The sequence below is a fragment of the Cetorhinus maximus genome, chromosome 9, assembly GCF_964194155.1.
Source record: "Cetorhinus maximus chromosome 9, sCetMax3.hap1.1, whole genome shotgun sequence".
Taxonomy (NCBI): Eukaryota; Metazoa; Chordata; class Chondrichthyes; order Lamniformes; family Cetorhinidae; genus Cetorhinus; species Cetorhinus maximus.
Genome location: NC_135887.1, coordinates 109,651,809 through 109,712,756, shown reverse-complemented (window position 1 = coordinate 109,712,756; position 60,948 = coordinate 109,651,809). Strand labels below are relative to the sequence as shown.

General features: G+C 48.4%; 1 long non-coding RNA gene across 1 annotated transcript; it reads right to left on the bottom strand.

Annotated features, from left to right (window-relative positions):
- Positions 1–21,543: 21,543 nt before the first annotated feature.
- On the bottom strand, positions 21,544–30,719 carry LOC144684924 (uncharacterized). Its single transcript, XR_013577586.1, has 3 exons — positions 30,650–30,719; positions 29,460–29,545; positions 21,544–21,903 (listed from the first exon to the last, which is right to left on the bottom strand). It is a non-coding gene; the product is annotated as an uncharacterized LOC144684924 (long non-coding RNA).
- Positions 30,720–60,948: the final 30,229 nt, after the last annotated feature.

The following is a 60,948-nucleotide window of genomic DNA, read 5'->3' as shown; positions in this document are numbered from 1 at the left end:
GGAGATGACACTGAAGACAGAAAGAGTGAGGGATTTTGGATTGGACAATATTCATTACTGCTGTTGAAGTGGTGTCGGAGCCAAGTATAAGTATAGGTATATAATTAGAGTATAAGAGCAAGGAGGTGATGCGAGAACACTATAAAACACTTGACAACACGCTCATTAGGCTGCAGCCAGAATACTGCATATAGTTCTGGTCATCCCCTTCTAGGAAAGATGTGATTGCACTAGAGAGGGTACAGATAAGGTTTACTAGCTATGAAGGAAGATTAGATAGGCTAGGTTGTAGCCTTTGGAACATTGCGGGAGGACAAATTTAGCTATACATGATGTGTGTGTAGAAGTTTCATCTTCGATAAGGCAACATCCTTATGGATTAAAGCCAGAAAAATTATCACAAATAAAGAACGAAATTGAATTCATGCTTCAAAATGATATCATTGAGTCTAGTTACAGTAACTGGGGTTCCCACTTATTGTTCTAGTACCGAAACCGGATGGAAAACAAAGACTGTGTGGAGTATCGAAAGGTGAATGCGGTGATAACAGTGGATTCATATCCTATACCACAGTTGGAAGGTTTCATTGAGAAAGTGGGACAATCAAAATTTATCACAAAGATTGGCTTGCTAAGAGGATATTGGCAAGTACCATTATCAGAGAGAGCAAAGGGGGTATCGGCTTTTGTGATGCCAGATGGACAATATCACTCTAAAATCATGCCATTTTGTATGAAAAATGTACCTGCAACATTTCAAAGACTGACAAACAAAGTAATTGCAGGACTGAATAATTGCGCTATTTATATTGACGACTTGATAGGTTTCAGTCAAAAGCGGGAGGAGCATTTACAGCATCTGGAAGAATTGTTTTGTTGATTACAAGAAGCTAATTTGGTGATGAACTTGGCTAGAAGTGAATTTGCAAAAACGCAAGTTTCCTATCTAGGCCAAACCATCGGACATGGTAAGGTGGCTCCGAAAGATGCGAAAGCCAAGGCTATCGTGGATTTCCCAGTGTCTGCTGTAAAACAAGAAGTTTTGAGAGTTCTGGGCATGAATAGGTTTTACAGAAATTTGTACCAAATTTTAGCCGTGTGGTTGCTCCATTGACTGAACTATTAAAAAAGAACAAGAAGTTTCAATGGACACAGAAGTGTAGGAAGACATTTGACAGTTTGAAAACTGTATTGACTACAAGACCAGTTTGGCAGTACCCAATTATGCCAAGCAATTTAAGTTGGCCATTGAAGCAAGCGATATAGCCATATGGGCCATACTGTTAGAAGGGGGAGAATTTTCTCCCTGTCGAGAAGGCCAGTCAGGAGAGGATGCGGGCGGGCCCGGAGCCGATCACTACTAGCGATTGGCTGTGTGCCGCCATTTTATGTGGGAGGGCCAATTAAGGGCCGCCCAGCATGATGCGCACCCGGAAGCACAATCTGTTTCACTAATGCCCTTTAGGTAAGGACGTCTGCCATCTTTGCCTGGTCTGGCGTACATGTAGCTCTAGACCCAGAGCAATGTCGTTGATTCTTAAAAATTCTTTCGAGTTATCAACAGTCACAGATTGCAACTCTATCGAGTACGATCACAGTTCTTGGTTTCCGGGAGTGGGACACGAACCCACAACCCTCTGATTCAAAGGCGAGGGTGCTATGAACTGAGCCACAGCTGACACCCCTTCGTTGATTCTTAAATGCGCTCTGAAAAGTCACTCAGTTCAGGGTGTAGGTACACCCACAGTGTGAAATATTGGATAGAATAAAGACAGTGAGGTAGGAAATATTTAGTAATTGAGCATCTTTGAAAAGAGATAAATAGAAATACTTAGATTTCATTAAGGGATTTTGTCAAGGTCCCATGGCAGACTGGACAGAAGAATAAGAATCCATGGAACCCAAGGGAAAATGGGAAGTTGGACCAAAATTGGTTAGTGACAGGAGGCAAAGGGTTATAGTTGATGGGTGTTTTTCTGGTTGGAAAAATGTTTCCAGTGGGTTTTGGAAGGTCTCAGTACTGGGCCCTTCATTTTCCATGTTTTATATCAAATGGAAATTCGAAAGGAATCACTGGTAAGTAGTGGGTAAGGTATTTACTATTTTAATCGCTTATAGTTTAAGATCTTTTTGTGGTTTACAGTTTGTATACTCTGCAGTAACGAGGATCAGGAAAGAAGGGTCCTAGAGTAATTGACTTAAAAGGTTTAATTTAAAGGGATAAGTCATGGCAGGAGCGCTCAAAGCCATGGTCTGCTCCTCGTGCTCCATGTCGGAAGCCGGGTACATTTCCAGTGCCCGGGACCAGCAGGTGTGCAGGAAGTGTGTCCAGCTGCAGCTCCTGGAAGCTTGGGTTTCAGAGCTGGAACGGCGGCTGGGGACACTGTGGAACATCCGCAAGTCTGAGAGCATCGTGGATAGCACGTTTAGAGAGGTGGTCACACCGCAGATGAAGGAACTTGAGGAAGGAAGGGAATGGGTGACCACCAGATAGTCCAAGAGAAATGGGCAGGTAGTTCAGGAGTCCCCTGGGATCCTGCTCCCAAATCAGTATTCCGTTTTGGAGGCTGATGAGGGCGTTGGTTCCTCCAGGGAGTGCGGACAGAGCCAAGCTTCTGGCACCATAAGCAACCTGTCTGTACAGGAGGGGAGGAAGGGAGGAAGAGCAATAGTATTAGGGGGTTCTATAGTCAGGGGAACAGATAGGCGCTACAGTGGCCATCAACATGACTCCGGGATGGTATGTTGCCTCCCTGGTGCCAGGGTCCGGGATGTCACTGAACGGCTGCAGGGCATCCTGAAGGGGGAGGATGATAAGGCAGAGGCCATGGTACATGTTAGTACCAATGACACAGGTAGAAAGAGGGATGAGGTCTTGCATCAAGAATTCAGGGAGTTAGGTAGTAGACTAAAAAGCAAGACCTCTCGGGTTGTAATCTCTGGATTACTCCCAGTGCCACGTGCTAGCGAGCACAGAAATAGGAGAGTAGCACAGATGAATACGTGGCTTAAGAGTTGGTTCAGGAGGGAGGGTTTTAGATTCCTGGATCACTGGGACCATTTCTGGGGAAGGTGGGACCTGTACAAGCAGGACGGTCTACATCTGAACCAGAGCGGGACTAACACCCGGGCGGGTTTGCTAGTGCTGTTGGGAGGAGTTTAAACTAATTCGGCTGGGGGAGGGGACACAGAATGTTAGCAGAATAGGGACACATCATAATACAGTAAAACAATCAAGTCAGAGGGAGTACAGCTGCAATAAGCTTCAAGGGAGTAAGGCAGGGCTGGATGGCCTCTACTTTAATGCCAGGAGTATTACAGGTAAAATGGATGAGTTAAGGGTGAGGATTGACATCTGGAGTTATGATATAGTAGCCATCACTGAGACATGGTTGAGGGAAGAGCAGGATTGGCAGCTCAACATTCTGGGATTTGGATCTTCAGGCGAGACAGGGGAGGGGGTAAAAGAGGAGGAGGCATTGCATTATTAGTTAAGGAGTCAGTTACTGCAGTAAGGAGAGATGATATCTTGGAGGGGGCATTGAATGAAGCTTTGTGGATAGAGTTTAGGAATAAAACAGGGGCAACCACATTATTAAGTGTTTATGATAGACCCCCCAGATAGTCAGCGGGAAATTAAGGAGCAAATATGTGCACAATTTGTGGAGGTGTGTAAAAACAATAACAATAGGGTAATTATATTAGGTGATTTCAACTTCTCAACATTAATTGGGATAGACATAGTGTTAAGGGCTTGGATGGAGTGGATTTCTTGAAATGTGCACAGGAAAACTTTTTAGGTCAATATGTAGAGGGTCCAACAAGGGATGGCGCAGTGCTGGACCTAATTCTGTGGAATGAAGCCGGACAGTTGGCTGAGGTGGTGGTGGGCGAGCATTTTAGTGATAGTGACCACAACATAGTACAGTTTAAGTTTGTTATGGACAAAGAAATAGACAAGTTGCAAAAAAATGTTTTGGACTGTGGGAGAGTGGATTTTAGTAAAATAAGGCAGGACCTGTCCAAGGTAGACTGGGAACAGTTACTTGTGAGGAAATCTACAGAGGTACAGTGGGGGGGTATTCAAAAAGGAAATAGGGAGGGTACAGGCTCAACATGTTCCCTCTAGGGTGATAGGAAGGATTAACAAGCCCAGAGAACCATGGATGACCAGAGATATTCAGGTCACGATGAGAAGGAAAAGAGAGGGTTTTAGCAGGTACAAGGGAAGCAAATCAGCAGAGGCATTAGTGGAGTACAGACAGTGCAGGGTGGAGCTTAAGAAAGCAATTAGGAGAGCAAAGAGGGGATATGAGAAAGCGCTGGCTGGTAAAAGTAGGGAAAATCCCAAGTTATCCTATATCAATGGGAAGAGGATAACCAGGGAAAGAGCAGGGCCCATAAGTGGCCAAGGGGGCAATCTATGGGTGGAGCCAGAGGACATCGCTAGAGCGTTGAATGAATACTTCATGTCCGTCTTCACCCAAGAGAATGAGGATGAATGTATCGAACTCGGGGAGAGAGTCTGTGAGGTTCTTAAGCAAATTGATATAGGGAGTGACAAGGTATTGGAGGTGTTGGCAGGTTTAAAAGTGGACAAATCTCCAGGTCCGGATGATTTGTGTCCCAGACTGCTGAGGGAGGCAAGGGAGAAGATCACAGGGGCTCTGACCCAAATATTTAATTCCTCTCTGGCCACGGGGGATGTGCCAAAGGACTGGAGAACAGCTAATATGGTTCCACTATTTAAGAAGGGTTGTAGAGATAAGCCAGGGAACTAAAGGCCAGTGATTCTCACGTCAGTGGTAGGGAAACTATTGGAGAAATTTCTGAAGGAGAGAATCTATCTCCACTTGGAGAGGCAAGGTTTGATCAGGGATAGTCAGCATGGCTTTGTCAGAGGGAGGTCATGCCTAACAAATTTGATTGAATTTTTTGAGGAGGTGACCAGGTGTGTAGATGAGGGTAATGTAGTTGATGTAGTTTATATGGATTTCAGCAAAGTCTTTGACAAGGTCCCACATGGGAGACTTATAAAGAAGGCAAATGCACATGGGATACAGGGTAATTTGATAAGGTGGATTCAAAATTGGCTTAGTTGGAGGAGGCAGAGGGTGATGACAGAAGGATGCTTTAGTGACTGGAAGCCAGTGTCCAGTGGCGTACCACAGGGATCTGTGCTCGGTCCCCATTATTTGTCATTTATATAAACGACATAGATGACTATGTGGGGGGTAGGATTAGTAAGTTTGCGGATGACACAAAGATTGGCCGGGTGGTCAACAGTGAGATTGAGTGTTTTGGGCTACAGGAAGATAAAGACGGGATGGTCAAATGGGCAGATAAGTGGCAGATGGAATTTAACCCTGAAAAGTGTGAGGTGATACACTTTGGAAGGAGTAATTTGACAAGGAAGTATTCAATGAATGGCATGGCACTAAGACGTTCTGAGGAACAAAGGAACCTTGGCGTGTGTGTCCATACATCTCTGAAGGCGGAGGGGCATGTTAGTGGGGTGGTGAAAAAGGCATATGGGATACTTGCCTTTATCAATCAAGGCATAGATTACAAAAGTAGGGAAGTCATGTTGGAGTTGTATCGAACCTTGGTGAGGCCACAGCTGGAGTACTGTGTGCAGTTCTGGTCGCCGCATTATAGGAAGGATGTGATTGCACTGGAGGGGGTGCAGAGGAGATTCACCAGGATGTTGCCTGGGATGAAACATTTAAGTTATGAAGAGAGGTTGAATAGACTTGGGTTGTTTTCGTTGGAGCAGAGAAGACTGAGGGGCGACCTGATCGAGGTGTACAAGATTATGAGGGGCATGGACAGGGTGGATAGGGAGCAGCTGTTCCCCTTAGTTGAAGGGTCAGTCACAAGGGGGCATAAGTTCAAGGTGAAGGGCAGGAGGTTGAGGGGGGATGTGAGGAAAAACTTTTTTACCCAGAGGGTGGTGACGGTCTAGAATGCACTGCCTGGGAGGGTGGTGGAGGCGGGTTGCCTCACATCCTTTAAAAAGTACCTGGATGAGCACTTGGCACATGATAACATTCAAGGCTATGGGCCAAGTGCTGGAAAATGGGACTAGGTAGGTAGGTCAGGTGTTTCTCACATGTCGGTGCAGACTCGATGGGCCGAAGGGCCTGTTCTGCACTGTGATCCTGTAATTCTGTGATTCTGAAATGTGATAACCCATGTGCTGGGAAATGCCTGTAATTTCCTTCATATGATGTCCCTTTAAGAACAAAGTGGGCTGGCACTTATTTTGAAAGAGGAATATTGCTTTCATGATTATGACATCATTAATTTCCAAGAGGTACCCATTTGACCTGGGAGTGCCATGGGGATGAACAGCTAAGAAGCAAATGATAAATAGAAAGCTAATTGCAGTGACATGGACTTTTTTTTCTGTTTGCCAGTTTAGAACATTAGGAATTTGTGCAAAGAGCAAACAAGCTAGGCGCTCTCTGAATGGAAGAGTTTTCTGTTTGGCAGTCTTCGATCAGGTCCTTGTCTTTCTTTGTGTGCTATACAGTTGGAAAGAACTGACTACTAAAGACAGGAAAAGTGAGGAATTGTGGATTGGACAATAGCCGTTGCTGCTGTTGAAGTGGTGTTGGGGTCCACCAGGCCTTTTAGGGTGTTTAGAGAAGGGAGTCTCTGGGGATTCTGTACCAGCAGGCCTATCATGGCACAAGTGAGAGAATATTCACAGACATGTGCTTTCTCAGTGGGAACTGTGTTCAGAGATTTCAGAGCAAAAACTGCAGCTGGCAAATGCAACTCAAGGGCTGAAACGATTGGATGGGAAGTGAGAGACCCTGGAAAACAAATGCTGAGTTGGAAAGACTGTGAGATTACACATGATGCCACATTTGTGCAGGAAATAATGGGAGGCTTCCTTTGTGGTAATGACTATTTCAAGCGAACATCACCTTTTTATTTGGAATACCCTTCACCTGTTGATTAATGTTTGAATTGTGTTTACTTTATTTGGTGTGTTACAGCAAAAGTTTTTAAAAGTGCCATCCCCAACCGAGGTGGTCTGGGTACTGGAGCTGAGGGGCTGGCTCCCATTCTCCCTCTTGCATTCCGCACTGGTGCCTATCAAAGAGAGTAGAGATAATTTGTCAATGGCTGTATAGGCAACAACCTTGCAATGCACTCACAATATCGCTGGATGAGTGATCAGCTGTTGCAGGGTCCTCACCTGGTTTGGAGACATCGGCCTCACCCTCAGTGCACGCACAGTCTCCATTCCTAGCTCAGCTGCATGCTCCTCATATGGAGTGAGGACCTTGAGCTCTGGCATCCCCCACCAGTCTGGGGTCACTCCCTTTTGTTATGGGAAGGCTTGTCCTGCATCAAGACAGATGGACAGACTGCGAGCATGGTGCGTGCTAAGGCAGATGATAAGAATGCCTACCTTGTGTAGGTGCTGAGTGGACCTGTGTAAGGATTGAGAACATGAGGTACACAGGATGTGAGACCAATGGAGATGTCAACGTGAGTGTCAGAGAATCAGTGGTGATGTACCTTGTGATGATAGTATGTGAGATCCCTGCAGACTGAATGTCTGATGGGCTTGTGAGAATGTGAGTTGAGAGTGATAAGGAGGTTGACTTCCCCTTGCGGAACGATTGAGATCTTTCACCCTCTTCCTGCACTGGATGGCGAATCTCCTTTATGCTGAGTTGGCTCTGACCACGCTGCGCACCTGCTCCCAAGCTGCAGGGTTGAGCCTAGTGGGCCTCCTTCTTCCACCCGTCTCCCATCTACTGCAGGAACTCACCAAGGCTCCTTAGGCAGCACCTTCCAAACCCACGACCACTACCATCTAGAAGGACAAGGGCAGCAGGCACATGGGAACATCACTGCCTGGAAGTTCCCCTGCAAGCTACTCCCCATCCTGACTTGGAAATGTATCACTGTTCCTTCACTGTTGCTGGGTCAAAATCCTGGAACTCACTCCCTAACAGGACTGTGGGTGCATAACCCGCCCTGAAAAAATTGGCATAACTTGTGTTCAACAGCATTCATTTGCACTCATTTGATATAAATTGCACTGAAGAGCAATCATTTAACTAGCATTTGACATCATGGCACTCGAAAGCAATCATTTAACTAGCATTTGACATCACGGCACTCGAAAGCAATCATTTAACTAGCATTTGACATCAATTGGACTCAAAACTAATCATCTAGCTATCACTCAACATTAGATGTACCGTAACTGATATCAAAGTCATCAATTGCCCCAAACCACAGCAATCAAACATTTGCACTTAGCAACATCACTTAACTATTTGGACACCAAAAATGATCATGGAATTTATTTTGCATAGCTTCAAACATCATAAAACAGAATTACCTTAGAAAGATCAGACCCTGTTTTGATGAGGTATTTTTTTATAATTTATAACTCGTGCAGCACAACCCTGCCCACCGCAATGCCCACCCACCACACCCCCAGCCGTGCCCACCCATCACACCCCCAGCCGTGCCCACCCACCACACCCCCAGCCGTGCCCACCCATCACACCCCCAGCCGTGCCCACCCATCACACCCCCAGCCGTGCCCACCCATCACACCCCCAGCCGTGCCCACCCATCACACCCCCAGCCGTGCCCACCCACCACACACCCAGCCGTGTCTACCCACCACACCCCCAGCCGTGCCCACCCATCACACTGCCCAGCCGTGCCCACCCATCACACCCCCAGCCGTGCTCACCAACCACACAACCCAGCCGTTCCCACCCACCACACACCCCAGCCGTGCCCACCCACCACACACCCCAGCCGTGCCCACCCACCACACACCCCAGCCGTGCCCACCCACCACACACCCCAGCCGTGCCCACCCACCACACACCCCAGCCGTTCCCACCCACCACACACCCCAGCCGTGCCCACCCACCACACACCCCAGCCGTGCCCACCCACCACACACCCCAGCCGTGCCCACCCACCGCACCCCCAGCCGTACTCACCCACCACACCCCCAGCAGGGGCCCACCCATCACACTGCCCAGCCATGCCCACCCATCACACCCCAGCCGTGCCCACCCATCACACTACCCAGCCGTGCCCACTCATCACACCCCCAGCTGTGCCCACCCACCACACATCCAGCTGTGCCCACCAACCACACATCCAGCCGTGCCCACCAACCATACCGCCCAGCTGTGCCCACCAACCACACCGCCTATACATGCCCACCAACCACACACCCAGCCGTGCCCACTCACCACACACCCCAGCCATGCCCACCAACCACACACCCAGCCGTGCCCACCCACCACACCCCCAGCCATGCCCACCCATCACACCCCCAGCCATGCCCACCCATCACACCCCCAGCAGTGCCCATCCACCACACACTCAGCCGTGCCTACCCACCAAACCCCCAGCTGTGCCCACCCATCACACTGCCCAGCCGTGCCCACCCATCACACCCCCAGCCGTGCTCACCAACCACACAACCCAGCCGTTCCCACCCACCACACACCCCAGCCGTGCTCACCAACCACACACCCCAGCCGTGCCCACCCACCACACACCCCAGCCGTGCCCACCCACCGCACACCCCAGCCGTGCCCACCCACCGCACCCCCAGCCGTGCTCACCCACCACACCCCCAGCAGGGGCTCACCCACCACACCCCCAGCAGGGGCCCACCCATCACACTGCCCAGCCGTGCCCACCCACCACACCCCCAGCAGGGGCCCACCCATCACACCCCAGCCGTGCCCACCCACCACACATCCAGCCGTGCCCACCAACCACACATCCAGCTGTGCCCACCAACCACACCGCCCAGCCGTGCCCACCAACCACACCGCCCATACATGCCCACCAACCACACACCCAGCAGTGCCCACCCACCACACACCCCAGCCGTGCCCACCAACCACACATCCAGCCGTGCCCACCCATCACACCCCCAGCCGTGCTCACCAACCACACAACCCAGCCGTACCCACCCACCACACACCCCAGCCGTGCTCACCAACCACACACACCAGCCGTGCCCACCCAGCACACACCCCAGCCGTGCCCACCCACCACACACCCCAGCCGTGCCCACCCACCACACACCCCAGCCATGCTCACCAACCGCACACCCCAGCCGTGCCCACCCACCGCACCCCCAGCCGTGCTCACCCACCACACCCCCAGCAGGGGCCCACCCATCACACTGCCCAGCCGTGCCCACCCACCACACCCCCAGCAGGGGCCCACACATCACACAGCCCAGCCGTGCCCACCCATCACACCCCAGCCGTGCCCACCCATCACACTGCCCAGCCGTGCCCACTCATCACACCCCCAGCCGTGCCCACCCACCACACATCCAGCCGTGCCCACCAACCACACATCCAGCCGTGCCCACCAACCACACATCCAGCCGTGCCCACCAACCACACCGCCCATACATGCCCACCAACCACACACCCAGCCGTGCCCACCCACCACACACCCCAGCCGTGCCCACCAACCACACATCCAGCCGTGCCCACCCACCACACACCCAGCCGTGCCCACCAACCACACACCCAGCCGTGCCCACCCACCACACACCCAGCCATGCCCACCAACCACACTCCCAGCCATGCCCACCCACCACACACCCAGCCATGCCCACCAACCACACACCCAGCTGTGCCCACCCACCACACACCCAGCCGTGCCCACCAACCACACACCCAGCCGTGCCCACCAACCACACACCCAGCCGTGCCCACCAACCACACATCCAGCCGTGCCCACCCACCACACACCACAGCCGTGCCCACCAACCACACACCCAGCCATGCCCACAAACCACACATCCAGCCGTGCCCACCAACCACACACCCCAGCCGTGCCCACCCATCACACCCCCATCCGTGCCCACCTACTACACCCCCAGCCATGCCCACCTACCACACCCCCAGCCGTGTCCACCCACCACACACGCCAGCCATGCCCACCAACCACACATCCAGCCGTGCCCACCAACCACACACCCCAGCCGTGCCCACCCACCACACACCCCAGCCTTGCTCACCCACCACACACCCCAGCCATGCCCATCCACCACACACCCCAGCCATGCCCACCCAACACCCTCTGCCCCAACCCACGGTTTGCAGCAGCTCTTCACCAAGCAATTATCGCCTCCCCAAGCCATTTTCTTCCGCAACCTCACCCCCCCCGGCAAACCTCCCCACCCCAAAGCAATTTTCATCTATGCCCCCCTCAAACTTTCAAAAGTCAAACTTTTCAGGTAGGGTGAGCCAACCTGAGGCAGTATTAGGTCACATGATCAAAAGCTTGACCAAAGAGGTTAAATGGGTTTTAAAAATTCATGGAAAATCATGGACCTGCCCCAGATTTCAGAGGTTCTTTTCCTCCCTCCCCCACCCACTCTCTCCCAATCCTCTCTCTTTCACTTCTCTCTGCACCCCCACTTCCTTTATTCCCCTCCCCTTCTCCCCTTATTCCCTTCCCTTTCCCTGCTCCCCCATTATTCTCCTCCCCTTCCCCTCTCATTACCCTCACCACTTCTCCCATATTGCCCTCTCCATTGCCCTCTTATTCCCTTCCCCTTCCCCCATTATTCCCCTCCTCCTTACTCCCATCCCCTGTTCCCCCTTATTCCCTTCTCCGTTCTTGCCCTCCCCTTCCCCCTTATCGTTCTCCCCTTCCCCCTTTATTGCCCTCCCCTTCTCCCTTATTGCTCTCGACCTTCTCCCCTTATTGTTCTCTTCCTCCCCCTTCCTCCCTTATTGCCCTCCCCCAATACCCCCTTATTTCCTTCTCTTTTGCTCCCCTGTTGCCTTCCCCATGCCCCCTTATTCCCCTCCCCATTCCCCCCTTATACCCCTCCCCCATCTCCCCCCTTATTGCCCTTCCCAATTCCCACCTTATTCCCCTCTCCCATTTCCGCCATTAATCCCCTCCCCCATTTCTCCCTTATTCCCCTCCATTACATCTCCCCCACTACCAACTGAAGATCCCTGTTTACAGAGTCGGCTGGAAACTGGAAGTGATGTTGTCCGGGGCAGCTGTGTGAAATTTTGAAGTAGGAGCAGGAGCAGGGTCGTGGTATTTGGGAAGTCGGAACCCCAGAGAGAGTTCAGGAGGCCCAAGGCCTGGAGACTGGAATGGAGGGGAGGGCTTGGGGGAGACTTTTGGGGGGGTGGTGCATGTTTGGGTGTTAGACAGTTTGGGGATACAGACTTTGGGGGGAGATTTTGGTGGCGAGAGTTTGTGGGGACAAGTTGGGGGGAAAGCCTGGGGGGTGGGGGGGAAGGCTGGAGGGAGGGAGGGATGGCTGGAGTGAGGGGAAGCATTTTGAGTGGGGGAGTGACTGGAGGAAGGGTGCAGAGGCTGGAGGAAGGGGGGGTGCTAGAGGAAGTGGGGGAGGCTGGAGGGAGGAGAAAGGCTGGAGGGAGGGGAGAGAGGCTGGAGGGAGAGGGGAGAGAAGCTGGAGGAAGAGGGGGGAGAGGCTGGAGGGAGAGAGGGGGGAGAGGTTGGAGGGAGGGGGAGAGGCTGGAGGGAGAGAGTGGGGAGAGGCTGCAGGCTGGAGAAGAGTGGGGAAAGAGTTTGGAGACTGGGGACTGGAGGCAGGGAGTGGTGGGGTGGAAAGTATAGACCCTGAGACTAAAAAGAATTAAGGACTGATGGGGATCAGGTGGTGTTCTCAAGCATCTACTGTATGGTGGAACAATTCTTTTGGACTAAGTGAAAAACTGAATAAATTTGGATATTATTTAAGTAATTAATTTCCTTGTATTTTTCAATGCAGGTTGTTGAATGCATTTGATAGCTTTGAGCATGCCAGATAGCTTTGAGCGTGCCGGATAGCTTTGAACACACTATCAAATTTCATGTCAAATTCATTCCAAACTTTTCATGTCAAATTGTAAATGAGAGCATTGAGTACACTTGAATACAAAAGTGATGTTAAAATTTTTTGGGTAGGGCAGCAGTTCAAGTAGGCAGCTCACTGCTACCTTCTCAAGGGTAATTAGGGATGGGCAACAAATGCTGGCCTAGCCAACAAAGCCCAAAATCATGAATGAATAAATAAGCTATCCTTCTTCTATCATCCTTCCTGCAGCCTTTGAAATAGTCCATCTTCCTCCAACACCTCTCCCCCATTGTCCACCTCTGTGGATTGTCCCTGGTTGGTTCCGCTGATCCTTCCCAGAGCACCTCCTAAAACAGATTCGCTTCCTACCCATCATTGGTGCCTTCAGCTGCCTGGGTCCTAAGCTTTGGAATTCCCTCCATAAACCTCTCTGCCCCTCTACCTCTGTCTCCCCTTTTAAAATGATCTTTTACAGCTAGGTCTTTGAGCAAGCTTTTGGTCACCTGAACTAATATTGTCCGACGTGGCTTGGTGTTATATCTGGTCCAGTTATGCTCCTGTGAAGCACCTTGCGACTTTTTACTATGTTAAGGATGCTACGTCAATACAAATGTTGTTGCTGTTGCCCTGCACCTTCACCTTAGAGATCCCCAAGTATCTATCTACTCTTTCCCATCTACATGCAGCAGCTCAGTGATATCATCCACAGACTGGGATCATGTTGTGCATGTATTCTGAAGACACCCTGTTTGACCTCTACCCATCTCCGTTTCTGAAGTGCCAATGTGTTATCAAACAGCTTGTCCTACATGCACCCTTGATAATCAGACATAATGCGTGGTGATTTCTGATCTCAATACATCGGCCCTATTTTGAACTTATTTTATATTTTTCCATTATAAATTCTTAAGCAGCCATTGATAGGAAGGAGTAATTACAGTGTGACATGTTTACCTGGGCAGTTATCATTACAAATGTGGACATTAGAATGTGTAATGAGAAAGTTGAGAGGAAATGTCCAGAGATATCAGGGGTAGTAATTGGAATATGTTTTGTAGGTGTAAAACAGGTGTCTATTTCTTGGCGCGAGGCTCTGTGCATGATCTATGCTACCAAATTGGTCCTCAATATTTTGAGGCACCCCTGTTAACGTTGAATCAATTGAAATCTGAAAATGAGTGTTCCTTCTGCAAAATTTATGAGAAATTTCCCAGATCTGAACCCAGTCATAAAATCATAGAAACTAGGAGCAGGGGTAGGCCATTCGGCCCTTCAAGCCTGCTCCACTGTTCAATATGATCATGGCTGATCCTTTATCTCAATGCCATATTCTGGCTTTCTCTCCATACCCCTTGATGCCCCTAATATCCAAAAATTTATCAATTTCTTCCTTGAATATACTCAGTGACCCAGCCTCCACAGCCTTCTGTGGTAGAGAATTCCACAGGTTGTCCACCCTCTGAGTGAAGAAATTTTCCCTCATCTCAGTCCTAAATGGCCTGCCCCATATCCTGAGACTGTGTCTCCTGGTCCTGGACTCCACAACCTGGGGAAACATCCTTCCTGCATCCAGTCTGTCTAGCCCTGTTAGAATTTTATACATTTCAATCAGATCTCCTCTCATTCTTCAAAACTCTCATGAATACAGGCCCAGCCAAACCAATCTCTCCTCATATGACAGTCCTGCCATCTCCGGTATCAGCCTAGTGAACCTTCGTTGCACTCCCTCTATGGAAAGTAGGTAGGGAGACCAAAACTGCACACAATACTCCAGGTGTGGTCTCACCAAGGCCCTGTATAACTGCAGTAAGACATCCCTATTTATGAACTCAAATCCTCTTGCAATGAAGGCCAACATACCATTTGCCTTCCTAATTGCTTGCTGCATCTGCCTACTTACTTTCATTGACTGGTGTACAAGGACACCCAGATACCTTTGTACATCCATATTTCCCAATATATCACCATTTAAATAATACTCTGCCTTCATATCGAAGCATATAATTTCACATTTATCTACGTTATACTGCATCTGCCATGTGTTTGCCTGCACACACAATTAGTCTAAATCACCCTAAGCTTCCTTGCATCCTCCTCGCAACTCACAACCCCGTCCAGTTTTTTGTCATCAGCAAACTTGGAAATATTGCATTTGGTTCCCTCATCCAAGTCATTTATACATATCGTGAATAGCTGGGGCCCAAGCACTGATCCCTGCGGGACACCACTAGTCATTGCCTGTCTCCTGGAAAAAGACCCATTCATTCCCACTCTCTGTTTCCGGTCTGTCAACTAATTCTCAATCCATGCCAGTATATTACCCCCAATCCCATGTGATTCAATTTTGCCCACCAGCCTCTTATGTGGGACCTTATCAAAAACACTCTTGAAATCCAAATACACCACATCCAATGGTTCTCCCTTATCTATTCTATTAGTTACATCCTCAAAAAACTCCAGTAGATTAGTTAAGCATGATTTCCCTTTCATACGCCCAGGCTGACTTTTTCTAATCCTGTTAATGCTTTCCAAGTGTTCTGTTACCATGGGCAGAATTTTCTGGCTGACGTGTGGATGGCATAGTCCGCATGTCAGCGCGTAAAACGTCTCATGCTGACGTCGTGTGAATGCGCCAACGTCAGCACGCAGCATCGCGATACTTCGGTGGGCGGGCACGCTCAGTTTGCCCGCCATTAATTGAAGGGCTCGTTAAGCCCCTTAACTTGCCAATTGTGTACGATTTTGAGAGGCCCGTGTGAACTTCGGGTCGGTGCACGGGCCCAACAGGAAGGTGGGTAGGAGATTATTTAAGAAAACTTTTGCAATGTTGGGTTATGTGGACTCAGGGGTTGTTCATGTTTTACATGAAGTTATAATAAATGAAAGTGTTTAAAACTTGCCTGTGTGATTGTTAGTAATTCTCAGTGATGTCCAAGAGGTTTTTGTGTAATTTCAAACCAGTCTGCAGACAGTAATCTTTTTCGGCCTTGCAGCTTTCCAGAGGCCTCCATTTAGCCTGGGGCTTTGGGTTCTGACCTCTCCAGTGGAGGCAGCTCCCCTGAGGAGGAAGGGAGGGATAGAATAAGGAGGAGGCCAGGACTGAACCTCCAGGACCTCCAGGGGAGCCACCTTTGGGATGCCTCGCACAGGCACAAGGGGCGCAGGGCCAAGAGGTTGTCCAAGGTGGAAGGGGCCGCAGACGACGCCACTATCCTGCTGCCAGGGTATACAGGTGGCGAAGCAGCTTCCTCAATATGACTGAGGTGCAGTGCCGAAGGAGGCTCCGACTGTCAAGGGAGACAGTCAACTATATCTGTCAGATGATTGGCCCTGAGATCTCCCCTAACTGTGTGAGTGGACACCCCATGCCAGCAGCTCTGAAGCTCACAGTTTCCCTCCACTTCTATGCGTCTGGCTCCTTCCAGGGCTCGGTGGGTGATATTTGCGGTGTTTCCCAATCAGCTGTCCACACTTGTGTCAAGCAGGTTACAGATGCTCTGTTCAGATGGGTATCCACCTTTATCCACTTCCACTGCGACCAGGCAAGTCAGGCACGGTGAACCAGAGGCTTCGCGGCCATTGCTGGCTTCCCCTGTGTCCAGGGTGCAATAGACTGCACACATGTGGCCATCAAGGTGCCAGCAGGTGAATCCGGTGCCTTTGTCAACAGGAAGGGCTTCAACTCCATGACCGTGCAGAGAGTGTGTGATCACAGGATGCAGATTCTACAAGTCTGTGCAAGGTACCCAGGCAGCTCCCACAACGCCTACATCCTCAGACACTCCCAGGTGCCGGGGCTCTTCAGTGCTCCAGCCCGGCTGGATGGTTGGCTGCTGGGTTACAAGGACTGTCCCCTGCGAAGGTGGCTCATGACGCCAGTACGCCGTCCAAGAACAGAAGCTGAGCTTCGGTACAATAGGAGCCAGGGCACCACAAGGGCTGCGGTGGAGAGAGCCATCGGTCTTCTCAAGATGCGCTTCCGTTGCCTTGACTGCTCAGGGGGCGCACTCCAGTACCCCCCAGATCGCGTCTCTCTGATCGCGGTAGTCTGCTGCGCCCTGCACAATCTTGCGTTGGAAAGGGGGGATGGAATTGACAATGAAGACCTTGATGCCCTGGATGAGGCTGCACATGGTGAATCCAGCAGTGCCTCAGAGGATGAGGAAGCTCAGGACGATGATGAGGGGCAGAACGATGACCCGCATTTACACCAAGGAGGCAGGGACACCCGGGACAATTTAATCCAAAGAACCTTCAGCTAGCTCCACACACATGGATCAGCAGGAACAGCATTGCCTGGCACTTCCACACATGGCACTTAGGTGCTACATCTACCACCTGTTCAGCTGCAAATAAGGGCTTAGTACAGAAACATCAATGTCCACTCAAACACTCATGATAAATATGTGAAAAAGAAAAATGCACCACAAACAAAAGACCCTCAGCCATGGTTACAAAGGTGGACTTTATTTTGTCCAAAACAAAAACACACACCACTTGTTAGCGATCACAAAAATATGGTTCCCTATTCTAAGGCCAACACAAAATCACCATTGACATACCTGTGGAGTGCCTAAGGTGCCTTATGCTTACATTTGCGGGTGCTACGTCTAGGTTCCGCCCCATCACTCGGAGTGGCTGGTGAGACAGCCTGCTGACTCTGCTGTCCTATTGGCCTAGATGACCTTGGCAGGCGTCCTCTGACCCGTGGAGTCTGTGATGGCCCCACCTGGGAGGGAATGGCCAGTTCCTGAACTGGCACCTCCCCAGTTGTCGCAGCCTCAACAGAAGAAACGTTGACTGGCAGAGGGATGGAGGAGCTGCTGCCCTCATCCGGAGCACCATGAGAGGAGCTCGCAGTGACGGCAGGCAGCTGCTGCGCCAACGTGAGGTCCAAATCTACCTCCCTGCTCACTGCAGATGCATGGGCACCGAGTGCCGGCGCTTGGTGTCCACAACATCTCACACAATGGAAAACACCACCTGTGGCCAGAACCGCTGTGAGGGGTTGCAGGTCAGAGTGTATCCCAATCATATTTTGATCCATTCGATTAAAGCCCCTCTCAATGAGAGTCGCCAATCTCTCATTGAAGGAATCCTGATGCTCTGCCCTGAGGGCGGAATCTTCATGTGCACTCTGCCTAGACTCCTCCGTCGCAGAGAGCAACTGAACCATTCCCTCATGCAACCCTGCCAGATGCAAACGCACTTCCTGCCGCCTGTCCTGCAGCTGCTGCAATGGGGACAACTCCAGAGTCACGTCATCAGTGCCGGACTCAGCATGTGCCTCATCCCCTGCAGCCCTGCAGCCCTCCAGCTGCTGGAGCCATCAGCACTCTCTGTCCCTACCATCTCCTCCAGCGATCATGATGTGCCCTCTCCACTGTGACCCGGGACACTAGCTGATGGTAAAGTCCCCACCGAGGTGTGTGTGTCTGCGCTGGTGCCTGGCTGGCTGAAGTGATGTGCCGCAAGTTGCACATGTTGCCCCTCAGGTGTGGAGGGGGGGCTGCGTTGCTGACGTGTGCGTCGCTCTGGTGGTGATGCTGAAATTAACAACAAGGACAGAGCATCAGTTAGTGTTCATTCACTTCAACCTTTCATCCCGTTCCCCCTCAGACTCATAAGTCGCTCACCCTTAAAGACCCTAAGGAGAAGAACATCAGTGAGGTGGAAATGAGTCAAGACAGGCCCCAACATTAAACGCACATGCAGACAGGCTGGTCAGATGGCCTCATGAATGCCACATGGCTTGTTATGAACCATAGGAGTGAGGAGAGTGCAGGGATATCTGATGTGGATGCATTGTTGCTTGGATAGTTGCGGGGCTGGGAAAACATCTCAAACAGTTGTGACCTTTTCCGCCGAACACGGGAGATTGAGAAGTCACATTATTGCCCTTCATTCTGTAAGGGGGGGCATAGACCAGGTGGCCAGAAGGCAACATTTCCCCTTGGCGCAGGGATGAGTAACGTAGTGGCATTCATCTAAGTTGAGTGCCATGAGGTTCACAGCTGAGGTGCTGAGGACCTTCTGGACAAAGTAATGTGGGGTGCATTGGCTGAAAGGGTGCAGGATGTCCCAAGCCCCCAAGAATGGAATAAGCCTTTGGCTGTGCAGCAGCGATCCAATGGCATGTTAGACCATGGTGATAGTGGTCACAAATGGGATATGGTGACTTTGGAAGGTGGTGGAGACGCGCATCCTCAAGGGGACGAGGGTCCCTCCTGTCTGACTCAAATGTCAAAATGTCTCAGTCTGTGAATGAGCATTGTTGTAGCATTAACGATTGCAGCAACCATCAGTGGTTTGGATGGTGGGCACACAGAGTGGATGGGACTGTGGACCTCAAACGCTTGCCCGCTGGACTCCAGCCTCACTGCCCCCGGCCGCCCTGGCCTCCTGCCTCCTGGCCAGCTCCTCGAAGGGTGTGAGGCGCTGGAGGAGGGCGCGCCCACCACCAGTCCTCATGTTCTCCTGGGCATTGTGGTTACTTTTTGCCTGCAAAACAGAGAAGAGGATTTATTGGGGCTGATTGCTCATGTACTCTGCACACGCACGCTGCACCCCAACCACAGTAGCCCATCTGAGGCCTCCAGCGGCTCCTGTCCACACTACAGGTGATCTGTCCCCAAAAGATAGTATGGCTGCTCCCAACCCCCTCCCCCAACGGTCCCCTTGGACACATTCGGCATCCATCGCTTTGAATAGCACATGGGTCCTAGTGCCCATGGCAAGGAGGAGCAAATAGGGGTGGCGCCGATGCCAGCAGATGGGACTTGCCCAAAAGACCTTGAGGCACCCCTTGGACCATCTCGTTACCATCAATATGACATGTGTTGGAGTTCTGAGTATGTGTCTACCGGCCTCCCCTGCAGCTTTCCCCCAGACTACTCAAATGCCACAGAAACCAACATATGCTGCGGGGAGAACCCTTCTTCTCCTCAACCACTAAGGCTGATGTAAGCATTGTCAGTACCCATTTGCCCACCCAGCATGTGACAGATGCCCTATATAGTAATGACAGCCATACATGGTGGGGGGGGGGTGGTCAAAGGCTAAGGTTGCCTTCTGGGTCAAATGGCCAAGACAGATGTGGTACTCAGCCGTCCGGAGCGCAGCAAATCATTGAATCGTTTCCTGCACTGTGTGCCAGTGCGTCTGACGATTTCATGGGCACTTACAACCTCACCCACCTCCTCCCACGCCTGTCTGGTGACATGGGGGGCCCTCCTCCTCCCACCCTCAGGATACAGAATCTGATGCCGGTTTCCCACCTCTTGCAGGAGGATAGCAAGGCATGCGTCCGAGAATCTGGGTGCACAGTGGCTCCCCCGCTGGCCTCTCCTGCAGCCTGTCCCCCTCCTCCTCCACCTCCTCCTCTGCCCTCCATGCAACATTTCTTGATCTCTGGGTGGCCAGGGTGCACTGCTTCAAGCAGGCTGCCTGGCCACTCTTTAAACAGGCTGCCAGCCCCCCATTGGAACCGGCAGCCTGAGGCCGCCCGCCCCCGCGACTATTTTCCCGTTCTCCACGGGAGTCGCAAAGCCGCGGGGTGGGCCTTAATTGGCCCGCCCGTGGAAAATGGCGGTGCGGCCCATTTCGCCAGCGGCAATCACAGGCCCGACCGCCAAAGGTAAAATTCTGGCCCATGTCTTTTATAATGGACTCTAGCATTTTCCCTACTACTGACGTTAGGCTAACTGATCTGTAATTCTCTGTTTTCTCTTTCCCTCCTTTTTTAAATAGTGAAGTTACACTTGTCACCCTCCAATCTGTAGGAACTGCTCCAGAGTCTATAGAATTTTGGAAGATGACCAGCAATGCATCCAATATTTCCACGGCCACTTCCTTTAGTACTCTGGGAAATAGATTATCAGGCTCTGGGGATTTTTCAGCCTTTGGACTGTAGTGGAAGTGTTTGGAGTGCTCTTTTTAAATCTCTGCTCTGACTCTGCCCATTAATTTCTCTAGCACCACTTTTTTTTATGATTGCTGATTTTCTTCAATTCCTCCCTCTCACTAAACCCTTGGTTCCCTAACATTTCTGGGAAATTATTTGTGTCCTCTTTTGTGAAGACAGAACCAAAATTTGTGTTCAATTCTTCTGCCATTTCTTTGATCCCCATTATAATTTCCCCTGTTTCTGACTGTAAGGAACCTACGTTTGTCTTCACTAATCTTTTTCTCTTCATATATTTATAGAAGGTATTACAGTCAGTTTTTATGTTCCTTGCAAGTTTACTCTCATACTCCATTTTCCCCTTCTTGATCAATCATTTTTGTCCACTTTTGCTGAATCCTAAACTGCTCCCAATCCTCAGGCTTGCTGCTTTTTCTGGCAATTTTATATGTCTCTTCTTTGGATCTAATACTATCCCTAATTTCTTTTGTAAGCCATGGTTGAGCCACATTTCCAGTTTTTCTGCTCTTTTTAAATCTCTGCTCAGACTCTCAGCTCCCGCTCTTTTTAAATCTCCGCCAACCTCTCCTCTAGGTGCTGCTGACTGTCTGGTTCGGGGTCCTCCTCTCGTACTCTCTAGGTGCTGCTGACTGCCTGTCCCAGGGTCCTCCTCTCACACTCTCCTCTCAGACTAATTATCAACCTATGGTCTTTGTTATGATGTTCTAAACTAGAGCATTTGCTGTAAATCAAAAACCAAACAAATATTGTTAGGAATAGTTCCATATTTATTTTATGCTTGAATTCAGTAAGGAGAAGAAAAACCTGACATACGAAAATATCCATCTAAATGTGAATATGAATTGAGTATTAAAGAACCAAATTAAAATCACCCATGAGCTGTCGGTCTGTATTCCAACAAAGAAAATTACAAATAATAAATGATTGGCTTTGAAACAGACAGAGAAATGAACAACGCCAGGCAAGGTTTGGGGGAGGTTCATCACAACTATGTCTATGACTGATTGAGAGTTAGCAGGACAGCCTGTGGTTCCATATCTTGAAACATCGTGTGAAAACAGGGCACAGAAACCTGCCAGTCAGGTGATCCACTTCTCTGAAGGGCATCTCAGGTTGACTGTAGAAATGAAAAAGATGTTTTAGAGTTATCCCCTCAGTAACAGCAATGGATATAAATACTGACACAGCCCAACGATCTCAGTGTTCAGTCATGGGATTCTGCCCAGCCTTCCGGACTGAATATGGAGTTCAACAATTTTAAATCATGAACTCTCTCCTCCATCCCCACCCCCTTTCCGATCTCCCTTTTTTCCAATAATTTATATGAGTTCTTCTTTTCCCACCTACTTCCATTATTTTTAAATGTATTTCCATCCATTGTTTTATCTCTGCCTTTTAGCCTATTTCGATTCCTTCCTCCCACCTCACCCCCACTAGGGCTATCTGTACCTTTATTATCACATTCCTTAGATAATATCACCAGCTTCAACACCTCTTTGTTCTTTTGTCTATGACATCTTTTGGTTATCTCCACCTATCACTGGCCCTCTATCCAGCTCTACCTGTCCCACCCCCCCTTAAACCAACTTATATTTCACCTCTTTTCTATTTTTCCTTAGTTCTGTTGAAGTGTCATACGGACTCGAAACATTAACTGTATTCCTCTCCGCAGATGCTGTCAGACCTGCTGAGTTTTTCCAGGTATTTTTGTTTTTGTTTTGGATTTCCAGCATCCGCAGTTTTTTGCTTTTATCTTAGATAAAAATCCTAACCTATCCTCTCCACTGTACCCTGTTGGATATCCACCAATTGAGACTGTACCCCAGTTACCAATCTTTAGCGCAGTCTGAAAAAGGCTCAGAGCCTTCACCTTCTCACTCAGTGACGGGAACGCTTGCACTCAGCCGAGGACGACTTCTCACTATGACCAGTTTCATTTGGCAATTTTAGCACTTTCTTCACTGAATATTTTGTGTCTGTCCACAGTTAATCTACCTACTGATCCTCAGCTGTTTAAAGTGAATCTGTGGTTGTTCTAACAGTTTGTACTCGAGCTCCTGTTCAGCTGGAGCCCTAGGCAGGTATACTGCTCCGTGTGTCTCTGTCCCCAACCTATACTGCTCTGGGGTACCGCGTGACTTGGGATTCAGTTTCCTTTCTCCGGGGCCCTTTAATGTTCTCACTCTAACAAAGTAAAGGGAGAGTGAACAAAATCGGGAGAATGTGGGGTCCACTTTATTCTTTACTGTCCCTTTTGTATTTGGAAAATAAGAGGAAGAAATATTGAGGAGTGATGTAGCAGGAGAGGGAATTCCAGGGTTTGAGATCTCTGGGAATGGTGCATGAGGAGAGTGGAAGTGTTGGAAAGGGATTTGCCAGATGGGGGAATAGTAGAGATGATTGAGTGTTGGAACCAGTGGGAGGTGGATGGTGGGGTTTAGCAGCAGCTACAGTAGGGGGTATTGGGCAAGAGTCTGTGTGGGTGTGTGACTGTTGAGAGGGGACAATGATATATGGGGCAATTGGTACAGAGTTTCTGAGATTGAGGAACTAAGGGCTGGCTTCACTCAACTTTTTACAATTTATATAAATGACTTGGATGAAGGGACTGAAGGTATGCTTGCTAAATTTGCTGATGACACAAAGATAGGGAGGAAAGAAAGTTGTGAAGAGGACGTAAGGAGAATACAAAGGGATACAGATAGGTTAAGTGAGTGGACAAAGATTTGGCAAATGGAGTATAATGTGGGAAAATGTGAAATTGTCCATTTTGGCAGGAAGAATAAAAAAAGCGGCATATTACCTAAATGGTGACAGATTGCAGATTGTGATATGCAAAGGGATCTGGGTGTCCTAGTGCATGAATCGCAAAGGTTAGCAAGTAATTATGAAAGCTAATAGAATGTTATTGTTTATTATGAGGTGAACTGAATACAGAAGTAGGGAGGTTATGCTTCAACTGTAAGGGGCATTGGTGAGACCACACCTAGGGAAAAATTTTCCCCCCATTAAGGGGCAAGTGTAGGAGCGGATGCGGGCAGGCGCCCCCAATTGGGGGCGTGCTGTCATTTTACGTGGGCGGGCCAATTAAGGCCCACCCAGCGTGACGTCCGCCAGGAAGCGCTATGCGGGCTAAGTGCTATCTCAGGTCGATCGGCTTCAAATTTAAAAATGTTAAAGAGACGAAAACAAAATTTCCCTGACATGTCCCCTCATGTGACACTGTCATATGAGTTGGGGCATGTCCATCACTTTTACTGAAACCTTTATTAAATATTTAAAAACCCTCATGAAACCTCACCTCACCCGTGGATGAGGTTTCATGCTTTATCTTAAGCCCGCCAGGGCTCCAATCCTGCCTGCCAACCCTAAGGTTGGACGGGCAGCCCTGTCAATAACCTAAATTGTTTTATTAATGGCCTCAATAGGCCGTTGACAGGTCGGCGGGTGCACAGCTGATTTGGCTGCACCCCTGCCAAGCTGAAAATGGAAATGACGTGGGGTGACGTCTGGAGTTCTGCCTGCTCGCCAACCGGAAGATCCTGCCCCGGAGGACTGTGTACAGTATTGGTCTCTTTATTTAAGGAAGGACGTAAATGCATTGGAAGCAGTTCAGAGAAAGTTTACTATAGTAATACCTGGAGTGGGAAGGTTGTCTTATGAGGAAAGGTTGGACAGGCTAGGCTTGTAGCGGCTGGAGTTTAGAAGAGCAAGTGGTGACTTGATTGAAATTTTTAAGATCCTGAGGGGACTTGACAGATGGATGTGGAAAGGATGAGATGATGCTTCCTCTTGTGGGAGAATCTAGAACTAGGAGTCACAGTTTCAAAATAAGGAGTCGCTCATTTGATGTCAAGGGCAGTCACTCTCACCTCACCTTGGGAGTTCAGCTCTTTTGTCCATGTTTGAACCAAGGCTGTCATGAGGTCAGGAGCTGAGTGACCCTGGTGGAACCCAAACTGGGTGTCAGTGAGCAGGTTATTGCTAAGCAAGTGCCACTTGATAGCACTGTTGATGACCCTTTCCACTACTTTACTGATGATGGAGAGTAGACTGTTGGGGCGGTAACTGGCCGGTTTGGATTTGCCCTGTTTTTGTGTACATAACATGCTTGGGTAATTTTCCACATAGCCGGTAGATGCCAGTGTTGTAGCTATACTGAAACAGCTTGGCTAGGGGCGCAGCAGGTTCTGGAGCACAAGTCTTCAGTACTATTGCCTGGATATTGTCAGGGCCCATAGCCTTTGCAGTATCCATTGCCTTCAGCCATTTCTTGATATCATGTGGAGTGAATCGAATTGGTTGAAGACTGGTATCTGTGATGCCATGGACCTCCGGAGGAATCCAAGATGGATCATCTGCTTGGCACTTCTGGCTGAAGTATGAATGAGTCATTTAGGACTCGGCCAGCTTGGTCATTAGTGGTGCTGCCGAGCCACTCTTGGTGATGGACATTGAAGTCCCTCACCCAGAGTACATTCTGTGCCTTGCCACCCCCTGTGCTTCCTCCAAGTGGTTTTCAATATTAAGGAGCACTGATTAATCAGCTGAGGGGGGGTAATCAGCACAGGGATTTCTTGCCGATGTTTGAACTGATGCCATGAGACTTCATGGGGTCCTGAGTCGGTGTTGGGGACTCCCAGGGCAACTCCCTACCGACTATATACCACTGCCAGTGGGACAGGACATACCCAGGGATGGTGATGGTGGTATCTGGGGTATTATCTGTAAGATATGATTCCATGAGAATGACTATGTCAGACTGTTACTTGACTAGTCTGTGAGACAACTCTCCCAATTATGGCACTACCCGCCAGATGTTAGTAAGGTGGACTTTGCAGTGTTGAGAGGGCTGAGATTGCCATTGTCGTTTCTGGTGCCTGGGTCAATGCCGGGTGGCCCATCCCATTTCATTCCTTTTTTGTGACTTTGTAGCGGTTTGACACAACTGAGTGGCTTGCTAGGGATGGGTGTTAGGATCCCTTCTTTTCTTGATATACATTAATGACTTAGACTTGGTTGTGCAGGATACAATTTCAAAATTTGCAGATGACACAAAACTTGCAATTATGAACTCCGAGGAGGATAGTGAGAGGAACGGCCTGTGATTGGCAGAGCGGTTCCTTTCAGAATCTTCCACTTCACTTACTGCCACTTTGAAAAGCTTCTTCGGAGACATCTCTGGGGCACTCGGGAGCAGCATCCGGCTCGACTGCCTTGGGGTGCCCAATATTTGTCGTAATTTGGCTAAAAGTCGTTGCCTAGCCAAATATTCCATCATCGCATTGGTGAAGATTAAGTCGACCGACTGTCTCTTGTCCCTGTTACAAGGACAACATATTTAAACATTGATTTGTCGCCACAATCCCATTATTGCATTTCTACCTGTTGTTGATGGAACAGTCAACCGGGTGAAAAATAATTGCCCTCACAATTAGGGGGATGCAGGAGGAGTTAGCTACATCCAACATGGATGGAGTGGGGAGAGGATGGCATTGTGGTAATGTTGCTGGATGAGCAATACAGAGGCCCAGACTAATGCTCTTGGAATGTGGGTTCAAATCTCACAATGGCTGCTCTTGGAATTTAAATGCAATTAATTAATAAACCTGGAAATGAAAGCTAGTAAGTAACTGTGAAGCTATTGACAGTTGTCATTACAACCCATCTGGTTTACTAAAGTTCTTTAGGGAAGGAAATCTACCATCCATGCCTGGCCTGCATGTGGCTCCAGCTCCTCAGTAACGTGGTTAACTCTGAAATGGTTGAGCAAACCACTCAGCAATTAGGGATAGGCAACAAATGCTGGCCTTAAAGTCTGCATCCTGTGAAAGAATAAGTTAAAAAAAAATCCGAATGGAAGTGACCCCACTCCATCCAACATCTGGATGTATCCAGTCCTTCTCTACACTCACCTGACTTTCAAACTTTTATTTCTGCTTCGGACGAGTGTTTATTCCATTTATTGCCCATCCATAATTATCTTTAGATGGTGATTTAGTGACTGAGCTGGAATAGTTGGGTGCACAGCGAGAAATGGTGATTGTCACTAAACATTTACTAAAACTCTAAAGTTAATAGATAATGAGTCTGGACACTAAATAAACAATTGGAAAGGACAAAGTTAGGAGTTGCAGAATAGGCACATTTTTACACAATTCAGGGAGAGTGAGGAAGCAATTTTCATGGACGTCTGCTGTTGTCAAAAACTTCATTCTCAATTAGCACTGATGGAGCTTTATAGTGACACGAGTGAGATAGATGGTTACTATAGAAACACATGCTAACCTATTAATCTTTCCTTATAGCAAAACAATAAAGGAGGCATGGAGGTTCTGTGCAGGAGTTATCACTGTGGGCTAAGAGGAGTAAAACAAATGCAGACAAAGTGTGTCCAGCACAGGCACAGATCAATGAATTCTGTGAATCTTGTACCTCCATTAGAGGGAGCTGGAGCTTCACTCAGGCACTTCATCAAACTGTCTGTGAGATGGCAGCTCACAGCTCAATCTCCCAGCGACTCTGCCAAGATTAACCTCTATTTGGATGGTGAGAAATAAAAGAAAGGTTTGAATTTATGTAGCGCCTTTCACAACCTCTGGACACTTTACAGACAAATAATGACTTGTGACGTTTGGGAACCATACTTGGAATACTCTCCAGAACAAAAAGGATAAAGTTGCACTGGAAAAGGTGCAAATAAGATTCACAAGGATGATACTAAAACAGGAAAGATTCAGCAGGTTGGGGGTCTTATTTGTAGAAAGGAGCAGAATGAGCTGGAACATAATGAAGTTATTTGAGATTATGAAAAGGGTTTTTTTTTAGGGTAAACATAGAGAAGATGTTTCCACTTGTGAAGGAGACAGAATCTATAAATATAAGATAGAGACTAATAAATCCAATAGGGAATTCAGGAAAAACTTCTCTATTCAGAGAGTAGTGAGAATGTGGAAATTGCTACCACAGGGAGTGGTTAAAGCGAAAAGATTAAGCACATTTAAGGGAAAACTAAGATTACAGGGACAAAGGAATAAAAGGTTATGCTGATAAGGTGAGATGAAAAAGGGTGACAAGAGGCTAATGTTGAGAATGAATACTAGCACAGTCTAAAACAAAAACAGAATTACCTGGAAAAACTCAGCAGGTCTGGCAGCATCGGCGGAGAAGAAAAGAGTTGACCCTTCATGAGGACTCGAAACGACAACTCTTTTCTTCTCTGCCGATGCTGCCAGACCTGCTGAGTTTTTCCTGGTAATTCTGTTTTTGTTTTGGATTTCCAGCATCCGCAGTAGTTTTTTGTTACTAGCACAGTCTAGTTGAGCCTACTGATCTGTTTCTGTGCTATAAATTCTTCAGCAAAGTGTAGTAACTGTTGTAATATAGGAAACACAGCAGCCAATTTGCACTTAGCAAGCTCCCACAAACATCAATGCAAAAACGACAAGAAAATTTGTTTTAGTAATGTTCCATGAGCGATAAGTTTTGGCCAGGACACATGTCCTCTGCTGTTCTTCGAGTAGTGGCATGGGATCATGTCCACCATACTGAGATGGCAGAGAAGGCAAAAGATGGTACCTCTAACAGCACACCCTCCATACTATACTAGGAGTGCCTGCATTGGATCTTGAGTGGGACTTAACCTATGCCCTTCTGACTCAAAGGTGAGAGAGTTTTTTTTAATTCATTCATGGGATGTGGTCATCATTGGCTAGGCTAGCATTTATTGCCCATCCTTAGTTGCCTTTGAGAAAGCGGTTGTGAGCTGCCTTCTTGAACCGCTGCAGTCCAGGTGGTGTAGGTACACCCACAGTCTGTTAGGGAAAGATTTCCAGGATTTTGACCCAGCAACTGTGAGGGAATGGCGATATAGTTCCAACTCAGTATGATGGGTGGCTTAGAGAGGAACTTCCAGGTGGTGGAAGATAGCGGTCCTGGGTTTGGAAGGTGCTGCCTAGGAAGGCTTGGTGAGTTCCTGCAGTGCATTTTGTAGATGGTACATACTGCTGCCACTGTGCATTGGTGGTGGAGGTAGTGAATGTTTGTGCAACTGGGTGCCAATCAAGCAGGCTGCTTTGTCCTGGATGGTGTCGAACTTCTTGAGTGTTGTGGGAGCTGCATTCATCCAGGCAGTGGAGAGTATTCCATCACACTCCTGACTTGTGCCTTGTAGATGGCAGACAGTCTTTGGGGAGTCAGGAGGTGAGTTACTCGCTGCAGGATTCCTAGCCTCTGACCTGCTCTTATAGCCACATTATTTATATGGCTAGTCAAGTTCAGTTTCTGGTCAATGGTAACCCTCAGGATGTTGATAGTGGGAGATTCAGCTATGGTAATGCCATTGAACGTCAAGGGGGAATGGTTAAATTCTCTCTTGTTGGAGATAGTCATTATGTGTCACTTGTGTGCTATTTAATGAGCCACAGCTGACACAATGCTGAAGTCCAATCAGGGACTTTGAGTGGAGCCACTGATGAGACACTGACGCAATGGCAATAACTAATCTCTGATTATTGGCTAGTTATTTCTGGATTACAGATTGCAAAGAAGATTTTTCACCTCCCCATGTGTGTGAATTTGACACTGAATTAAGTCAGTAATATTTAGCATCATCATGTACTGTGGGTGCATCTCAGGAAAAGGTCACACCTGGCTCTAAAAACCACATATTACCTCTGTAATGCTGGCAATCCTTCAGCTGCTACGAGGGCAGTGATTATTAAGATGCAGAATGTAGATCGGACAGTAAAGCTTGCCATCTTCCTGCGTAAAAAAAACAATGAATAAATAACAACATGTGGGAACCAACGTACTTTCAAAATGTAAATGTCAGGCTCTCTCCATTCTTCTCTCCTGATGGATAATCAGAGCATACAGATCCTAGGCTGCTCACTCTGAGAAATCAGGAGGGGCAGGTCAGGATTTAGAAATCTTATTCTCCTTCATTACCTGTGATCATTGCCCTGATATATCACACTCTCCTGTGACCATTGCCCTGATATATCACACTCTCCTGTGACCATTGCCCTGATATATCACACTCTCCTGTGACCATTGCCCTGATATCTCATACTCTCCTGTGACCATTGCCCTGATATATCACACTCTCCTGTGACCATTGCCCTGATATCTCACACTCTCCTGTGACCATTGCCCTGATATCTCACACTCTCCTGTGACCATTGCCCTGATATCTCACACTCTCCTGTGATCATTGCCCTGATATATCACACTCTCCTGTGATTACTGCCCCACTCTCCTGTGATCATTGCCCTGATATCTCACACTCTCCTGTGACCATTGCCCTGATATATCACACTCTCCAGTGATTACTGCCCCACTCTCCTGTGATCATTGCCCTGATATCTCACACTCTCCTGTGACCATTGCTCTGATATCTCACACTCTCCTGTGACCATTGCCCTGATATCTCACACTCTCCTGTGACCATTGCCCTGAAATATCACACTCTCCTGTGACCATTGCCCTGATATACCACACTCTCCTGTGACCATTGCCCTGATATCTCACACTCTTCTGTGATTACTGCCCCACTCTCATGTGATTACTACTCTGATATCTAACTCAGTGTACATCATTGATCTCTGAAATAAAACTAAGTGTTGTCTGTGTCACAGAAACTCTGAGCAATCCAAATCCTGAACTGATAGAAACAAATAACAGAAATAACAGAAAACAGAAAGGGAAGCAAATTTAAAGTAAATACTCAAGGAAGCAACCAGAGCAATTTGTTGCGAGGCCTCTACTCTATAACTTAATGTTGATTTGGCCGTTCAAAAACTGGCCTCAATTTGCTCTTTATGTGGAAAACCTTTATCAACAAACTAAGCAATAGTATATACTTAGACCAGTTGCTCAATAAGACACGAATACAGGAGTGCGTTCCCAGGTGACTGACCAAATCACTTTTCCTGAATGCAGTAACAATGGCCTTGTGGGCTGTGGCTTTATACCCTTTCTGACTATGGACCCATGACACATAAGGTAATACCTTGAATCAGGTCATCAATTGGGTTTCAGTGCCTTATCAATCCCATCACGGCTATGTATGATCATCTGCATGTGGTCATTTCTTGCTCTCAGCAGGGGGTTGTCTCCAGGTGCATACCAATGATGGATATAATATCTACATCTTGATAAGGCATGAAGAAAGCCATTCACACACATCCAGAGAGGCCATTGTCTATGTGAACTGTTGTAGACAAAGGGCAGAATTTTTCGCTCGGTGGGCGGGTGCGCACCCGACCCGCTCGAGTATGATTAATGTGTGTTGACGTTGGCCGAGCATCCTGACATCAACGTGCACTCTTGTGATATTTCACTCAGCAGACGCACGCAGGAGACAGAGGCACGCCCATCATTAATTAAGAGGCCAGTTAAGGCTCTTGACACACCAATTGTTGCTAATTTTACATAGCCCATGCAAATTTTCAGCTGTCACATGGGCAAAACGGGCAGGCCACAATTTGCAAAAGCTCAACCACGGGCGGGATGAGAAGGGTCAGCAGCAATGTCAATGTGAGCAATGGGGAGTTTTGGAGATCGTATGCTGCTGGTTGCTTATGTGAACTGGACAGCTTCATCTCGCTTCAGAGCTGCATTCTGATCATTTCTAGGCTTCATTTCAGGACTCGTTATTGTCTTCCAGGCCCCCGGAGGATTCAGACTATGTGGGCCTTCCAGGTATCAGACAGCCTTCCATTACCCTGGTAAAGGGGATTGTGGTCTCCGCTGGAGGCAGCTCCGCTGAGGAGGAAGAGAGGGGCAGAAGGGAGAGGAGGCCAGGTGTCCCAGTGCAGCTTCCAGGGGGGCACCTGTGGGATGAGAGGCGCAGGCACAAGGGGTGCAGGTCCAGCAGGAAATCCAAAGTGGAAGGGGCCACAGATTGCTGGCTTCCCCCATATCCAGGGCGCCATTGACTGCACACATGTGGCCATCAAGGCGCCAGCAGGTGAGCCCGGTGCCTTTGTCAACAGGAAGGGCTTCCACTCCATGAACGTGCAGATAGTGTGTGACCACAGGATGCAGATTCAGCAAGTCTGTGCAAGGTACCCAGGCAGCTCCCGTGATGCTTACATCCTGAGACACTCCCAGGTGCCGAGGCTCTTCAGTGCTTCAGCCCGACTGGATGGATGGTTGCTGGGTGACAAGGGCTATCCCCTGAAAAGGTGGCTCATGATGCCCCTCTGCCACCTGAGAACAGAGGCTGAGCAGTGGTACAACAGGAGCCATGCCTATTCAAGGGCGGTGATAGAGAGGACCATTGGTGTTCTCAAGATGCGCTTCTGATGACTGGACCATTCAGGGGGAGCACTCCAATACCACCCCCCGGAGTGGGTGTCACTAATAGTGTTGGTGTGCTGTGCTCTCCACAATTTAGCACTGGCAAGGGGGGACCCGATGGAGGATGAGGATTTTGACACAGCTGTGCAGACCTCAGATGATGAGTCCAGTAGTGAGTCAGAGGACGAGCACTGTGAGGAGAATGCTGAGGGCGTGGACACAGACCTGGGTAACCTCCAGGAAGACAAGGACACCTGGGACACTTGCTCCAATGCTCCCTCAGCTAGGCTGTCAAATAAGAACCACCACCACATGTGAGGGCTGCAGCCTCCATATTCGACCCCAGAGAGGAGCATTTCCTTGGCCACCAACACACACGCAGTGCCTGTGCAATAAAGTTTTAGGAGGCACACATCTGGCATTACATAATGGCCTACCCTGCACCTACAGTACAATCACAAAATAAAATCTCATTTAATGTAGTATGTGACACATTGCTGAAATAAACATTAACTGGTGTTGTTTATCACACCATTAAAAAACTCATGGCAAAATGGGGGATCAAAATATCACCCATGATAAGCCTATCTTGTGCTTAAGGTGCTTTAAATTTATGTTTGCAGATGCTCCGCCTCAGTGCTCCCCCCTCGCCGGCACTGGCGATGGAGACAGCCTGCTCACTCCGCTGTCTTGTTGGCCTTGATGACCTTGGCGGGCGTCCTCTAGCCTGTGCTCCTGTGCTGGCCCCGCCTGGGAGGGAGCGGCCAGTGCCACAGCTGGCATCTCCCCAGTCACCGCAGCCTCATCAGATGACACGGTCACTGGCAGAGGGGTGGAAGAGCGGCTGCCGTCATCCAGAGCGCCCTGAGAGGAGCCCGCAGAGATGACAGGCAGTTCATGCACCAATGTGAGGTCACTGTGGACCTCCCTGCTCACCTTTAATGGACGGGCACCTAGCTGGCATGCTGGGTGCCCCATCCATCTCCCACATGGACACTGACCACCTGGGGTCATTGCCTGTGTGTGGGTTTGCAGGTCCGAGTGCATCCCCAGGGGCCCCGATTCGGTCCCTGGAGCAGCCTCTTCATGAGAGTCGCCACTCTCTCCATGGAGGAAGCATTGCACTCGGCCATGAGGGCCAAAGCAGTGCTCCACAGGGACTCCTCCCAATCGGACACCATGGCTCACATTCCCTCATGTATCTCCGCCAGATCCTCCCACACACCCTACTGGACATCCAGCATCTGCTGCCTACTGGACAACTAAGGAGACCCATCTTCAGCCTTCAACTGAGCATTGTCCTGGTCTCCAGCAGTCCTCTGACTGCCAGCTCCCTGGGCACTCTCTGCCTCCACCTGTAGCTCAAGTGAGTGTGAAGTGCCCTCACCGCTGTGCACCGAGATACCAGATGGCGATCTAATGCCCACCAGTGCCTGCTTGACAGAGTGGGTGTGACGCAGGTGCATGTGGAGCATGGTGGTCCTCTAGAGTCAGGGGTGGCCCTTCAGGGTCCAGAGTGTGACCCCCTGCTGGTGAACCTAAAAGGGAGAAGAAGAACATGTCATTAGTGAAAGTCATCACACTGTCACTGCGCATGCCAGGCACCCTGGTGAGACAACGGAGATCTGCATCATGGTACCCTTATCTTTCGATTATCAATGGGGACTCCAGGTTCGAGACTCACATCAATGAAGAGGCTACATCAATGAAGTGGCACTGTCCAAAATTCTCACCTCTGTGCACTGCGCTCTTACCTTTGTCTGACACCCCAACCTCACCATGACTGGCTGATCGAGGTGCATGCCGCCTCTCGAGCTCCAAGGCCTCCTGCCCATAGTGGGAGAGGATGAGGAGGTGTGGGGGTCCCCGGCAGTCCTCGACCTCTCTGCATTGTTATGGGATGTCTTCTCCTGAAAAGATAGAGGAGCATTGAGTAGTCCACTCTTGACCTGCAGCACCATTGCAGCCTGGCCAACCCCACCTGAGGAGCACTTCACATGCCACACTTAATTCATGGCCCTCGGCCCGCAAGGCATTCAGTCTAAGCAGCCAGGGCTCACCCCCTTGACCAGCTCTGGCATCATTGACAGGTGCCACTCAGACTCTAACACCCCTGAAATCCACAGGGGGATGGCCAGCCCTTACCTGTTCTCCACACTGACCCATGGCAATACAGTGCTCACCCTTCCCGATTGCAGCAGATCATTGAAGCTCCTCCAGCACTGCACCCATGTGTACCTCACCAAGTCATGGCTGCTCACCTGGGAGGCCACCTCCTCCCATGTTCTTTTCGTGAGGTGCGGTGACCTCCTCCTCCCGTCTCTGGGGATGAGCGTGTCCCTTCTGGCAGCCACCTCCACCAGGGGGGGCTGCAAGGCACTCGTCGGAGAAACGCGGGGCCGACTGCTCCGCCAACATCACCTGCCGCATGGCTTCTCCTTCGTGGATCGCAGCCATGCCGCTGCTGCAACTCCGAGGCAGGGAGCCTCCCTGGGGCTGCCTGCACCGCTCTTGAATCGGCCGCCATGGTCGCCATTGGACCCAGCGGGCATGCCCCTGCCCCTGCCCCTGTCCACCCCTTCTCGAAGCTTTCCCAGCCACCTTTCACACTGAGCGGGCTTTAATTGGCCCGCCAGCCTGAATTTGCCTTCCGGCCCTGATCGTGGGCGGCAGTCAGATTCCCAGCCAACCTCGCCTGCCCTTGCCGAGCCCACCCACTGAGCAAAAAATCCTGCCCAAAGTGTCTGAAGCTGAACCCCTGCCCCAGCAACATGTCCTGACATTTCTGTCCGTTTGTGTGTGTCCCCGTTTGATTGAAACTGTCTTTATGTTTACAAAGTTTAATATGATCCTCAGTGATGATGTCTTCAATCAGAGTTCTTTGTCTTCCTCCCAATGTCCTCTGCATCCATGTTCCTACCACCCAGTGTTGAGCTCTGCACGATGGTCCACACCGCAACTGGTTACATTTTACTTTCCAACAGTGGTACAAGGCAGAATAAACGTGCCTCACAGCAGAACAGAAACACACAAAATATCAATTTGTTTTACAACAGACACTCTAGGCAGGCTCATCAATGCCCTGTTCAGTTGTCGGAAGAATTATCTACTTTCATACTCAATCCCCATTGCAACAAAGGCCAACATTCCATTTGCCTTCCTAATTACTTAATAACAATTACTGCACATTAAACTTTTATGATTCATTTAAATAATATTCTGCTTTTCTATTCTTCCTTTTAAAGCGGACAGCCTCACATTTCCTCACATTACACTACATCTGCCATTTTTTGCCCATTCACTTAACCTATATATATCCCTTTGCAGACTTTTTATATCCTCCTCAAAACAATATTTCCTACCTATCTTTGTATTATCAGCAAATTTGGTTACAATAGAGCCTGTTTTTTCATCCAAGTCATTAATATAGATTGTAACTTATTGGGGTCCCAGAACTGATTCCTGTGGCACCCCACTAGTTACCGTTTGTCAAACTGAAAATTACCCATTTATCCCAACTCTCTGTTTCCTGTTAGCTAGCCAGTGCTCTGCCATTCTAATGTATTATCCCCAACACCCTGAGCTCTTATTGTGTGTAGTAACCTTTTACATGGCAGCTTGTTGAATGCCGTTTGGAAATATGAATATATTACATCTACTTGTTCCCCTTTATCCACACTGCTCGATACATCTTCAAAGAATTTTGTCAAACATGATTTCCTTTTCACCCAAAACCATGTTGACGATGCTTGATTGTATTATGATTTTCTAAATGTCCTGCTACTGCTTCCTTAATAATCAATTGTATCATTTTTGCAATAACTGAAATTAGGCTAACTGGCCTATAGTTTCCTGCTTTCTGCCTCCTCTCATTCTTTATTGAGGTACAACATTTGTAGTTTTCCAATCTGTTGGGACCTTTCCAGAATCTAGGGAATTTTGGAAGATTGCAGCCAATGCATCCCTATCTCTGCAGCCCCTTCTTTTACAACCCTAGGATGCAGCACATCATGTCCAGGGGGGTTGTCAGTCTTTCGTCACTTTAGTTTTCTTAGAACTTTTTCTCTCTTGATGAGTGATTATTTAAAGTTCCTTCTTCTTCACTTTTGCCCCTTGAACTTCTATTATTATTGGGATGCCTTTTGTGTCTTCTGAAGACAGATAAAAAATACTTGTTCAAAGCCTCTGCCATTTCCTTGTTTCCCATTATTAATTCCCCAGTCTCATTCTCTTCCTTATAATTTGCTTGTAGAAGTTCTTAGTGTCTGTTTTTGTATTTCTTGTTAGTTTATTTTCATATTCTAATTCCTCCCTCTATTATTTTTAGTCATCCTTTGCTGGTTTCTAATTGCCTTTATTTAAGTTTAAGACACTAGTTTCAACCACAAGTTTCTAATCATCAAACCGAATGTGAATTTCTATCCATACTGCTACATTCTCTCTCGCCCCACATATCTGAATTTTTCTCCTCCTGTGAATGATTGTTATGACCACAGCCAATGTTATTTGCTAAGCAAGCCAGATCCAAGAGGGAAACCTGTCTTACTGATCATAACCTTTTTTTTGTATTTGGAAAATGAGGGAAAGAACTACTGATCCCAGAAGTGTAGAATCCCAGTTAAACCTTTAGGATTTTAAATTAAAAGCAAATTATTAACAAGTAGAGAAAAAGCTTAAGCACACAGGATTAAAGTTTCACAGTTAAAACAGTCATACAAAACGTCACCCAAAAAATACCTACTTGGTCAGGACACGCAAGTAAACTACTTGACAACAGCTTATAGATTTTTAACCATGAAAACCCAGTAATATTACCCAAGGCATGATTAACCCTTGCATTTTTATTTGTCCATTTATTGTATCTTAAATTATAGATTAAAATACCCCTGTTGTAAACATGAGCTCAGCAGCATATAATCAGGGTCACTTGTCTCTGGAACAGAAGCTCTCCCCCTTAGTTTCTTTCATGAATTAAAACTCACCATAGCCCTAGAGAACTATAAGCTGCTCTCATTAGAGAGAGACAACTGGTAGTGAGTTTAATCTGAGGGTCACCACATCTCAGGTGAGGGCTGAGATTGAGCCTTCATGGATGACATCAGCCAGTACAGGAATTGACCCCACACTGTTGGTGTCACTCTGTATCTCAAACTAGCATTCAGCCAACAGAGCTAATCTGCTCAACACTCTTGCAACCCTGCCCCGTTACTAAACTTCAACAAATTTGAGAATGGACCTATATTTCTTAGTTTTATGCTCAGGGGGGGACCAAGCTACAGAGGTGATATTGCAGGATGGGAAAGATAAGTTATTGCTGGAAATGAAATGCCTTGCCAGAACTAATGACGGAAACAGAGTCCATGCTGGAAGTAGAATATATTTTAAAAATAAAAGTTCTAAATGTTATAATTGAATTTTGCTGGACCTAACAGGTACAGTAAAGGGTGCAGCATTTGTTCAACTTTCAGTCCAGTGTGCAAACTTTTTGTACTTTTTGATTTTGCAATTAAGATTACATAAGAAAATTGTTGTTTATTATCAACCTGAGCTGTAAGGATATGAACAGGGATAATTAAACAGTAACTTCTGTTTTTGAATAGGAAAGGTGAACTAAAGCTAGTATAAAGACAAAATACTGCTGATGCTAGAAATCTGAAACAAAAACAAAAAATGCTGGAAAAACACAGCAGGTCGGTGGAGAGAAAGACAAAGTTAACATTTCGAGTCCATATGACTCTTCTTCAGAGCTAAAGGGAAGTAGAAATGTGGTGAAATATATACTGTTTTAGCCAGTACCACAACTACTAACAACCCTTTGACCTTTTGTTTATGACATCTTTTGCAATCTCTCCTTTGCCTCCATCTATCGCCAGCCTCCTATCCAGCTTTGCCTGTTCCACCCCGCCCTTAAACAGTATACATTTCATCTGCCTATCATTATAAGGCCAGCCCGCCAGAATCATCCCCCCTAGCTGGATCGTCCACCCAGATTGGTCGGAAAACACGCCAGTGCAGAACATGTCTTGACAAGTGTGATGTGCAGAAGTCGGGACTTAACGCCAGGGCCTTACTCAGATCATGGACATCCACGGAGCAGAAGATGCTGGAGCCCAACAGCAACGGGATCCTGGAGAAATGTCCATGGCATGCTGGATGGATTCTCATGGACATGACTCCGCTAAGAAGCAGCTCATGGAAGGTGGAAAGTCACTGTTGATGCTCACAATGAATGATGGTCGAGGGGGTGGAAAAGAAACTCTAGGATCGACTGGAAGCGGAAGAGGTATTGGGTGGGGGGGCGAGGTTGGGAAGGGTAGAATGAAGGCGTCGGGGGCTGAGTTTGGGAGGAGGAAAGCGAAGGTGCCGGGGGTGTTAGGTTGGGAGGCGGTGAGGTTGGTATTGACGGGGTGAGGTTGGGAGGGAGAGAACAAAGATGTCAGGGGGGGTGAGGTGGGGAGGGTGGAATGAATGTTTCGGGGGGAGGTTGGGAGGGAGTACAGGGGCAGGAAGGGGTAATGGGGGAGAAAATGGCAACTGGGGCTGTAGGTGGAAGGTATAAGGGAAGGAATTCAGAGGGGGAAGGAGTGTGGAGAGGGCATGGAGTCCAGGAAGAGGACGGAGTATGGAGAGGGGGGGAGTAAGTGTGGAGGAAGAAGTAAGGCTGGAGGAAGGAGTCGGGAGGGGGGGAAGGACTAAGGATGGTGGAAGAAGTAAGGATGTCTGAAGGAGTCTGGAAAGGGGAAGGGCTAATCAGAGGTTGAGGGGGTGGGGAGTGCTGTGGGTGGAAGGAGTTCCCGGGGGTGAGGGAGTTCCAGGAGTGAAAGAGTTCTGGGGGGGAAGGAGTTCGTAGGGGCAAGGAGTTCCAAGGAGGGGAATGGAGTTCCAAGCGGGGAAGGGGTCTGGAGTGGAGGGTGTCCATGTGAATGTGCAAGGGAAGACTCTGATGTGTCCATGGCTGCCTCCTGGGGGCATGGTACGAATGAATGGTGAGAATGACCGAGGGCAGAGTGAGGCAGTGGGTAGGAGGGTGCGGGTTCCACGCTATTGGTAGAATAGACAGCAAGGGGGTGACTCGGAGGCAAACACGGACCCTGGGGTGGGAAGGAGGAGGTCAGGAAGGTGAATGTGCATGGGGATGGGATTTTCGGGATGAAGGCAACGTGCACATTCACCTGGACATTCCCGAAGGAAAAGGGTTGCGGCTGGTAGGTCACAGAGGGGAGATGGAAGGTGATGCCAGGGGGTGAACAGTGATCGGGGAAAGGAAATGGGTGACTGGGTGAAAAGGACGGGGAGAAAATGAAATACTGTATCACCACCATACTGACTAAATCGAAAGTGAAACGACAGTCGTATGGACGAGATCAGTTGCAGCATGGGACAGTGATCAGTGGGTGGGTGGAGATGCAGGTCAGCTCTGATGGACAACTGAAAGCGAATCCTAACAGGCAGCATTGAAAATGCTCAGGACATTGGGGTGAGTGTGATACGGGAAGGATCCCCGTGCATGGGAGAGTGCTTGCACGAGGCTCCGAAAGGCCCTGTCCCACACACACACACACTTCTCCAAAGAGGAACTCGTTGGCCAGCTGCTACCTCTGCTGTGACAGAGAATGAGCTTGAGGGGCTCATAGACAAAGGGGACTGGTAGGGCGAGGACAGCCTCTGAGATTACTGAACAGATAAACCAGGGGTGTCCAGCTGCCGCTCCTCCACCCTTCAGGTGTCCGGGGCTCCGGCCTGACTCCTTGAGGGGGAGGAGCACCTGGAGGGACGTCGAGGTGCCTAGTTCCATCTTGCTTTGTCACTGCAGGGACACACCCATGGCTCCCACAATGGAGTGCAGGTCTGTGTGCATCTCTGCGTTCTGCTGGACCAGGAGACCTTCCCATGGAGACCTCCATGTGCACATGTGGGCACCACTTCGCCAGAGAGCAGGCAGATGCACTCCTCCGACTCATGTGCCTCTCTGTTGAGGGCTTCCAACAGCTCTGCATGATGTTACCACGCCTTCTGCTGAGATTGCAGGATGAGTTGGAAGGCCGAATCCAGAGGCTTGTCATCTGACTCCAGCCTCACAGATGTCTCTTCCCCAGCAGTGCCAGGGAGCTCAGCTGAACCTGCCTCCCCCTGCTGCAGCCATGTGCCCATGCGGTGACCACCAGGCTGTGATTCCGAGCCTGCTCTAGGTCTAGGTCCCACCGAGGTGTGTGTCTCTGCACTGATGGAGGGTGTGGGTAAGCCCTGTAACAGGTCTTCCAGACTTCATATTTCCAGCTCTTCAATGGAGGAGGAATCCTCATGGCTGGAGGTGAGGACGTGGATGGAACTGAGGATCTGGCTGGCTGAGAGCGTCGGTTGCTTAATAGAGCTCCTTGTCAACCAAAGTAGAGATAATTAGTGTATGGCAGCAGAGTCAAAGACAAGAGAGAGGGCACTCACATTTGCATTGAGAGAGCAATGATGTGGTGCAGCATCTTCATGTGGGTGTTTGCCGCTGATGTCACCATCGTCTCAGGCCTCACTGTCCATGTCCTCACCAGTCAGTGCAATGGCACACTCATCAAAGCGAGTGAGGGGCCTAATGTGGGCCTAATCTCTCCCTGCTGATGTGAGCAGGCTTCTCCTGCATGAAAAGAGATGGAGAGAGTGTGAGCAGGACACATGGCAATGTGTGGAATGTTTGTGTGGTGGGTGCAGCCATGGATGGGATGAGGACGCGAGCTTGAGACGATATGGGCCTGATGGAGATGTGAGGGTGTGTGTGAGAGTTAATGATGTTGTCCCTTGAGTAGTGAGATCCCTGTGCATGTGTGATGCGTATTTGAGCATGTGAGTTGAGATTGATGAGAAGAGTTACTTAACCTGGCTGAACAGACAAGACCATTCATCCTGTAGCAGCACTGGGTGGCTGTCCTCTTTTGCAGGGCATTGATGCTGACCACCGCTGCCACCGCCTCCCATACTGGATTGGTGATGCTGCTGCCCACCCTGCTGTCAAAACGGGGGTAAAGGACATCACAGCGGGCCTCCACAGCATCCAAAATGCGCTTGAGGGACGAGTCACTAAACCAGGGGCTGCAGACCTTTTGCCTTTCAGGGTCACCTTATCTGCCGTGCAGCAGTCCTGGGCTGGAAGCACCAAGAGCACGCTGCTGCACTTTAAATATGGCGCCCGATGAAGCAGCGAGCTAATGGCGTGGCCGGCAAATGAGAGCACGCCCGCCATTGAAAATGCTTGTTTCCCGGGAATACATGATTCATGTGGTGGGATTGGGATGATACAGCGTGAGAAGCCGCCATTGCAGCCGACGGGTTGGACATTGTTTTTCCCGCCAGCTACCGCACTTCGTGTAAATCTGGGGTGATTCTGCCCTTTGCGTCTGTCTTCACGGTCGAGGATTTAGAAAACTTTGCTAAGGTTCTTGAAAATCAAGAGATGATGGGGAGGGATGAACTTAATACAATCACCATAAGCGGGGAAAGGGTGCTAGGACAACTATTAGACCCAAAGGCTGACCATTCCCAGGGTCGGATGACCTGCATCCTAGGGTCTCTGGTGGCACAAATAGCAGATGCATTGGTTATAATTTTTAAAAATTCCTTAGATTCTGGAAAGGTTCTAGCAGATTGGAAAGTGGCTAATGTAACACTTTTATTCAAGAAAGGAGGGAGGCAGAAAGCAGGAAACTATAGGCCAGTTAGCTTAACATCTGTCATATGGAAAATGATAGAATCCATTATTAAGGAGGTTATAGCAGGATATTTAGATATTCACGATTTGATCAAGCACTGCCAGCATGACTTTGTGAAAGGGAAATGGTGTTTAACTAATCTGTTAGAGTTCTTTGGCAAAGTAACATTCAACGTGGATAAAGGGGGACTGGTAGATGTGGTGTACTTGGATTTTCAAAAGTCATTTAATAAGGTACCACATTAAAGGTTACTACACAAGATAAGAGCATGTAGTGTAAGGGTAATATATTAGCATGGATAAAGGATTGGTTAGCTAACAAGAAGCAGAGAGTAGGAGTAAATGGGTCTTTTATGGATTGGCAAGTTGTAACTAGTAGAGTGTCACAGGAAGAAGTGCTGTTTACAATCTATATCAGTGATTTGGACCAATTGTATGGTGGCTACATTTGCTGATAACAGCAAGATAGGTAGGAAAGTAAGTTGTCAAGAAGAGCTAGAGGGTCTGCAAAGGAATTTAGACAGGTTAAGAGAGTGGGCAAAAATTTGGCAGATGGATTAAATGTGAACTTGTTCACTTCAGCAGGAAGAATAAAAAAGCAGTATACTATTTAAATGGAGAAAGATTGCAGAACTCGGTGGTACAAAGGGATTTGGATTTCCTAGTACATGAATCACATAAAGTTAGTATGCAGGTACAGCAAATGATCAGGAAGGTAACTGGAATATTGGTGTTTATTGCAAGAGGATTGTCATTTAAAAATAGGGAAGTTTAAATACAGCTGTACAGGGCCTTGGTGAGACCACATCTGGAGTACTGTGTGCAGTTTTGTTCTCCTTATTAAAAAAAAAGATATAATTGCTTTAGAAGCAGTTCGGAGAAGGTTCACTGGACTCATTCCTGGGATGAAGGGGTTGTCTTATGAAGTAAGGTTGGACAGGTTAAGCCTATACCATTGGAGTTCAGGTGATCTTACTGAAATATATAAGATCCTGAGGGGACTTGATGAGGTGAATACCCAGAGAATGACACACTGACAGTCATAAAAACACTGAGTTCCCAGAAGCATACTCCTCACCCTCTCTGTTCCCTATGGCACAGTTAAGAGCTGGGCTTTAAACCTCCTGTTTCCAATGTCCACTATACAGGAGTCAGCTATACAAAATGATAGCATCATACAGCACAGAAGGAGGTCATTTTGCCCATCAGATGGGAGGAGTGCACTATCCGTCTCTAGTCCCATTGCTCTACTGGTCACAACATATATTTAAATGATATTTTCAGCCAGCTGTACAGCCAAAAATGTACTTTACCTATTATTCTCAAAATGACCACTCAACTGCCAGGTTTCTTCAATAAACAGCAAAATTATTAGTTTATCATAAAACCTGTCTTGTCAATTGGGAAGGCAAAGGTTATTAACATACAGTAAAAATAAAATAAAGGACTTGTGCCAGAAGGTTAAATGTCAATGGCTCAAGGGAAAAGGATAGATGGTGGAATCGCTGAAACGGTGTCCAAGTTGCACAGTTGGTCTCTCAGCGCTGCTCTGCAAATCAATCGATGACTCTTGTGCTGTTTTTCAGGCACACTTGAGGAACACTTGCAGACACTCAATTCCAGCACGTAGAGCAACTTAGGAGCAGCTTCTATTTAATTCCGGCCACAGACTGGCACTGAGCTGTAAAGTGTTGTGGTCGTCTTTGCTCAAGCAGCTGATCTTTTATTTTCTCCTCTAAAGCAAAACCGAAACCAGCTTTTAGGCACAATTGTCCAGGCATGGTTTTTGCAAAGCCACGAATCGCCATGTTGCCCCTTCTCTACACAGTCCATCAGGGTCAAGAAGTTTCCAGCAAGCTTACGTGCTCACCTTCCTCCCCACTACAGCGCGCGTTTCACACTGGGCGGGTCTTAATTGGCCCACCAGCGTGAAAGCACAGTCGGGCCCCGATTGCAGGCAACGGTTGCTTTCGCGGCCGCTCCCAGGCTCGCCCACTGTGCCTGTCCAACGAGGGCAAAATTCTGCCCAGGAAGTGCCCCCAAGATCCTGTGCCTTCCAATTGGAAAGCAAAAATACTCATTAACCAATTGGGCAATGCTTGACTGTCAGCCAAACAGCCTTTCTTCCCCCATTTTCATTATTTTTACATCTGGTAAAGAGAAATGTCCAAATAATATTGTAAAAGAAACAATCTTTTTAATGTTTGAATGATTTTTCTCCAGGGTTGCACACAGCAGCGTCCTGGGGATTGATCTTCAATTCCTGGAGACTCCAGGCCAATCCTGGAAGGTTGGCAAGCCTAACTGCATGGAAGCCATTTTTGTCAAGTAGTTCAAATTTTTCTCGGAGACTCATTCCCTTGTGCAGCCACAGAGTGCCGGTGGTGGAGGACTGAATGTTTAAAGTGGTGGATGGGGTGCCGATCAAATGGGCTGCTTTGTCCTGAATGGTGTTGAGTATTTTTCACTGCTGGAGCTACACTCATCCAGGCAAGTGACATTTCAGCTTATTAGATCAAACTGTGCTAGCCATGTCACTGAGTATTTCTGTGTGCATGTTTCATGGCTTTAACAAAGAGTCAATAAGCTTAGATTAATTTTAATTAGGATGCCTCTGTGTCTATATTTTATCCAACGTCTCAATCTGCAGCCCTGGTGATGATTCATAATTGAGAAACAATTCATGCTGGTGGCCGCAGACTGATTAGTGGAAAACTGACAGTTAACAATCGTAAAACTTAACATAATTAACAATGAATGCACAGTTTATGATATTTGTGATTTCCTTGATATGATAAAGATAGGAATTTCTGCAACAAAAACAAAAATACCTGGAAAAATTCAGCAGGTCTGGCAGCATCTGCGGATAGGAGCACAGTGAACGTTTCGAGTCCGAATGACCCTTCAACAGAACTAAGTAAAAATAGAAGAGAGGTGAAATATAAGCTGGTTTAAGGGGGGGTGGGACAAGAAGAGCTGGATAGAGGGCCAGTGATAGGTGGAGATTGCCAAAAGATGTCACAGACAAAAGGACAAAGAGGTGTTGAAGGTGGTGATATTATCTACAGGAACGTGCTAATTAAGGGTAGAAAGCAGGACAAGCAAGGTACAGATAGCCCTAGTAGGGGTGGGGTGGGGGGAAGGGATTGAAATAGGCTAAAAGGTAGAGATAAAACAATGGATGGAAATACACTTAAAAATAATGGAAGTAGGTGGGAAAAGAAAAACCTATGTAAATTATTGGAAAAAACAAAAAGGAGGGGGAAAATCGGAACGGGGGTGGGGATAGAGGAGAGAGTTCATGATCTAAAATTGTTGAATTCAATGTTCAGTCCGGAAGGCTGTAAAGTGCCTAGTCGGAAGATGAGGCGCTGTTCCTCCAGTTTGCGTTGAGCTTCACTGGAACAGTGCAGAAAGCCAACGACGGACATGTAGGCATGAGAGCAGGGTGGAGTGTTGAAATGGAAAGCGACAGGGAGGTGTGGGTAATGCTTGCGGACAGACCAAAGGTGTTCTGCAAAGCGGTCACCCAGTCTGCGTTTAGTCTCTCCAATGTAGAGGAAACCGCATTGGGAGCAACGAATGCAGTAGACTAAATTGAGGGGAGTGCAAGTGAAATGCTGCTTCACTTGAAAGGAGTGTTTGGGCCATTGGACGGTGAGGAGAGGAGAAGTAAAGGGGCAGGTGTTGCATCTTCTGCGTTTGCATGGGAAGGTACTATGGGAGGGGGTTGAGGTGTAGGGGGTGATGAAGGAGTGGACCAGGGTGTCCCGGAGGGAATGATCCCTGCGGAATGCCCCCGGGGGGATGAAGGAAAGATGTGTTTGTTGGTGGCATCATGCTGGAGTTGGCGGAAATGGCGGAGGATGATCCTTTGAATGCGAAGGCTGGTGGGGTGATAAATGAGGACAAGGGGGTCCTGTTTCTGTTTCTGGGAGGGAGAAGAAGGTGTGAGGGCGGATGTGCGGGAGATGGGCCGGACACGGTTGAGGGCCCTGTCAACCACCGTGGGTGGAAAACCTCAGTTTAGGAAGAAGGAGGACATGTCAGAGGAACTGTTTTTGAAGGTAGCATCATCAGAACAGATGCGATGGAGGCGAAGGAACTGAGAGAATGGGATGGAGTCCTTACAGGAAGCGGGGTGTGAGGAGCTGTAGTCGAGGTAGCTGTGGGAGTCGGTAGGCTTGTAATGGATATTGGTGGACAGTCTATCACCTGAAATTGAGACAGAGAGGTCAAGGAAGGGAAGGGAAGTGTCAGAGATGGACTATGTGAAAATGATGGAGGGGTGGAAATTGGAAGCAGAATTAATAAATTTTTCCAGGTCCAGACGAGAGCATGAAGCAGCACCGAAGTAATCATCAATGTACTGGAGAAAGAGTTGTGGGAGGGGGCCGGAGTAGGACTGGAGCAAGGAATGTTCCACATACCCCATAAAGAGACAGACATAGCTGGGGCCCATGCGGGTACCCATAGCCACACCTTTTAGTTGGAGGAAGTGAAAGGAGTTTAAGGAGAAATTGTTCAGTGTGAGAACAAGTTCAGCCAGATGGAGGAGAGTAGTGGTGGATGGGGATTGTTCGGGCCTCTGTTTGAGGAAGAAGCGGAGAGCCATCAGATCATCCCGGTGGGGGATGGAGGTGTAGAGGGATTGGACGTCCATGGTGAAGAGGAGGTGGTTGGGGCCAGGGAACTGGAAATTGTTGATATGATGTAGGGTGTCAGAGGAATCACGGATGTAGGTGGGAAGGGACTGGACAAGGGGAGAGAGAATGGAGTCAAGATAGCAAGAAATGAGTTCCGTGGGGCAGGAACAGGCTGACACGATCGGTCTGTCGGGACAGTCCTGTTTGTGGATTTTGGGAAGGAGGTAGAAGCGGGCCGTCCGAGGTTGGGAGACTATCAGGTTGGAAGCTGTGGAAGGAAGATCTCCAGAGGAGATGAGGTCAGTAACAGCCCTGGAAACAATGGCTTGATGTTCAGTGGTGGGTTCATGGTCCAGGGAGAGGTAGGAGGAAGTGTCTGCGAGTTGACGCTCAGCCTCTGCAAGGTAGAGGTCAGTGCGCCAGACAACAACATCACCCTTGTCAGCGGGTTTGATGACAATGTCAGGGTTGGACCTGAGAGAACGGAGTGCAGCAAGTTCAGGGAGAGACAGGTTAGAGTGGGTGAGAGGAGCAGAGAAATTGAGACGACTAATGTCACGCCAACAGTTCTCAATGAAAAGTTCAAGAGAAGGTAAGAATCCAGAGGGAGGGGTCCAGGTGGAGGGAGAATATTGGAGGTGGGTAAAAGGATCCATTGAACGGGGAGAGGACTCCTGCCCAAAGAAGTGAGCACGGAGATGAAGGCGGCAGAAGAAGAGTTCAGCATCGTGTCGAGCCCGAAATTCATTCAGATGAGGGCGTGAGGGTATGAAACTAAGTTCTTTGCTGAGCACTGAACATTCAGCGTCGGAGAGGGGAAAGTCAGAGGGTATGGTGAATACACGGCCAGGGCTGGGATTGGAAGACGGGATGGGGACAGAGGGACAGGCAAGGGTGGAGGGTCCTGGATGGGTGTTGGTGTCGATGAGTTGTTGGAGCTTGTGAATTTCTGCCTTGGGTTTCATGCAGTTTAAAAAAAAAGGTTCAGAAATGGAGACTGCTCATTTCATTAAGAGTGAAATAGTGAACCAGAGACACAATGGTCAAGACTTTTGATCCATCCACTGATGGACAGTGCCCACATGGGATATTCCATCCCAAATATCTTAGTCTAATTGCTTCCCCATGAGTAATGAATCGAGATCAGTCCTAGTGAAGGGTTCAAGGAACATTGGACGTCTTCTTCTTTCAGATGCTAACTGACCTTCTCTATGTTTCCATCATTTTCTGCTCCCGTTCAATGTTATTCATCAGATGGAGTCTAATCCATTAGATAGGATGACAGTGAGGTCTAAAGCCTTCACCTTCCGTGTGCAATAGGTTACACAAGGGATCAGATGGAAGGCCTTTCAGCCCATCGTAAAGCATCCACCCAGAAAGAAAACAACGTTCATGGTTCCTGGGAATTGTCTCCATGTACCTCTATCAATCTAATTTAAATTACTTTTCTAGATTTATCTTTTCTACATTTTCTCTTCTACCGATAGCATCTCTTTGTAGCTGATGCCCACTTCCAGCTGTACACCAAATCTCTGCAGTCCCAGTAACACAGAGACCTTGCTGTCATTCTGACCTTTCTGTCCTTGACCTCCTACAATGTTCCAGTGAAGCTCAACACAAGGTCACGAACAACGCCTCATCATTCAGCTCAGCACTTTACAGCCTTTAATACTGAGTTCAACAATTTTAAATCATAACCTTTGAACCCATTTTATTTCATGTTTTTGCTGGTTTGTTTTTTTTCTCTATCTTGTCTCCTGCATTTTACTTTTGGGCAGCAGCGATCCAGTCATTCACACCTCATCCGGGCGCCTTTTTTATTCCTTTACTTGTCCGATTGCCATTCCCTTCGGCCTTGCAACAGGAAATCTCTTGTAATTTAATCTCTCCTGCCTTCTACCCTATCACAGAACTTCCCTTTTATTCTTTCCCCACACACACACACGCTTCTCTTCCCCAACCCTGATGAAAGGTTACGGATCCGAACTGCTAACTCTGTTTCCCTCTCCATAGATGTTGCGAGACCTGCTGAGTATTTCTTGCATTTTCTGTTTTTATTTATTCACAGGTTAACCCAAGGGATCAGAATTGTGGTTCTGACTCCAGCACCGGAATCTGCCCCATGGCTCGGTGCCCACTGAAAAACTCATTTCTAGTTGCGACCATCCACAACCCCACCCACCTTCTCTGTTCTTCCAAACTCGTTGGGTGCCCCTGCCTCCACACTCAGAGCAGAGAAACAGGAAATGCCAGCTAATGGGGTGCTCACACTTTGGACTCACCCTACCCCCACCGCCTTTACCACCCTCACACAAGAACTGAGGGAGCGCTGCAATGTTGGAGGGGCAGCACTGAGGGAGTGCTGCATTTTCAGAAGGGCAGTGCTAATGGACCAGTGCACTGTCAAAGGGTCAGGACTGAGGGAATGCTGCACTGTAGGAAGGGCAGTACTGAAGATGGCTGCACAGCCGGAGAGTAAGTACAGAGAGAGTATTACATTGTTAGAGGGGCGGCACTGTTGGAGTGAAAAACTGAGGGAGCGTGCACTGTCAGAGCATCAGTATCAAGGGAGTATTGGACTGTCGGATGAGCACTGCTGAGGAAGCACTGCATTGTCGGAAGAGCAGTGCTGAGGGAGTGCTGCACTGTCAGAAGGGCAGTACTGAGGAAGCGCTGCACTGTCGAAGGGGCAGTACTGAAGGAGCATTGCCTTTTGGATGAGATCTTAAAACAAATGTTCCATCCACCCTCTCTGGTGAATGGAAAGATGCCATAGTCATTATTTGAAGAAGAGTAAAGGAGTTCCCCCCGGTGTCCTTGGCCATTATTTATCTCTCAATAAGCTTTTAAAAAATATATTCTCTAGTAATTTATCTCTTTGCTGCTTATGGGAGTAAGCTGTGCACAAATCAGCTGGCCTACCTTCATTCCCAGCCCACAGGCACTAGATGGGCAGCAAAACACTTATTAATTTATGGAGAGACATATTTATGGAGACACAGATTTATGGAGACACCATTACTCGAATAGTAAATCAGAGCTCCAACCTAATGCTCTGGGAACATGGGTTCAAACCTCACAATGGCAGCTGGTGGAATTTAAGTTGTTAATAGATCTGGAATATAAAGCTAGTTTCATCGAATGTTGTAAAATGCATCTGGTTCACTAATGTCTTTTTGGAAAGGAACTCTGCTGTCCTTACCTGGTCTGGCCTACATGTGACTCAAGACCCAGAGCAATGTGGATGACTCCTAACTGCCCTCTGAAATGGCTGAACAAGTCACTCAGTTTAAGGGCAATTAGGGATTGGCAACATATGCTGGCTTTGCCTACCATGCCCACATCCCATGAAAGAATAAATAACAAAAATGATCACCCCCATGAAAAACTGGCCTTTAATCAATTCACCACCAGGGGCAGGTTTCTGACCAAAAAATAGATTGGCCCCTGTTTCCTGCCCAAAAAATTTCTGCCCCTCTAAAAAATTGGATGTGGAGGTGGGAGACATGGGTATGGTTCTAAATGAATGTTTCCCATCTGTCTTCATAAGATGTGGGACAATGTAGACATTGTAGTTGACGAGGAGCAGTGTGAAACATTTGTTGGAATAAACACAGTGATGAAGGAAATATTAAGCAGTTCAGCATCCTTGAAAAAATATCCTTCACTTATTAATTGATGTTTGATTTAATTATGTTCATTTTATTTGGCCTGTTGCAATAAGTTTTAAAAAGTGAAATCTTGCCCAGGGTTTCCTTTCCATTGGTGTCATGGGGATTAAATCCTTTTTTAAAAATCATCGGTCTCCACGGGGTGTGTCACAATAATTTGGACTGAAATATGTAGTGGTGGGGGTGATTAAGAAATGATATGAAAATTGGCCCTGTGGCTGACAGTAAGGAAGAAAGCTGTGGACTGCAGGAAGATTAAATAGTCTAATCAGGTGGGCAGAAATTTGGGAAATGGAATTCACTGTGGAGTAGTATGAGATAATGCCTTTGGGGAGGACCAACAAGGCAAGATAAATTACCAATAAATGGTCGGATTCTGCAAGCATAGAGGAACAGAGGAACCTTGGAGTGGATGTCAACAGATCCCTGAAGATAGCAGGATAGGTAGATAAGGTGGTCAAGAAGGCCTATGGAATAACATCAGTTATTGGCCAAGGCTTAGGGTATAAGAGCAAGGAGGTGATGCTAGAACACTATGGTCAGAATCTTTGGGTCGATGTGTGGGGGCGGGCCCCACTCACCGACACGTAAAATGACATTTAGTGACGTGGGGCGTGTGTCTGACGTCAACGCGCATCATTCCGATTTTCAGTTCGGCGGGCACGCAGCCAACTCCGGTGCGCGCCCGGCCAACTGTCAAAGGCCTATTAAGGTCATTGAAATATCAATTAAAATAATTAACAGAGCTGCCTGTCCAACCTTAAAGTTGGTGGGCAGGCGAAGAGCCCAGGCGGCCTTCGCATTTATCATGAAACCTCATCCACGGGTGGGATGAGCTTTCATGAAGCGTTTATAAACTGAATAAAAGTTTTTATTGAAGTTCATTGACATGTCCCAGCTCATGTGACACTGTCACATGAGGGGACACGTCTGAAATTTTTTTTTCTTTATTTAAATTATTGATAATGAAACTAATGTCCCTGAAGCAGCTCTGTGCCTGAGGGGGATTTCTGCGCTCTTTTGCGCACATGCGCGTAAGAGCGCAGGCCCCGACTCAGCCTATTCCCCCAGCCCGCACAGGGAGTGCTCAGTGCTTTAGGCTGCGCGTCACACTGGGCGGGCCTTATTTGGTAAAATGGCGGCGTGCAGCCAATCACGGGCAGCGATCGGCTGCGCGCCAGCCCACGCCCACTCCTGCTCACACTTCCCGACGGGGAGGAAATTCTCCCTTATAAAACACTCCATAACACATTAATTAGACTGCAGCCAGAGTACTGCATATGGTCCTGGTCATCCCCTTCCAGGAAAGGTGCGATTGCACTAAAGAGGGTACAGATTAGATTCACTTGGATTTTGCCCGAAATGGAGAATTTTACATATGTTGGAAGATTAGATAAGGCTGGGCTATGTCTTTTGGAACAAAGGAGGCTGAGGAGAGATTTATTTGAGGTGCATAAAATTATGAGGGACCTCGACAGAGTGGATGGGAAAGACCTATTTTCATTCACAGAGAGGCCAATAACCAGGGGGAAAGGATTTAAAGTTGCCAGAATCATTAGAAGGGAGTTGAGGAGTATTTTTTCACCCAGTGGGTGTTGGGAGTCTGGAATTCACTGTTTGAAATTGCAGTAGAGGCAGAAATCCTACCCACATTTAAAAGAAAGAATTGGATACGGCAGATTGGCCTCCTTCTGTGCCATTTAGTTCTAGTTTTTACAATTATGATAATAGTCAATGTGATGATTCTTTGATGTTTACATTTTTTTCTATGCTGTATAAACATAGATCTTAACAACCAAGCTCCCTCACTGTGCTCCAGATAGATTCCTGTCTTATCAGGAATATTTCATTGCCCCACCTCTGGCTCCAAGTTTGCACAACTCTGTACTGTTTTATGCCATTGAAGATTTATCATGAGTACAGCCTGTCCTTATCCCTGTGTTTTCACTATTACATCCAGCACCGCTCACTGACTCTTATGGACATGGTGAATAGCAGTTATTATTTAGATGTAGTTGTGGTTCAGTGCGTAATTCTTTCAGCTATGCATCAGATTCAGTTCCCGACTCCGAAATCCATAATCTAGCCTCATACTCCAACATAATGCCGAGGGAGCGCTGCACCGTCAGAGGGTCAGTACTGAGGGGTCGCTGCACTTTTGGAGGGTCAGTACGGAAGGAGTGCCGCATGTTCAGAGGGGCAGTACTGAGGGTGTGTTGTATTGTCGGAGTGTCAGCACTGAGTGAGCACTACTGTCTCAGGGGGGCAGGACTGAGGGAGTGCTGCAAAACGTAACTGATACAGAAGGAGGCCATTCTGCCCATCGTGCCAGTGAGAGCTAAAAAAAAGCTACCCAGTCTAATTTCACTTTCCAGCACTTGGTCTGTTACCTTGTAGGTAACAGCATCTCAAGAACATATCCAAGGGCCGGATTTTGAGGTTGTCGGGCAGGCGTGGTGGGCAGGCCCGGGTGCAGCTGCGAAATGGTCTGCCACCTGTGATCAGGCCAATTAAGGCCCACCCAGCGTGAAACGTGGCTCCACACTGGCCAGGAAGGGCTGAAAGAGGGTGGGGGCTTGTTGACCGCTGGGTCCAATGGCGACCCAGCTGCTGGTTTAAAAGCAGCCCAGGCAGCCCCTGGAAGGCTGCCAAGGAAGGACGTCTCCCGTACTTTCGCAATGGAGCCAAGTGCACAGAATCAGAATCACACAGTGCAGAAGAGGCCCATCGGCCCATCGAGTCTGCGGTTGGACACGGCAGGCGGGAGGGCAGGTTGGGTGGGCACTCGGCCCCTCCCCTGCTTTTCTGATGAGTGCCTCGCGTTCTCCTGGAGGAGATGGCTGCCAGGAGGGACACCCTTGTCCCCAGAGGCAGGAGGAGGGGGCCACCACACCTCACCAACAGGGCATGGGAGGAGGTGGCAACAATGGTGAGCAGCCATGACGTGGTTTGGCTCACATGGGTCCAGTGCTGGAAGCACTTCAATGACCTGCTGCACTCTGGAAGGGTGAGTACCTTGTTGGCATAGGTCAGTGTGCAGAAGTGTTAAGGTGTAGCCATCCCCCCTTGGACCTCAAGGATGCTAGAGTCTGAGGGCCAACTGTCAGTGATGCTGGAGCTGGCCAAGGGGGTGAGCCCTGGCTGTTTGAACTGGTTACCTTGTGGCTCAAGGCCTACGTCTTGGATGTGTCCTGCCAGGTGCTCCTCAGCTGGGGTTGGCCAGGCTGCAATGGAGCTGCAGATACAGACTGGACTAATCAATGCTCCTCCGTTGTTTCAGGAGAAGACTGCCCACAACAAATAAAGAAAGGTCACAGACCGGCAGAGGGTCCACTAACCTCCTAATCCTCTCGAGATACAAGCAAGATGCCCTGGAGCTCAAGAGCCAGCAGGTGCCCTGTGAAACCGGGCGTGGAGAGGTGGGGGTGCTACACAAAGGTAAGAGGGCAGTGCACAGCGGTGAGACTTTCGGCTTGTGCAACCATTCTAGTGTAGTCTCTTCATGGATGCGAGCATCAAACTTGGGTCCCCATTGATCATTGAAAGACAATGGCACCGTGATGCAGATCTCCATTGTCTCACTAGGGTACCTGGCATGCACAGTGACAGTGCGATGGCTTTAAGTAATGACATGTCCTTGTTCTCCCTTTTAGGTTCGCCAGCAGGCGTGCACTCTGCGGACCCCGAAGGGCCATCCCTGACACCGGAGGACCACCGAGCCTCTATTGCACCTGCGTCACACCCGCTCTCTGAAACAGGCACCAGTGCAGATACCTGCACCTCAATGGGCATTAGATCGGCAGCTAGTATCTTGGTGCACATTGGTGAGGGCAATTCACACCCACATGAGGTGCAGGCAGAGGCAGAGAGTGCCCAGGGTGCTGGCAGTCTGAGGACTGCTGGGGACCAGGACGATGCTGGGTCGAAGGCTGATGATGAGCCTCTGGAGTCGTTCATTAGGCGGCAGATGCTGGATGTTCAGTGAGATGTGCGGGAGGATCTGGCAGAGATACATGAGGGTCTGTGTGTCATTGTCTCCGTGATGGAGGAGTCCATGCAAAGCATCAGCACTACGTTGACCATCATGGCCGAGTGCACTGCCTCCTCCATTGAGAGAGTGGCGACTCGCGTGGAGAGGCAGCTCCAGGAACAGAATCAGGGGTTCCTGGGGTTGCGCTTGGACCTGAAAGTCCTCACACAGGCACTGACCTCAGGTGGTCAGTGTCCATGTGGGAGATGGATGATGCACCCAGTATCCTAGCTAGGTGCCCATCCATCAATGGTGAGCGGGGAGATCCAGAGGAACCTCATGTTGGCACATGAGCTGCTTGTCGTCTCTGCGGGCTCCTCTCAGAACACTCAATATGATGGCAGCAGCTCCTCTGCCCCTCTGCCAGTGACCGTGGCATCTGATGAGGCTTTGGCGACTGGAGGGATCACAGCCGTGGCACTGGCAGCTCCCTCCCAGGTGGGGCCAGCACAGGCTCCACTGGCCAGAGAAGGGCTGCCAAGGTCATCAAGGCCAACAAGACAGCAGAGTCAGCAGGCTGTCTGCAATGCCAGTGCCAGCAAGGAGGGAGCACCTAGACGTAGCACTCACAAATGTAAGTTAAAGGCACCGTGAGCACAAGAGGGACAGGTCACGGGTGATTTTATGTTCATTTATGTTTATTTTATGTATACTGATCTGGGGTTCAAGACTAGAAATGTTTATGTAAATATTATTGAACTGTCAGAATGAGATAAATTGTGTTTTTGTTGTCATGGCCTTAGTATGCTTCACCTATTTATTTCATTGGTGCGGAGAATGCCAGTATTCAATGTTGGGTGTAGGTGGCTCTGAACATTATTGCACAGGTACTGAGTGGTCTTTGTGTTCAAATGAAAGGGTCATTTCAGACATCCGGGATGGAGGCAGCAGCCCTGGCATGTGGTTGAAGCTGATCTTTGGTAGCTTAGCTGAAGGAGCGTTGGATCAAGGCTTCCCTGGTGCCCCTGCCTCCCTGCAGGTTACCAAGGTCTGGCTCCATGCCCTCAGCATTCTCCTCACAGTGCTTATCTTTGGACTCACTACTGGACTCATCATCTGTGGCCTGTGCAGTTGCATTGAGATCCTCTTCCTCCAGTGGGTGCCCCCTCCTTGCCTGTGCCAGATCGTGGGGAGCGCAGCATGCAACCACAGGGATCAGTGACACCCGCTCTGGGGGCTATTGTAGTGCTCCCCCTGAACAGACCCCCTGAAGTATGTCTTGAGAAGATCCATGGTCATCTCTACCACCGCCCTTGTGGAGCCATGACTCATATTGCAACACTGCTCTGCCTCTGTTCTTGGGTGGCAGAGAGGTATCATGAGCCAACTTTTCAATGGATAGCCCTTGCCACCCAGCAGCCATCCATCCAGTCGGGCTGGAGCACTGAAGAGCCTCGGCACCTGGGAGTGTCTCAGGATGTAAACATCATGGGAGCTGCCAGGGTACCTTGCACAGACTTGCAGAATCTGCATCCTGTGATCACACACTATCTGCACGTTCATGGAGTGAAATCCCTTTCTGTTGGCGAAGGCACTTGGCTGACCCACTGGTGCCTTGATGGCCACATGTGTGCAGTCGATGGCACCCTAGATGCGGGGGAACCCAGCAATTGTTGCAAAGCCTCTGGTTTGCTCAGTCTGGCTGGCCTTGTCCATATGGTAAAAAATAAAGGTCAGGACCCACCTGAACAGAGCTTCTGTCACCAGCTTGATGCAACTGTGGACAGTTGATTGGGACACTCCACACAGATCCTCCACTGAGTCCTGGAAAGAGCCGGAGGCATAGAAGTTGAGGGCCACTGTGACCTTCGGACACTCTGGCATGGGGCGTCCACCCACACTGTCAGAGGTGATCTCAGGCCCAATTATCTGGCAAATGGAGGTCACGGTCTCACTTGAGAGGCAGAGCCTCCTTCGGCATTGCACCTCAAACATATTGAGGTAGCTGCATTGCTGCCTGTAAACCCTGGCAGCAGGATAGTGGTGTCTTCTGCAGCCCCTTCTGCCTTGGACTACCTTCTGGCCTTGCACCCCTGGTGCCTGTGCCTCTCCTCCCACAGGTCCCTCACTTGGAAGTTGTACAGGGATACGGGCCTCCTCTCCCTTCTGCCCCTCTCTCCTCAGAGGAAGTGCTCCCAGGAGAGACCACAGTCCTCATTACCAGGCTAACAGAGGGCTGTCTGATACCTGGAATGGTCCACACAGTCTGAATCCTCTGGGGCCCTTGCAGACACCAATAAGTCCTGAAATGAAGCCTAGAAATGCTAGGAATGAAGCCCTGAACAAAGATGAAGCTACCAAGTACCAATTAACAACCAGCAACAAACTATCTCCAAAACTCCTCACTGCTCACACTGGTAATGCTGCAGACCCCTTTTATCCCACCCGTGGATGAGGTTTCTGAAAATGTCAGCTGGCCGCCTGCCCGCTTTGCCCGTGTGACGAGCGCAAAATTGCACGGGCAACGAAAAGTCGCCGTCAGTTGGACTGTTAAATGCCTGTTAATTAATGGCGGGCATGGCTCCGGCACCTGCGCGCTCCCGTCAACCCAAATATTGCACCAGTGCGCGATGGCTTCAAGATGCTCACCTGACATCGCCTCGCACAATTTTACACCTGATTAGGTCGGGCGCGCACCCACCCATGGGCCGTAAAATTCTGCCCCAAGTCATATTTTACTACCTGTACCTGTCCTGCTACCTTCAGGAATCTTTAGTCATTGTGATGACATATTTTTATATTTCTGTGTGTATGTATATGTTCCATGTAGGTGCAGGTGAGCTGTGTCTGTGTGTGTCCAAGTGTAGTCATAAGTGAGGTTGTTGGAGCCAGGTTGTCTTTAGAAAGTAAGGGATAAAAAAGTCAAGGTGTTATCTTCTTGCATGTTGTAATGAGGCTTTATGGTGGGTTTTAATTTACAAGTGAACAGAGTAGATTTGAAATTTGCCTTCAGGATTAAGTATTGAAATTGATATGCGTTTCAAAGGAGTTTCAAAGGTGAAAAAACATTTGAATTTTGCAGGAGATTCGTGAATAAACAGGAACAGGCATTTTAAAATTCTATTAGCCCAAAAATAGTGGTGAAATGAGAACATGAGAGGTTTTAATATTTGGGACACTGAGCTTTCAAAGAGATATTTGAAGGCAATAGAGGACTAAGATGAAAGAGGTGAAAAGGATATTTAGGACTACAGGGGCTTCAACTGTAGTGAGTTGCTGTGGGGGAATTGCCACTGAAGGCCAGTTCCTGTGTGTGTGTGTGTGTGCATGTGTGTGGAGTGCTGGAACAGCTGTGAAAGTCTTTTAATTGAAGAAAACCAACTCAAGTTTTGGGTCAGGTGAATATTTGTCCTGAGAAACACTTTGTTTCAATTCTCCCTTTGGAAAAACCCCCACAGCGTGGAGTTTTTCTGAGAAGTCATGGATCGGACTTCTGTTTAAAGTGAAAGTCATTTCTCAATTTGGGTAATATTTCCTGGATTTTATGATGAAGAATCTACAAGGGCTGTTTCAAAAAAGGTGGTTTCATTGTGTACCTTTGATGAAGCATTTTGGGGGTTGTTTTGTAAGATTTTTCTAACTGTGTATCTTTTATCTTGTGTGTGTTTACGTTTATTTGTTCTTTTCTGTCTTTTAATAAACATGCTAATTCCTCACATTTTAAAATTTATCATTGGAGTCCTGTGCTTTTGAGTTCAGTAGCTTTCCCGCTTCATTTCTACAACACACAGAAAAAAGATTACGATCAGACGAGGTGGATTTCAATCTGAGATCTGGCTTGCTCAGCATTAACATTGGCTACGGTCGTAACAACATCCATTCCAAGGCCCCTCTGCTCCTCTACACTTGCAGTATCCTACCATTCATTGAGAATCTCTAAACGAATGCTCCATCTATTCTCTCAGGTGAATGGAAAGGTGCCATGGTCATTATTTAAAGAAGAGTGGAGGTGTTTTCCCCAGTGTCCTGGCCAATATTTATCCCTAAATCAACATTACAAAAACAGATTCTCTGGTCATTTATCTCATTGCTGCTTATGGGAGCAGGCTGTGCACAAATCAGCTGTCCTACCTTCATTCCCAGCCTGCTGGTTCTTGGTAGATAGCAAAACCACTTCTAAATTTATGGGGAGACATATTTATGGGGACATTACTACTCAGATAGTATTTCAGAGCCCAACCTAATGCTCTGGGAACATGGGTTCAAATTCCACCACAGCAACTGGCGGAATTTAAATTCAGTCAATAGATCTGGAATATAAAGCTAGCCTCAGTGATGGTGATCATGAAACCATCATTGATTGTTGTAAAAGCCAACCTATTTCACTAATGTCCTTTAGGCAAGGACATCTGCCGTCTTTGTCTGGTCTAGCCTACATGTGACTCCAGACCCAGAGTAATGTGATTGACTCTTAACTGTGCTCTGAAATGACCGAGCAAGCCACACAGTTCAAGGGCAATTTGAGATGGGCAAAAAGTACTGGCCTTGCCAGCAATGCCCACATCCCATGAAAGGACAAAGGGAAAAAAAATATCAAATATTTATTATCAAGTATTTAATCAGGTCCCCACTGGAGTTTGGTTTCTGACCCAAAAACAGACGTGGCTCTTGCTTCCCCCCTCAAAGGTGATATTTCAGCCCAAAAAACATGGGGGGTGGAAGTGGAAGACATAGGTATGGTTCTTAATGAATACTTTGTGTCTCTCTTCACAAAATGTCGGACGATGCAGAGATTGTAGTTGACAAGGAACAATGTGAAATATTGGATGGAATCAATACAGTGAGAGAGGAAATGTTTATCAGTTTAATATCTTTGAAAACATAAATAGTCATGCTTGGATTTTATCAAGGCTTTTGACAAGGTCCCACATGGCAGACTGGCCAGGAGAGTAAGAGCCCAAGGGATCCAAGGCGAATTGGGAAGTTGCATCCAAAATTGATCAGTGATGGAAAGCAAAGGGTTATGGTCAACAGCTGATTTTGTGGATGGAAGGTTGCTTTCAGTGGGTTTTTAAAGCACTCAGTACTGGGTCCCTTGCTTTTGATGTTTTATATCAATTATGATGAACCATGTGCTGGGAAAAGCCTGTAATTACCTCAATGCAATGTCCACTAAGAACAAAGTGGGCTGACAATTATTCTGAAAGAGGAATAATTGGCTTCCTCATTATAACACCATTAGTTTCCAAGAAATGCCCATGTGACCCGGGGTTGCCATGGGATGAATAGCTAAGAAGCAAATGGTGAATAGAAAGCTAGTTGCAGTGGGGTGGCCTGTTTCTTTTCTGTTTGGCAATTGAGAACATTGGTAATTTGTGCAAAGAGATAATAAGCTGGGCTCTCTCTGGATGGAAGAGTTTTCTGTTTGGCAGTCTTCGAACGGACTTATGTTTATGCAGCTCTCTGAGAATAGCGCAGAATTACTGGCAGAATTATCTTTTCTGGGCCTAAGTCCCGTGGTGGAAGCAGGAATTGGGAGTGTTTCCCGCCACAATGGCCGGTGTAATTCACCCCAAGTTGCGTGATGCTGACCTAGTTAATTATGCAGTCGGAGGTTTCCCGATGGATTGCATGGTGTGACAGGCTGGATGACGAATGCCCTGGCATCATATCCGGGCACCATATTAAAAAAGACATCGACTTCTTTGTTGAAGGAGGAGATGACCTGGTTATCCCAGGGAGCTCCGGTCCCCAAATTCACTAATGCTTCGTTGATGTACTGTTCAGTGCAGTGGAGGCCAGGTGGGGTATCCTCTACCCCAAAGATGGAAGGAGGAGGCTGAGCCATCAGCCCAACATGGCATGGGAGGAAGTTGCCAGGGTGATCAGTGCCCATGTCCTCCACTACAGGACTGCCCTGTAATGCCGGAAAGAGATGAATGACCTCATCTGCAACACCAGGGTAAATGAACCCACAGGTGCACACACTCACCATCCTGAATGGTTGAGGGGACATGGGCCTCAGTGGCAAGGACACCATCTATGTGGCCCATGTGTAAAAAAGCTACTGAACGTGATAAGACGATGCCTCACAGCCCCACTGCAGTCCATCTAATCTGCAGGCTGAGAGGCCACTATGGTCCCCTGACCCTTCCATACAGAGAGCTCAGATGCAGGGAGTTGGCACTGAGGGCAGCAGCAAGGACCGCGAATGACATGCCTTATCCCTGTATCTGCATAGGCTCACTGCTCTGGAAGGTACTGCCCCAGAACTCTTGTGGATAACCTGCAGTGCTTAACCACATGGCACAAAATCCAGTGGGTTATTTGTAAGAGTGGTACCTGAAACCAAATTGCTCTCAGCCCCATTTTCTCTCTGTGCAGGAGGACTTACGGCACAACAGAAGAGAAAGCGAGAAGATGGGAGGGGGCAGACCTCACTTCAGGAACATTACAGAGTTCAAGGAGCGGCCAGCCAATGGCAGGGGAAGAACCGGACTGAGCCTGTGCAGATGGAGAGGTTGGTGGGCAGCCTCCATTCACTAAGGATCCATTGATAATGTAGTCACATAGAAACCTAAGGGTCATGCATTCCTCCATGTTGGAGGCAGCTCATGTAGTCACTTGCACTCTCCTTTAACTTACAGGTGTCAGCAGGAAAAAGGGAAGGCCAGAAGAGGAAGCCCTGTCCAGCAGTACCTCCAGCCCACACAGGACCAAAGGCATGGGATAGGAGAAGGAAAGTGCACCTGTAGAGGCATTACAGCAGTCACCTGCACGCTCCACCAGCGCAGAGACACAAACTTCGGTGGGTATTAGAAGTAGTTCAGGCAGAGTCTCACATTCTGGTGATCACCGCACGAATATGTATCCACAG